Source organism: Equus caballus, unplaced genomic scaffold (assembly GCF_041296265.1).
Source record: "Equus caballus isolate H_3958 breed thoroughbred unplaced genomic scaffold, TB-T2T haplotype1-0000019, whole genome shotgun sequence".
Taxonomy (NCBI): domain Eukaryota; kingdom Metazoa; phylum Chordata; class Mammalia; order Perissodactyla; family Equidae; genus Equus; species Equus caballus.
In genome coordinates this window covers 1,901,761-1,973,849 of record NW_027222392.1, presented here as the reverse complement: position 1 = coordinate 1,973,849, position 72,089 = coordinate 1,901,761, and the positions used below count along the sequence as shown (strand labels likewise).

At 34.9% G+C, this 72,089-nt stretch overlaps 1 pseudogene; it reads left to right on the top strand.

Annotated features, from left to right (window-relative positions):
* The first annotated feature begins 12,667 nt into the window (after positions 1-12,667).
* On the top strand, positions 12,668-69,248 carry LOC138922916 (olfactory receptor 2T8-like; annotated as a pseudogene).
* Positions 69,249-72,089: the final 2,841 nt, after the last annotated feature.

Sequence of the window (72,089 nt, the reverse complement as noted above, 5' to 3'; positions counted from 1 at the left end):
CCAGACTTTTCTTAATTTCCTCCATTGTGTTCTTCATCTCCAGTATTTCTAATGTGTTCTTCTTTATAGTATCAAGCTCTTTTGTGACATAGCTCCTGAACTCATTGAGTTGTCTATCTGAATTCTCTTTTAACTCATTGAGTTTTTTAATAATGGCTGTTTTGAAATCATCGTCATTTAGCTTATACATTTCATTGTCATTGGGATTGTTTTCTGGGTACTTATCATTTTCTTTCTGCTCTGGAGATTTAATATATTTTTTCATGCTGCTTGATAATGTGGATTTGTGCCTCCACATAGAGATAGAATTTAGTCGCTGTTTCCACTTGGTGTGGGGGGAGAGCAGCTGTTTAGACTGCACCAACCAGGAACACTGTCAGCTGTTACTGACTGGACCTGGGCCCCTCCTCATAGTCACAGTGGTCCTGTGGTGTCCCTCATCAGTTGTGGGGCAATCACAAGGGAGCCCCAGGCTGCTGGTGCCTAATGTTGCAGCCCACATAGACGTGCTCCCTCCTTGGGGTCTGCAGCAGTGTTATGGGCTTTCCCAGTTGCTGGGAGCAGGATCACCTATAATCACAGTGCTGTCACTGTCAGAGCCCACAAGATCACATTTGCCCACTATAGGTCCCAGCAGAGCTATAGGTATCTTCTGCAGTCTGTGGTTAGCTCACCTAGCTGTGCTACTTTTGCCCCAGGGCATTCCAGCCTTGTGATTGCTGGTTGTGACCTCTCCAATAGTGCTGTGCAGAGTCTTTCACTGAGGCTGCTGTGGGAACCTGGAGTTCCCCAATGGACCATGTAGCCATTCCACTGGAGCTCCACCCAGCCCCCCACCACTCCCATGGAATCTCGGGGGTCCCCTTGCCTGGTCTGGGACACAGCCATAGTCTGTGGGCCTGGCGACAGCTGGCAGGCTGACACCTTGCAGGGAATTCTGCTCTTTGGGAGTTTCCTGGCATTCTGAATGCTGGGCAGGGCCTCTCTGCTAATGGCAAGCAGAGGCTTTCCCTGCCAGATGTGTGCAACCCTGAAGTTTCCCTGTGCACTGCGGAGCTGGGTGATGGAGCTACACCCAGTCCCCAGGCATGTCTATGGGAAGTCTTGGTGCCTCTTGCAATGTCCCATGCACAGCTGGAGACCATAGGTCCTGCAGTGACTGGCGCATTGCTGCCCTGCAGGGGAATCCGCTCCCTGGGAGTCTCCCTGTGTTGTGAATGCTGGGTGGGGCCTCTCTGCTAATGGCAAGCAAAGGTTTTCCCTGGCAGCGGGTGCTGGACCCTGGACTTTCCCCCTGGGCTTAGGTGTAATCATGGGGGCTTAGGTAGGGCCGTTGTCACCTGTTTCCACCGTCGCTCTGCCGGTGAGTACACACTCCCACCCTTGGGGTGTGGCGATGCTATTGGGGACTCTGCTGGAAGACAGCCTCTTGCAGGTATTAGACTGTCCAGTGGTTGGGGGTCATAGAGGTTTCACCTATTTCCACCTCCTCCTGGGGGAAAGTCCATCCACCTTCCGATGTATAGCAGCAAGGGTTTCTCAGGCATCTTGAGATGCTATGTGTATTTCCTTTGTTAACCAGTGAATGTCCAATTAGTTGTAGATTTGAAGAGGGAGAGAGAAAGCAGACCACTCACTCCACCATCTTGGGCCTGCCTCCCTGATAAATCAATTTTTTAACAAATATTTCTGATTAAATTTTAGTTTCCAATGAAATGTCTAGCAAAATTATAGTCTATTTCCACTTTATCATTTCCAAATGAATTATTTTAATAGTTTTAAAACAAGAAGCCATAAAACTTACCATCTTCAATTAGAAAATACAACTCCCAATGCAAAATGCAGGCATAACACCCAAAGATACCAGAAGCGACATTCTCTCAACCATCAATTTGTGGAAACCTGTTGAAAATGAGTATTTGTGCTCTTACTCCTTAAACACAATGTTTGGATAGAAATTTCCACTAAATGCCAGCGGGACAGTGAGCTCCAGCAGAGAAGAGACTTGGCCTCAGACAACACAGGTATGAATCTAGGGCCCACAAGTTAGCAAGGGGAAGATTTCAGAATAAGTACTTACAAATCTCATTGTGCCTCAGTTCCTACAGCTGCAGAATGAGAATCATACCCATAAGAGTACTTATTCATATGGTTGGTATAATGTTGTAAATGTCTTAAAGTTTCTAATGACCTTAGAAGTTATATAGTAAATGTGAAATGTTAGCATAATTCCAAGGGATCCTCATTATTTGCAGAATTTTACTCAGTTACTTGATTTCCCTTTACCTTTGGGTAAATTCAAATTGGAGAGATGCTCAGAGATGTATTTATTTATTCTTTTCATTTAGTTTTGGAAGCATCTTTTTACATACTAAAGCTTCCTTTTTTACTACATTACAATAAGACACTTCAGGAAGGCTATACCAATATTCCTATGATAAAACTTATCAAAAGTCTACATAAATCTATAGTACTTTTGGACAAAGTTTTGCCATTAGTTATTTTTGTGAGTTTTATTAATTTATTTAACCTTCAAAATCTCAGTTCAGATTTTCTTATCTTGACAAAGAACTAATTGTTTACTTCAAATATATGTATGAATATCCTGGATTCTACATATTCAAATGTTTTACAGACTAATATTACAGTTTTTTTCCTGAAATTTCAATGGTAACATACTGAAACAATACTCACTCTTTACCCAGATTCACACAGATGCCCACAGAACCAAAGCATGATATCAGTATCATTCAAATCAGAATGTACGTATATACATGAGAAGTGCATAATGGATGTTGATATTGTTGATAATGAAGATAATAAAATAATGGAAACTAGAGTGGTTTAAATATCTATCAAATGACATACATATATTCACATATTGTGAAAATGCAAAGTAATTCTGCCCTTTCTTTACAATATAAGAGAAAAATTTTCAAAAAGCCAATGACTATGAATAATAAATGATATGAGTCCTCACATTCAGAAATTCCAATATATCTTATCACAAGAAGGTAAGGTAAAAATAATGTAAGCCAAGGCATATTTAATTGAAGCTGTGCTACATGAATACAAAGCTACACTCTTCAAACGACCAGAGACTAAAGACAGACATAATTTACATTAAAAAAGATAATAAATTTCAAAAAACTTTAGATAAAATGAGTCATTAAAAATATTGAAAGGTTCCATAAACTCTCCTTAATAAAAGAAACAAGAAAATAATATCTGGTATCATCACTTCTATTCACATTTGCATTTCAGTTTAAATCTAACCCAAAAGCAAAAAAAGGAGAAAAATTGTACAAAGACTAGAAGTCAGTATACATTATTATTGAAGAACATAATAGTATAAATTGAAATCCTAAGCGAAATGAAAATAAATTTATGTAAAATAAGAACACATAAATCTCTTAGATAAATTTTCTAAGTCACTGACTGAACAAAAGTTTCAGAAAATTTACTTCAAAATGATAAAAAACAAGAACAAAGCACTATACTCTGGTTGAATTCATCATAAATTTTAGGAGACATTAGGGGAGAGAATCTCATAGTCACAGAGAATAGATTCAATTTTTAGAAGAAAGAAGCTCAAACCACAAAAGAAACTATTGAGAAATGCATTTTTATTAATAATTTTACCTTGTCAAAAAGCATTGCAAAGATTATGACAGGAAAGCCGTATTTACATTCCCACCACCAATGCACAAGACTTGGCTCCCTTTTCTCCACATCTTTGCCAGCATTTGTTATCTTTTATATTTTGATGCTAGCCATTCTAACCAATGTGAAGTGGTATCTCACTGTGATTTTGATTTTTATTTCAACGATGATTAGTAAACGTTGAGCACCTTTTCATATACCCATTGGCCATTTTTATCTCTTCGTTGGAACTCTGTCTATCCAAGTCCTTGATCAATGTTTTAATTGGTTTGTTTTTTTTTCTGCTATTGAATTGTCTGAGTTCCTTATATATTTGTATATCAATTCCTATCAGATATACGCAAACATTTTCACCCAACCTATAACCTATAGGTTGCTTATCCATTGTCTTGATTTCTTTCTTTGCTGTGAAGAAATTCTTTAGTTTGATGAAGTCATACTTGTCTATTTTGCTTTTATTGCCTAATCTTTTGGTGTGATATCCAAAAAGGCAAGTCAAGACCAATATCAAGGAGTCTTTCTCCTTATGTTTGCTTCTAGAAATCTACAGTTAAGGTCTAATATTTAAATCTTTACTCCATTTTTAGTTGATCCTTTGTATGGTGTAAGTTAAGAGTTAAATTTCATTCTTTTGCATCTGGATATCCAGTCTTCCCAACACCATATATTGAAGAAACTATCCTTTCCCCATTGTGTGTTCTTGGTGCCCTGTGGAAATTTAAGTTGACCATTTATGCTTGGATTTATTCCTGGCATCTCTACTTTGTTTTAATAGTCTATGTATCTGTTTTTATTCCAGCACCATCCTGCTTTTATTAGTATAACATTGTAATACAGTTTAAAACAGAAAATGTGACGCCTCCAACACTGTTCTTATTTCTCAATATTATTTTGGCTATTCAGGATCTTTTGTGCTTCCATATGAAGTTGAGAATTGGTATAGCCATTACAGAAAACAGTATGAAGCTTCCTCAAAAAATGAAAAATAGGATTACCAGATGGTCCTGCAATCTCTTTCTTCTGGGTACATAACCAAAGGAGAAAAATCAGCATCTCAAAGAGATAGCTGTATTGCAATGTCTATTGCAGCATTATTCCCAATAGCCAAGGTATGGAAACAAACTAAAGCCTGTTGACAAATGAAGAGATAAAGAAATTTTGAGACATATATATATATATATATATATTCATCATTTAAATAGAAGGAGATCCTTCCATTTGCAACAACTGGGATAAACTTGGAGGACATTATGCTAAGTAAAGTTAACCAGACACAGAAAAGCAAAACTTAAATAATTCATGTAGATATGAAATTTTAAAAAGTTAAATACATAGAATAGTGGTTACTAGTGGTGGGAAGTTGGGGGAAATGGAGGAATGTTCGTCAAAGGGTGCAAAATTGCTGTTATGTAGGATGAATAAATCTAGATAGCTAATGCAAAGTATGATGATTATAGTCAATAATACTGTATTCAATACTGGAAACTTGCTAAAAGAGTATATTTCAGATGCTCTCAGCTCACAAAAAGTGGTAACTATAAAAAAATTTTAACTATGTGAGATGATATCTTAACTAGATAGAGTATCATAGTCACTTCACTATGTATATGTATATGTATACAAAAGCATAATTTACATCTGAAAAGTATATAATTTTTATTAAAAATTAAAAAACAAACTTAAAACAACAAATAACAGTCATAACCTAGGAGAAAATATGCAACATTTGTAATTAATAAATGATCAGCATATAAGGAATACTTACGAATAAATAGTCTCAAATCTCGGAAGAAAAATGGGTAAATGGCAAGGATAAATAGTTTGACATAAAAGAAAACATGAATTGCAATTGAATGAGTGAAATGATATTTAACCTCATTAGAAATCCAGCAAACGAAAGTTAAATGTAAAATATGATTTCCTCCATGGTCAAGAGATTAGTAAAACTGGAAGTTTGTAAATTTCAAGCTTTGGATAGGATATAAAACAATACATAATTTCATACACCTCACATAACTTGTTTACTTTTAGATGGATAAATGCTAAAATTAGAGATTCTCAATCCTGCAGATGAATCTGTGAGCACAGCTACTCACAGTGCTTTTTGTTGTCAGTTTGGAGCGTCTTATATGTGTGGTGTGTTTAGCAGCAAAGAACACTGACCATTAATGTTTCCCTCCCACTTTTATTCATTGAAGCAGCCATGGGTCCCTCAACCATTTTTGAGGACCCTCAAAGAAGTGTGCCCACACCAAAATGCAAGTTATTTCATGGGTCACTGGTCCCTTAATTACTTAATTGTTTCCCTGTCTGCGTTTTGACATCTGATTATTTGCTGCTGGGTCCTCTTGTTTTGGACAGCTCATGTAGGTTGCCTATAGTCTGTCAACAGGTCTTAGAAGAGTATTTTTCATGTGCCTCATCTTTCCTTTCGTCTCATTCAGGCTGATTTCAGCCTTTAACACCAAGTCCTCACCATGCTTTCCCAGTTGGGTTCAGATAACGAACAGGTCAAAATGTCTTCATGTATTGCCCCCTCTGGAGTCCGGCAACTTTAACCAGGAAACCACATTCTTTGAACTTACTAATTCAATTTCCAGTGCTTTTCAGATGGTGGTTGTGGTCTATGCAGTGGTATCTCATGTTCCAAATAATTTTTCTGACACCTGAGGTGAAAGAGGGTCAGATGGTACCAGGGTCCCATATGAGGAATATGGGAAAGTGAGTTGTATGCTTTCAAGGTGTATATAATAGTTACTTACTCTCCTACCAGATTTGCTTTAAATATGATCCAATTTGAGACGTAATCATATGAATCTACTGCAAAAGTTTGATTTTCACAAAGTCAAATGCATAACGCTCACAAAAATATGAAGTAAATGAATGTCTATTCAAAGTTTGTTTAACTTATCCATGAGGGTCCAAAGAAGGTGTAAGAACTGGTGCAAAGAGCATTTGAGTTTAACAGGGATTTTTGTAGACTTCTGAGAAGGCCACACTGAGATAAACACTATTTTTTATTTTTGCTTTCTGCTTTTTGTTTTATAACATAAAAATAATTGGTCTTTGTTTGAGGTTCCTGGCACAGAACTCCTAAAAACCTTGGAATTTCCAGAGTGGAAGTGGGATAGGGCTGCTTTTGGTTCTGATGAGGAGACTCCTGATGGGCCCCTAGATAGCTTTAGGATGGGACCTGGTTGCCAGAACACCAAGGCATGATTGGAAGTTTGGAACCTTTAGTTCCATCCCCCAACCTCTAGGGAAGAGAGAAAGACTGGAAATTTAGTTAATCACCAACAGCTATCAGCATGCCTATGTAACCAAAACCTCCATAAAACTCCTCAAAGACAGGGTTCAGAGAGCTTCTGAGCTCACAAACACATACCAGGAGGACAGTTCAACTCAACTCCACAGGGAGAGAAGCTCCTGCACTCAAGACGCTTCTGAAACTCACCCATGTACCACTTTATTTGATTTTCCATTTTTATCCTTTATAATAAGCTATAATCATTATAATAACATTGTTCTTCTTTTTGTAAGTCACTCTAGAAAATTATAGAACCCGAGGAAGGAGTCATGGGAACTCTTTGTAGCCAAGTTGCACAGAAGGGGTCCCTGAAAACCTGATACTTATGACTAGCAACTAAAGGAGGCAGTCTTGTGTGAGGGAGCCCTTAAGTCTGTGGAGTCTGCACAGACTCCAGGTAGTATCAGAATTTATTAAATTGTAGGATATCCAGCTGATGTCAGAATGTTGGAAAAGTGGTATTGGAAAAGGCACCATGCATTTGGTGTCAGGAGAAGAAATCTCCTCATTGCTTGAGCTTTTGTTTTTACCTAAGTAAAACTTGTTGATTTCTTACTTCATTACTGGACATAAATTATTTGCATCTGTATTGGACGCATTACAGATACATTGCATACATTGCATATACATTAATCTGCAATGTCACAGATTCTAGGCCCTGATTATTAGTAAATAGTAAGTCACACACAGTTGTTTTCACTCCGAGAACTAAATAATCTTTGAGCAGTCCTGTTAAGCAATGACCACGTATAACATTGACAGGACAGACTGCTCTGCCTTTGCTTATTTTCTTTTTTAGATAATATTTCATAACACTTGGGCCAGAATCAACATAAGCCCTGCTTTCAAGATACATTTTTTCCCATTGGAAACAATCGATGATGGTAACAATGAATATTGATACATGATTTACAAAGGGCCAGATGCTCTTCCAAGTAATTTACAAATATTTTATCTAATCCTTCTCATAATCCTACAGACTAAGCAATGTTACTATGCATATTTTACAGAAGAGGAACATGAAACTCACTCATAGTGCTAATCCAAGATCATGAAATGCATAAGGAATAGAAAAAGGATTTTAAAAAACACAAAATTGGAAATCAATGAGTTTAGAGGCTATCAAAGCATAGAAGACTAAGGATAGAGTCAAAACTCAACTTTAAGTGGCTTATTCAAGGTCATAGTTCTCAATGTGTAACTGACCCTCCCTTTGAGTGATTCAAATGTTCCCTAAAGTTTAAGAACCACAAATCTGAGGTGATTTAAATATAAATTCCTCTACTCTGCTATCTCAGGACACTTAAATATAGGTATGTTGCTTAAAAATGTTAACATTGTCTGCATTCTAGTAGAATGCAGAAGTTCATAGATCAAAGTGCTCTTTTAAAGACAAAATATATGCAAAATGCTGAGCATATTTGCTGGCATGTAGAAATGCTTAATAAATAAAATCTATTATTATCATCATCAAACAGAAAAAGGAATAATCTATATTTCAGGCAATTAAGGCACATGTGTTCAATACAAGGAGTGGAACTCCTGTTTTTTCCTTTGAAAAGTCCTTGCATTTGCTGTTATCCTTATAGTTCCACATCTCTTCACCTTCCCATTCAGGGTTATTTTCCCTTTAGCAAAACCTGGGTGTTTAATTAGTTCATTGCATCACTTACTCTTTAGAAACCGTTAAATCGGTATTCCCCTGACAAAAGTGACTTAACTTTGAAGGTGTCATTGCCCCAGGGGAGGTATTGTTTAGGTGTATGAAACTTTAATTGGTCATGTAGGACTTCCAAATAAGTATGGCATGAGGCCAGGAGGAGAAAGCAGTACCCTCAACACTGATGTAAGCAAACATTCGTAGTCAAGCTATTAAAAAGGTCCAGTACCATATCTATGTCTCATGGATTATGACTGTCTAATATAGAGGTAAGTCTAATTTGAGAATTATTTTTCCATTATATTATGAATTAATTTCAAATTATTCTTATTTATTAAGTGTTTGGTATTCTACATATGAATTTTGAGTTGCAGAGTAACCTTTGTAAAATTTCATCCACAAATGATACAAAATAAAAGTATCCCTCTTGTCTACATTTATTCTGAAGATATAAATTGTGGACTGGTCCACCCAGAACCAGCAGGATAATAAATGTTCTTGAATAAGCACTCAATTTATTCAAGTTACTGAGTTCATATTAGTGGAGTTTTTCAATGAACAGTGTGGCTGTTTCAAGAAATTAACCATCTTTTATCAATATCTTCTGGACCTAGAGGCACTTTCTTTGTTGAGGGCACAGTGGCAGAAGGAATAGAAAAGGAGATTGTCGAAGGAAAATCCAAGAGTTCATAACAATGATCTCTACTAGATCTTATAAGTCAGTGCAAATATGGAGAAGGAGACTAATCAATGTCTCTAGCAGCTTCAGAAAGGGAGTGATGTGGGCATTAATAGACAGAATTCCTCAGATATTTTCTAAACAAAGGGCCTAGACTAAATCAGAAAAAATCTCAGGGCAAGATATTTTGTTACTTTAAAAATAATGAAGAAGGGGCTGGCCTGGTGGTGCAGGGGCTGCTTCTCAGCGGCCCATGGTTCACTGGTTTGTATCCCGGGTGTGGATGTGGCACGGCTTGGCAAAAAGCCATGCTGTGGTAGGCGTCCCACATATAAAGTAGAGGAAGATGGGCACGGATGTTAGTTCTGGGCAAGTCTTCCTCAGCAAAAAAAGAGGAGGATGGGCAGTAGTTAGCTCAGGGCAAATCTTCCTCCAAAAAAAAAAAGTGAAGAAAAGTTTCCTTTTCTTTCTCTGAAGGATGTGTACATGTATATCCGGAAAACTATCCATAACCTATTCCTGGAGTGGGAATAGCTGTCTCACCTCAGGAAAATATATATGTATATTTTAAAAAAATGTTTCATTCAATTTCAGTCCCATTATTTAATAGCCTAACATTAATTTGGTCCACAATTGGACTAAAGAAGAAATTCGTATAAGCATCTGTCCATATTCTCATAATTTGCTGAGTTAATGGACTTTTAATTAAAAGTGAAATGTTTCACTTAGCAAGTAAATGCATTTATATATCCATAATGCCAATACATTCTTTATTAAAAATGCCTTGTTTGATATTTAGTGAAAAAGATGAAGCAGCATAAGTTCTATATACACAAAATTAAGTAATACATTTAAATTGATCTTTCCATTAAATTACCTACTATATGTTGAAAAGCCTAATTTACTAAAATATCATACATCACAATTTTTTCACAACAGAGCAGGATATTATAGAGGCGCTTTTTTACTACATTTTCATTTTGAAGAGTCATGGTTCCAATTTCTTTGTTATTTATTCAGACACACATTCATGTGTGTGTATGTGTGTGAGTGTGCATGTGTGTATATCTCATCTATTTCACCTTCACATTTCCAGATCATTCAGTCAAATGATCAAACTGACATTTTGTGCTATGACTTTCTAGCTATTGCTTACGTGGGGAAAAAAATAGCAACCAATGACATAGACTGACAAATTAAATTGAAATTAACAATTTTGTTTCAATGTGCAAAATTAAGGAAAATTATTTCAAAATTCATTCCTCCACAAAATATCCAATTTATCTGTTAAGAAGTTTTGTAACTTAAAACATATAAACAAAACAAGGTTAAGTAACTGTCTCCTCATGACATGTATAGAAAATGAAAGAAATAATTCTTAACCCAGGACTTCTGTATCCCAAGTCCGGAGATCTTTATCCATATACCCTAACATCAACAAGATTAGTCTGAGGGCAGTTAAAAGTTATAATGGAGGTAGAGACAGCTGCAGGCGAGGAACCAGGGTCTGTGGCAATAAGAGGAGAAAGATATTTTAAGCAGTATATGAAACAAGGGGCTGCATATACTAGATAGACAGTAGTGAAAATCACCAAGGCTCAGCAAGACCTCGATTAGGTAGACTGTTTATTTGTCTAGTATCAGTGGTTAAACAAGTCATCTCAAAGATGCTGCTGTTACTGTTTGTTGTTATGTCCATTCAAATGTGAATGCTCAGATGGTGAAGGTAGCAATTTAATGAGCCATTAGCACTGACTTTCCACAGGTCCCTTAAAGAGACCGCCTGTGTGTGAGATGGCTGTGCAAGAGCTGGGCTCTGTCTGCTATCTGATTTTTATAGAATTAAAGTATTCACAAAATCAAACCCTTCAGGTTATAAAGCATCATCGCTATCTCTGTCTCTGCAGTATTCAATTACCAGACAACAGACTCAGAGATTATTATGTCTCTAAAGCATTGCATGAAATATTTTTGGGCTGTCCATATCATAAATAAAGAAGTCTGCAAATCCATCCATAAAAAAGTGGCAAATTTGTGCATTTTTCTGCTAATAAAAGAGAATTGGCTTCTTGTGTGTATGTGCTCTTCTGCTCTTTACGAATTTACAAGTTTTGCTCTTAGTATGCAGTTTTAAAAATGGCAAACACTGAAAAAATCTTACTTATGTTCAGTGTATAACAGCTCTCAACCTAGAAACGCTTCCTAATAAAGCCATGCCCATTTTTGTGGGCTCAGTCATTTTGCTTGTGTCTCCTAAGAAAATAGATCTGTTTTGTTAAATATTAAACAGCTATCCTCAGAAGATAAGCCAAATATCTAATTTAGGTATTTTTAAAAATTTTTTCTTTTAAGATATATTTATACTTTACCTGTGACTAATCATTATGTTCCATGGTAATAAGATTGTTTTAAAATTGTTTCCTTTTCTTTTTAATCACCTTACTCATCATCATAGCTATTGCTATTCCCTCCAAGCATTTATTGACATCAAAGATCCTCTCATGCTTTCCTTCCATACTCATCTTATCCTTGCAAGTCTCCATGGCAGTATATCGTGCGGTGAATTGATATGTATGGCATGACTCCAAGTCCTAATAAGCTGGGGAAAGAAATCTGCATTTTATTCCAAGTGTGGTAGGAATTCACCGAAGATTTCAGAAAAGAGAGTGAACTACAATACCTACATTTTAAAAATCAGGCAAATAAAAATAGTTATTTAATGAGAGGTAGTAAGAATATTTTCATTTTATTGGGGACATTATCCTCCTTCAGTGGGGAAATTTTGTTTTACTGATACTCATCTGTTCCCTTCTGTGGTCCTTGCAGCCCATAGTGAAACAACTTTATTTTCTTGTTTATTAAAAATGTAACTAATTTGAGTGTGTTAAAATTTCCAAAATTTGCAAAAAAATCATCTACGACTCAAACAAATATAAATGACAAACTTTTAAATGTGTTTATTTTCTCAACTTAAATTTTGTTTCAGTACACATAATGAAAGCACAATAATAATTATTAAACAATATAAAATTGGCCAAAGTAACTATTTATAATTTTATAGCCCTTGACAATCTTTTTACTTCCAATCCATTTTGGTCTATTATCTCAATCAACCAATATGTCATTATGTGAAATATATAGACTAACCTTATTTAAAATATTAAAAGTTGAGTTAAAGAAAAGTGGGATGATAGGTCAAGAAGAGCCATATTAACTGGAGGGTAGGTCTTTGAATCAGAACCCTGGATTCCATATCCAGCACACGACCAGAAGTTATGAAGTTAGACTAACATTGTTAGATGATGAAAGTCTCTTCCTTCTCTATTTTTCCATTGAAAGAATCAAACCAGAAGAAATCATGGAGAACAGAAACGCAACATCAGACTTCATTCTTCTAGGACTCTTTAAACACACAAGACCCCACCTCTTTCTCTTCATGGTGGTGCTGACAATGGCCATTGCTTCTTTTATGGGCAATTCCCTCATGCTTCTCCTGATTTACTGGGACCTGCAGCTCCACACACCCATGTACTTCCTACTGAGCCAAATCTCCCTCATGGATGTTGATGCAGGGTCAGTGAGCCGAGGAGTTGAAGGAAAGATTTCTTGGACTCTCAAGATCTGGCAGTAGTGCTCTTTTTATTTAGAGAATAGTGTGGAATAGCATGGGGACAGGACACATGGGCAGTCAGAGCTTCTGCTGCTGCATGGGGAGAGGACCCATGGGCAGTCAGAGCTGCTGCCTGGGGACAGGACCCATGGGCAGTCAGAGCTGATGCATGGTGACAGGGCCCATGGGCAGGAGGAGCTGCTGATGCTGCCATGAGTTGAGGGTTAGGGATAAATTTATAAGGCATGAGTATGTGACTTATTTTTACTGGAAAAAGAAAAGATGATGTAAAAAGTCATTAAATGATTTCAGTGCAGATAGGGTATGGTTATTGTGTGGTCATATATCTTTTAGATACGAATCTGGCCATAGAGATAGGCATGTAGGTGAGGATGAACCAGGCTTCTCTCCCTGGGGCAGCCCTAATTCATACCATAAAAAAATCCACCCGGTCCTATAGTTTGGCATGTAGGCCAGGTCACCTTGGGCTTCTCTAGCTGGGACAGCCTTAATCCACATCAGATGTGATGCTGGTTGCCACCATTGTGCCCAAAATGGCTGCTGACTACTTGACTGACAAGAAGTCCATCTCCCTTGCTGGCTGTGGTTTGCAGATCTTTGTTTCAATCATACTGGATGGTGGTGAGAGTTTCCTTTTAGCAACAATGTCTTATGACCTCCATGTGGCTGTTTGCCATCCACTGCAATACCCTGTCTTCATTAGCCAGGAATTATGAGTGAGAATGATTTTGGGGTCTTGGCTCCTGGGGGCAGCTGATGGGCTCACGCAGGCTGCTGCTACCCTGAGCTTCCCATTTTGCAGTGCACGTGACAGCGATCATTTCTTCGGTGAGGCCCCCATGCTGGTGTGTTTGGCTTGTGCTGACACATCTGTCTTTGAGTATATCATGTACATCTGATGTGTGTTAATGCGCCTGGTCCCCTTATCTCTCATCCTGACCTCCTATAGTCTCATCCTCGTAGCTGTTCTCTAGATGTGTTCTAGAGAAGCCCACAAGAAGGCTTTTGCCATATGCTCCTCACATTTGGCTGTGGTGGGACTCTTCTATGGAGCTGCCATTTTCACCTACATGAGACCCAAATCCTACAGGTCAGCTAACCACGGTAAGGTCGTGTCAGCATTCTACACTATCTTCACCCCTGTGCTTAACCCCTTCATCTACAGTCTGAGGAACAGTGAGGTCAAGGGAGCCTTGAAAAGGTGCTGGGAAAGGTGCAAATTTAAAATGTCAGCAAACTTAGTCTCACTATTGAAGATTATACAATGCTAAATGAGTTTAATTTCCTGAAGTCATTAACATTTAAACATATTGTAATTCTCTCTCCTTCAGTAATGCATGAAGGGAAAGTTAAATTCATTGATCAGTATAATAGGAAGTTGTCAATAATTACCTGAGACTACCATACTGAGAGATACTAATTCTTGAGCAGTTACTATTTGCTATGCTCCACACTGAGCCATTTTTGTACGTTATTTTGTATCCTATTGACAACTGTATGATATATATATCATATATCATATATATCATATATATATCATATATATGATATATATATATGAAACTTAAGTTGTTTCCTGGTGTTTGCTATTTTGAATAATCCTGCAATGGATGTGCAGATATCTCTTTGAGATTCTGATTTCATTTTATTCGGACATATACCCATAAGTTGAGTTCTTAGATCATATGGTAGTTCTATTTTTAATTATTTGAGAAATCACCATAGAGTTTTCCATAGCGGCTTTACTAATCTACATTACCAAAAACAGTGCACAAGGCTCTCTTTTCTTCACACCCTCAGCAACACTTGTAATCTCTTGTCTTTTTGATGATTGTCATTCTAACAGATGTGAGGTGGTACAACCATTGTGGTTTTGATACGAATTTCCATGGTGATTAGTAACACTAAACATCTTCTCATGCATTTTTTTTGTCCTTTGTATGTCTTTTTTGGAAAATATCTATCCAGGTCCTTGTCCATTTTTTCAATCAGGTTATTTGTATTTTTGCTATTAAATTATAGGAGTTTCATATGCATTTTGGATATTAACCTCTCATCAGATATTTAGAAATTTTTTTTAGTATATTGCCTTTTCATTTTGTTGATTATTTTATTGTGAAGAAGGTTTTTAGTTTGATGTCATCCTACTTGTTGATTTTTGCTCTTTTTGCTTGTGCTTTTTGTTTCATGTCCAAAAATATCAGTGTCAAAACCAATGTCAATGCCTTCTAAGACCCTGTTTTCTGAGGATTTTGTGGTTTCAGGTGTTACATTAAAGTCTTTCATCCATTTCCAGCTAATTTTTGTGAGTGGTGTAGGATAGATGTCAAATTTTTTTTAATTTTGTGTGAATATCCAGGATTTCAAATGCTGTTTATTGAAGAGAAAATCCTTTTCTCATTAGGCATTCTTGGCTCGCTTGTCAAATATTAGTAAACCATACATGCCTGGGTCTATATCTGGGCTCTCAACTCTGTTCCATTGTTGTATACATTTATTTTTATGACAGAACCATCTAGTTTTGATTAGCATAGCTTTGTAATACAGTTTGAAATCAGAAAGTGATTTCTGATGCTTCCAGTTGTTATTTTTTCTCGACTGCTTTGAATATTCAGCAACTTTTGTGATCCCATACAAATTTGGGGATATTTTTTCTATTTCTGTGAAAAATGCTATTGGAATTTTTATAGAGTCTGCATTGAATATATAGATGTCTTTGGATGGTACTGATGTTTTAACAATGTTAACTCACTGAACAATGAATATGGGATGTCTTTCTTTTTTTTGCGTCTTCTTTCAAAATTGTTCATATACTTTATAGTATATAGACTTTCCCCCTCCTTGCTTAAATTTATTCATAAATATATTCTTGATGGTATTATAAATAGGATTGGTTTTTTATATCTTTTTCATATATTTTAGTGTTAATGTCTAGAAATAAAATTGATTTTCTTGTGTTGATTGATTTTGCATCCAATAGCTTTACTAATTTAATTTACTGTAAGAATTTTTTGGTTGAGTCTTTAGGATTTTCCCAAAGAAAATTATGCTATCTCCAAACAGAAAAAAAGTTTACTTTAACTTTCTGATTTCGTTGTATTTCTTTCTTTTTCTTAACTAATTGATCTCACTAAGACTTCCAGTACTATGTTGAATTGGAGAGATGAAGATGTGCATCTTTTAGTGGTTCAAGATTTTAGATGAAAAGATCTCAAACTTTCACTATTGGATATGATGTTAATCATGGACTTTATATGTATGACCTTTATTATATTTAGGTGTATTATTTCTTTACACTATTAGTTGAGAACTTTTATTATAAAAGAAGGTTAGTACTTTTCAAATAATTTTTCTGTATCTACTGAGAGGAGAATAAAATTTTTACCTTTTATTTTACAAATGCAGTGTATGACATTTATTGATTTGCATACGTTGAACCATTTGTGTATCCCAGAGACAAGTGCCACATGATAGTAATGTACAATCCTTTAAGGGTGCTACTAAATTCAGCTTGCTGGTATTTTGCTGAGAACTTTTGCATCTATATTTATCAAAGTTATTGGATTGTATCTTTAAATATTTTAGTGTCTTTATCTGGCTTTGGTGTCAGAGTAGTGCATGCTTAGTAAAATAAATTTGGGAGTGTTCTGTCCTTGAAATTTTTGGAAAATTTTAAGAAGGATTGGTGTTAATTCTTCTTTAATTGTTAGGTAGAACTCACCAGATATACAATCGGATTGGCCTTTTCTTTTTTGTGATGTTTGATCACAGCTTCTAGCTCCTTACTCATTATCGGTCTGTTTAGATCTATGTCTTTATCATTCTGTCTTGTAGGTGTACATTTCTAGGAATTTATCCGTTTCTTCTATGTTATCCAATTTGTTGGCATATAATTGTTTATATTAGTTTCTTACGATCTTTGTGTTTCACTGGCATCATTTGTAATGTTCTCTCTTCTAATTATTTTTATTTAGGTCCTATAGGTTTTTTTCTGGTGTTGTTAATTCAGCTAAAGTTTTGTCACTTCTAATAATTTTAAAAAACTCCTACTTTTATTCATATTTTCAATTGTTTCCCTATTTTCTATTTCATAAATTTCTGCTCTAGTTTTTGATATTTCCTTCCTTTGGCTAACTTTGGGCTAAGATTGTTCTTCTTTTTCTAGTTCCTCGAGTTGTAATGTTATGTTGTTTGATATCTTTTCTTATGTTTTTGTTTATAGCTTTAAACTTGCCTCTTGGTATTGCTTTTGCTGCAATCCATAAATTTTGTTAAGCTGTGTTTGCATTTTTTCCAAGATATTTTTTATGATTTTCATTCCTTCTTTGATTTTTTAGATGTCTAAGAATGAGTTGTTTACTTTCCATATATTTGTAAATTTCTTACTTTCCCGCTTTTATTGATTTGTAACTTCATACTATTGTGGTTGGAAAAGATGCTTAATATAATTTCTGTCTTCTTGATTTTGATGAGATATGTTTTTTGGTCTATTGTTTGATTTATTCTGGAGAATGTTTTGAGTGCACTTGTGAAAAATGTATGTTCTGCTGCAATTGGATGAAATGTTCTGTATAAGCCTTTTAGATCAATTGTCTGAAGTGTTGTTCAAATCTTTTATTTCCTTATTGATTTTCTATCAGGATGGTCTATCCATTGATGAGGGTGGGATATTAAAATCTTGTAATATTATTATATTGCTGATTATTTCTCCATTTTGTTTTGTTTGTTTTGTTAGTGTTTGCTTTGTATGTTTATATATTTATGTATTTAAATTCTCAAATTGGAGGAATAAATATTTATAATTGTTATATCTTCTTGATGAATTCACCTCCTTATTGTTGTATAATGACCTTATTTATCTTTTTGGTAATCTTTAGCTTAACATCTAATTGGTCTGAAATATATATAGCTACACTTCTTCTACTTTGCTTACCATTCACTTGGAATACCTATTTGCATCCATACCCTTTCAATCTTTGTGCACCCTTAAAGCTAAAGTGAGTCTCTTGTACACAGCATATCATTTAATTTTGTTTTATTTATACATTCAGGCATTTTATTTATCTATTTATTTTTGAGGAAGATTAGACCTGAGCTAACCTCTGCCAACAATCCTCCTCTTTTTGCTGAGGAAGATTCGCCATGAGCTAACATCTGTGTCCATCTTCCTCTACTTTGTATATGGGATGCCTGACATAGCATGGTTTGACAAGTGGTACGTAGGTCTGCCCCTGGGATCTGAACCAGCAAACCCCAGGCTGCTGAAGTGGAGTGCATGAACTTAACAGCTATGGCACCAAGTTGGCCCTGAATTCTTTTTTTTTTAATTGGAGAATTTAATTTATTTATGATTAAAGTAACTATTGATAGGTAAGGACTTACTATTGCCATTTTGTTAGTTGTTTTCTGACTATTTTGGATTTCTTTTGTTTCTCTCTTGCTGTCTTCCTTCAAGATTTGATAAAATTTTGTAGTATAATTCTTTGATTACTTAACCTTAATCTTTTGTGCTTCTACTAAAGATTTTTGCTTGTGTTTGCTATAAGCTTACATAAAATATCTAATAACATCCTATTTTAAGCTAATAACAACTCAACACTGATAGTATATAGCAACATCATATTTTTTCTTATCCCGCTTTCAAATTTCAGATTATTAATGTCATAATTATATTTTTTAATATTGTGCATTAACTAAGAATTTATTGCAGTTTTAGTTATTTTGAGTACATTTGCTTTTTAACTGTTAAATCAGAGTTGAAAAGGATTTATAAACCACCATTACAATATTACAGAATGTGAATTTGACTATATAATTAACTTTACTGGTGATTTTTACACATTCATTTGGTTTTCTGTTGATTAGAGGCTTTTAATTTTATTTTGAAGAACTCTCTTGATCATTTCTTCTAAGGCAGGTCAGTTGATGACGAACTCCCTCAGCTTTAGTTCTTTTGGAAGTGTCTTTACATGTCCTTCATTTCTGAAGGATAGCTTTGACAGGTATTATCCTTTGTTGACATTTTTTCTTTCAACATTTTGAGTATATCATCACAGTTTTTCCTGAGCTACAAGATTTCTGCTAAGAAAATTCTGATAGTGTTATGGAGGATCCATAAGACTCCATTGACTTTGAAGTCATTCTTTGTTGCTGCTTTCAAAATACTCTGCCTTTGAGTGTTGATAATTTAATTATAAAATATCTTGGTATAGCCCATATTTGATTAAACGTATTTGATGACCTGTAATCTTCATGAACCTGAATGTCCATTTCTCTCCCCAAGTTTGGAAATTTTACATTCATTATTGCTTTCAATAGATTTCATATCCCTTTCTCTCTCCCTCTTCTCCTTCTGAAATTCCCATAATGTGTATATTGTTTTGCTGGAAAAGTTCATATAAGTTCTATAGGCTTTCTTTTCTCTGTTTCATTCCTTTTTCTCTCTTTGCTTCCATGATTGTGCAATTTTAAATGACTTCTTCTGAGTTCACTATTTTCTTTTTCCTTCTTGTTCAAGTATGTTATTGAAGCTCTTTATTGAATTTTCCAGCTCAGTCATTGTATTCTTCAGCTTTAGAATTTATTTTTTGATGGTTTACATTTCTTTGTTGAAGTTCTCATTTTATTAATGCATTGTTTTTCTAATTTTGTTTAGTTGTCTATCTGTGAGCTCTTGTATATCACTGAACTCCATTAAAGGATTAATCTGATTCTTCATCAGACAATTCATAGATCTCAGTTTCTTTAGGATCACTTATTGGAGATATAATGGTTTCCTTTGTGAGTGTCATGTTTACCAGATTCTTTCTGATCCTTCTATTCTTGAATTGGTACCTACATATTTGAGTAAGTGTTCTCTTCCATACTTTACAGATTTAGTTTGGCAGAAGATTTTATCATTAAGCTCATTTTGGAGTCATAGATAGTGTTTCTGGTAGCATGTTCAGGTTTGTGGTATGTGCTGCTGAGGACCCTCATTTGGCAAAGCCTCTGCCTGTACTCTGAGATCAGGGGAGGGACTGCTGGCTAGGCTCCATGTTCAAGCAGGGCTACTGACTGTGCTTCCTGTTGAGATAGGTCTGTAGACTGTGCTCCAAAGTCAGATGGGGCCACAAGCTAGACTCTCAATCACCTCTGGTCAGTTGGAGTAGTAGCCTGTGTTTTAAAGCAAGGTGCTACTTCTGGTTGGACTCTGTGATTAGGCATGACTGCAAGCTGGGGACCCAACACAAGCAGAACTGACTGAGATCCTGGCCACTACCTGCAGAAATGTAGTCTGTTAATATCTGTATGCTTGTTGCGGTAAGCCATCTACTCTCTATCAAATTGCTTGTGGTCCAACCCTGCTGATTCTCCGGTGATCTCCATGAAGGAAGACACAAGTGGGCTTTCTAAAAAGTGTTCCAGAACTCTGTAAAAGCTGGATGTCCACTTGTGGCTCTCGCCTTCCCAGTGGAGAAACTGTAGGCCTAGGGTAACTCTCAGGTGCTGTGCTGGCCTGGGAGGAGGAGAAAATTAGTACAAGTGAAAGTCCTCTTCCGACCAATTTCGTGTGGTCATTCTCTGTCTCTATGGTTCAAGGATTTTCTTTAACCTCACCCCCAGGGTCTGGGACATTCACAAAGATATTTTTCTGTGGATAGTTGGCAGATGGTCTTTTGGTGATGGGGAATGAATTCAGGAACCACTTATTCAACAATTTTGTTGATGGCCTCCGGGAGAAATTTTAGAATCTGCTTGTATTTTCACATTCAAAATTGCTGAGATTTTTAAATTAAGATTACAGTAGATCTTTACATAAGTTTAGGGAAAAATAACAGCTTAACAGTTTCTGAATTTTTTGCTTCTCTTATTACAATTTTGTGTTGAAATATTTTTGTTTGAATCACATACAGTTGCAAAAATAGTACAAAGATTTCCTGTGTATCCTTCACTCAGCTTTTCCCAATGATTAGACAGTGCATTATCAAAACCAGGAAAGGGGTCAGCCTCATGACTAAGTGGTTAAGTTCACACGCTCTGCTTCAGGAGTCCAGCGTTTCACCAGTTTGGGTCCTGGGCACAGATTTAGCACTTCTCATCAAACCATGCTGAGGTGTTGTCACACATAGCAGATATAGAAGGACCTACAACTAGAATATACAACTGTGTATGGGAGGGCATTGGGGAAATGAACAAAAGGAGAAAAAAATGAAAGATTGGCAAGAGATGTTAGCTAAGTGATAATCTTTAAAACAAAACAGTAAAATGATTTTGGTAGAATACTATTGACACAGGTGAGGACCTCATTCAAATATGGTCAGTTTTTATATACATGTGTGTGAGTGTAAGTATAGACTTTTATGAAATTTTCCTACATGTAGATTTATGTAAACATCATTACAATTTTGATACATAACGTTTCATTTTCACAAAGAAATACTGGAATTTTGAAAAGGAATAAATTGAATCTGTAAATTGGCTTGGGTAGTATGATCATTTTAATAATAATAATTCTGACAATTTTTCTTAATTTCTTTTTAGATACTTCATTATTAGTGTGTAGAAACACAAAAGGTTTTATGCATATTTATTTTGTATCATGCAACTTTATTGAATTAATTTATTAGTTTTTTATGAAGTCAGGGTATATACATATATATATATATACACATACATATATATATAACATATATATATGTTACATCATCTACTAATTGTGACAGTTTTATGTTACATCATCTACTAATTGTGACAGTTTTGCTTCTTTTGTATTTTGGATAATTTTATTTCTTTTTTATTGCCTAATTGCTCTGGCTTGGACTTCCACCACTACATTGAATAAAGGTGGTGAAAGTAGGCATCCTTGCCTTGTTCTTCATCTTTCAGGAAAAGCCTTTTGTTTCCCATGGGTGAGTATGATGTTAACTGTGAGCTTGTCACATAAGGCTTTTATTATGCTAAGATAAGTTTCCTCTATACTCACTTTGTTTAGAGTTTTTATCACAATTGGATGTTGAATTTTCTCAAATGCTTTTTCTTCATCTATTGAGAAAACCATATTATTTGTATCCCTTATTTTTTCAATATGGTATATCACATTGACTGATTGGCAGATGTTGAAACATGTTTCAATTTTTTTGAATAAATCCCGCTTGATTTTTGTGTATTATCCTTTTAAGCTATTGTTGAATTTGGTTTCCTAGCATTTTGTTGAGGACTTTTGCAACTATGTGTATCAGAGATAATGGCCTGTATTTGTCTTTTCTTGTGGCATCTTTATGTCATTTTTCTATCAGAATAATGCTGGCTATGTAAAATGAGTTTGCAACAGTTTACGCCTCTTCTATTTTTTGGAGGAGTTTGAAAAGTATCGGTATTCTTCTTTCAATGTTTGCTGGAACTCACCAATGAAGCCATCTTGTTCTGGACATTTCTTTTTTGCAAGGATTTTGATTACTGATTCAATCTCCTTACTAGTAACTGATCTGTTCATATTTTCTATTTCTTCATGATTCAATCTTGGTAGGTTGTATGTTTCTAGGAATTTATCCATTTTTTCCTAGATTGTCCAATTTGTTGACATATAATTGTTCATAGTAATTTCTTATGATCCTTTGTATTTCTGTGGTATCATTTGTCACACCTCTTCTTTCATTCGTGATTTTATTTGTTTGAGTCATCTCTTTTTGGATACATCTAAGTAAAGATTTGTCAATTTTCTTTATGTTTTCATAGAAACATCTTTTAGTTTCATTAGTTCTCACTCTTGTCATTTTAATCTCTGTTTCATTAATTTCTGCAATAAACTTTATTTTCTTCCTTCTACTAACTTTGTGTTTCATTTGTCCTTTTTTTCTAGTTACTTGACGTATAAAATTAGCTTATTAGTTTGAGGCTTTTCTTGTTTCTTAAGGCAGGTGTTTATTCTTGTGAATTTCCCTCTTAGAACTGCTTTTGCTGCATCTCATATGTTTTGGTATGTTTCCATTTTCATTCGTCTCAAGGTATTTTTTGATTTCTTTTTTGAGTTTTTAATTTGACTCATTTGTTGAGTAGTGTGTTCTTTAATCTATACATTTGTATTTTTTTCAGTTTTCTTTGTGTAATTGATTTCTGATTACATACAATTGTAGTAAAAAAAGATGCTTGATGTGATTGCAATCCTCTTACATTTATTAAAACTTGCTTTGTTGTCTAACATATGATCTACCCTTGAGAATGTTCTGTGTGTGCTTGAGAAAAACGCGTGCTCCATTGCTTTTGGATGAAACATTCCATGTATAGCAAAAATTAATATTCTCATTTCTAACCACAGCACAAGACTTTGAGGAAAATGCAAGTTTCATCATCATTTTATTAACAGAAACTTTAGATATTTGCTATTTAAGATATATATATATCATTTTTTATGTTTTCAAGCATATTGGGGCAAAGACTACTATTTTTCAATTCCATATCCATTCTCCACATTTAATTATCTAAAAGAATCTCTATGTATGTAGAATAGAAATGTACAAAACTTGAAAAAAAATCCTTATTCTTTTTTTCAAGTAAATAAAGATCAGTTTAGTCTCTTGAGCAGTTTTAAAAAGTCACAACATAGCTGGTATTTATCTTTTGTCCCTCCTTACCTTTTCTTTGTTCTTATGCAAAATAAAGGGATGACAACTTTGACTACAGCAGCCATGTTGAATCATAAGAGAAAAAACAATAAAATTGGAGACATAATTCAGTCCTGGCATCTCTGAGCCAGTAAATCTTTGGTAGCAAAAGAGTAATTTTAGAATTGTATTAGATGGAACCAGAGCTAGCCACAAACTGGATAGACCTTGTTTTTCCTTAGCATTGCTCTATAGCTCGTGGTTATCAAATTTTAAGGAAACTGTTATAAAATGTATTTATTGATATATACCTTGCTTTTATTGCTTGCTTTGGTGCTATGACTATACCAAAATTAAGTGGCAAACCATTGAATAATCAGGTCTACTTCTTAGGAGAGACTTCATCAATCTTTCAAAGAGTCACTTTGTAAATTTGAACCTGATCATGAGGAAATCTTTTTTTTCTATTTCTCTGATATTTGATAAACATTTTTATATTTTTCCCTTTCCTCCAAATCTCCCAGAATATTGACACACTTGATAACATTGATAAATGACCAAGGTTAATCATCACAGACAAAATATTTTCTGGTATTGTCCTAAATTATGAGAGTCAACTGTTTGTTCAAGTAAAGATATATATTCAGAGAGGAGATACTACAGTCAAATATTATTTGTCCAATAAAAGGGGTACAGTGGCTATTTTATATCAAAGCTGATGATAAAAATATCTGTGTAAATTCCCTAACTATGACTTGCATATGTGAAATATCAAACAGTTGTAGAAATGTTTTCTGTTGTAAAAATGAAAAGTGTCTTGAGAAAAAGTATGACAAACTCTTAGTACCAACTGTAACTTATACTTATTCATAGGGTGAGAGGTATACCCAGATGTGAAAGTTGTGTGTGTGTGGTAGGGACTTTACTCAGCTCCTGGTGCAAAAGACTTGAAATAGTAGTCACTTAAGCTTTACAAAGTTTTGTTTATCTCTCAGTTAAGAGAAATTCAGTGAACATCCCTGTGACACAATGTTTGATGCACATTATCAATTTCGTAGTCAATTTCTCCTTCTCTGCTTTTCTAACTCTAGCATATACCTTTCATCCTACACTTGTTTTAGGTCACCAAATGGCCACTACAACTTCTGCCATTTCTTTCCACATTCCAGATCAGTGCAGACCAGAATAGGGGCAGACAAAAGTACCCTACTCAATGTTTCCCCTTCTAAGGAGTTATGCTTCAAGCCACCATCATTTTTCCATAGCAGCACCTCTTGCATGACATTTTCTCAGAACTGGGAGACAGGATAGATAAGTTTTTATACACAATCCAAACAATTTATAGACGGAGGTGGATAAAGTACACCTTCAAATTAATTTTACTGAAACTACCATTTATAAGGTCACTGATATCATAAATATTAAGTAAATGATCAGTCTGAATCTGTCCCTTACAACTGCTTTCATTGAGATTTGACACTCTTTGGTTCCTTTTTTCTTGAAACAATTTATTTTTCCTTAGTGTTGCTTACTGTCGGTGTCGCAATCCAATGTACACATCAGGATAGATGCGGAGAGGGCTGATGGCCACTCTGAGTTTATTATAACCAGTGTTTCAATATATACATAGCTTACATCTGTTAAACATACACAGGTGTTCTGGATGAAGCAATTAGCGAATGCCAAGAATTCTTAGTGATTTCTCAAGGAGCCCTCCCTTGGCCTCTGTTTTGATATTATCATGTTGCTGTGCTCCTATATTTTTATCTCAGAGCAGGCAAGGCCTCTTAGGCAACGGTCCCTCTTGCTCCTGATATCGATATCGTTTCTCCATCTGTGCCCCCAGGGGGTCTTACCCGTCATTGGCTAACTGGCCTTCTCACCTCCGCGTCACAGTTTGTTGGCAAGCTTTTTCCAGTGATTATTAACCCTTCCTGTGTCAGGGGAGGCTACCCTTACCTCACTCTCTCCTACATCATTGAATCTCCCTTTGCAATCTTCTTAATGAATAGTCTTCATATACTTGTTGCAACATACTAGGTCAGTCCACAACTCTCTTCTCTATCAACACTCACTTTGTGATCTCCTCTAGCCCCATGAGTTCAGCTACCATCTATAACTGATGACTTTCAGGTTATATGACCTTGATTCTCCCCATCTTCATTCTCATACTTAACTACTTTCTTAGTAATTTCAATTGAATGTCTCTTATTATTCTCAATCTGATCATTTTTCTTCTTTTGATTTTTCTCCAACAGTATATTATGAGAATATTTATACAGAAGTGCTGAGGAAATAGTAGGATAATCACCAAAACACCCTCCTTGTAAGCTTTAAGTTTAATATTTACCAAATTTTATTTATCTTTTCTACACATTGAAACATTTAACATTATTTTGTAATAATCACATTTTATTTCTAAAGATCTCAAAACCTATCTTCTAAGACCATGTACAATAATCTATTTAATCACAATAATATTATGGAATCTATGGAAATTAATAAAATAACTACATTAATATCTAATCACCAGGAAATATTCAAATTTCTCTTACATTTTCTAAAAGTGTGTTTTGCGGCTATCATTTTTTGCAACAAAATCCAATCAAGGTTTGTGTATTGCATTTGGATGCTATGACATTTTAGTTTCTATTAATTTACAGACTATTTCATCGCCACTTTATTCAAACTGAACTCTAGATTCAACAACAGAAACTGTCACAAGGATTCTTTACCTGACCAAACCTTTTTCAGGCGCTTGAACCTTCTCCTAGGCTTATCTGTGTAATTTCCTGTGAAATCAGTTTTAGCCAGAACCCTACTAAGTCAGTTTAATCAGATCTCTGACCTTAAGTATCTGGTCAGATTCCTCATCCTTCACCCTCCCCCGGTGATGTTGACTACCTCGGGCTGACTTCATTGACATAGAACGGGCCATATGATTTTAGAACTATATTTTACTTTTAAGGAGTACTAATATAATTCATTATATTAATGTGTAAATTCCTGATTATAAATTTTATTAACCCTGAATTAAATTATTTAGGTTTTGTGGTGATCTTTGCATTAGGCATTAGCTTCGTGGTGCTCCCTTTCCTTTATCATTGTTATAAGACCTATTTGAAAGTTCCCTTTCTCCCACTGCAATTATAAAGCAATGCAGGACTAAAAGAGCAACATCCATTTGAATAATAACAAGAGCTATAAAACAACACCAAGAAGTCACTGTCAAAAATTGAGCACAGAGTCAGCCCTCATATTTAAAACAATTTCAGAATACACAATCTTAATAGATAATACTGTAATATAATATTGCACTTGGAGTAAAAAACTATTTGCATGTCAAGAAATAAAACACTGGGGCCCAGCCCCATGGCTGAGTGATTAACGTTCTGTGTGCTCCACTTCAGTGGCCTGGAGTTTGCAGGTTCAGATCCCAACTGCAGACCTTCTCCACTCATCAGCCATACTGTGGAGCCATCCAAAATACAAAGTAGATGAAGATTGGCACAGATGTCAACTCAGGGCTAATCTTCCTGAAGCAAAAAAAAAAAAAAAAAGGAGGATTGGCAACAGATGTTAGCTCAGGGCAAATCTTTCTCACAAAAATAAAGAAATTCAACATTGTTTTCAAATAGGTCCTAATAAAAGGAAAATAAATAATTTTATTCATATAATGTAGAACAGATGCGATTTACCTATGGAAAACTCCACCTATAAAAAATAAATAACTCAAGAGTTTGAACCCATAATAGTAAAATAAAAACAATTCTTAAATATATTTGTTATAGGGTTTTAATACTTGTTCACTGAGAAAAATGGATTGTTTAATCAGAACTTAATGTTTATGTTTTATTTAATTTGATAAATATTGTATGTTCATCCCTTCAAATTGTTCCTGAGTCACCTCTTTGGTAATTTTCCAGAAAGTGTTCTATTTTTTATGCCAGATATTTAAATACAAGTAAATATTTAACTGGTTGCTGTATAACTGTCTCTTCAATATTCTGCAGACCAAATCGGGTAAAACAAGATCAGTAACATTTCTTAACTCTTCTTATCAATGCATATTTCTCTCTGAGTACACGTATATCAAATTTAAATATGTGAAAGGGCAATGGAAGTATGATTGGTAACAGAAAGATATTTTTTAAGCCTACAATCCTGCCATATATTTACTATATAACTTGCATGTTCTAAATAGAGGTTTTTCTTGAGTTATAATAGATGAATAAAGCAAGTAAGCTCTTGTATTATTTTCATATAAAAAATTTACACAGTAGATCTCATCAAGATGGCAGTGTGAACAGACGTTGAACTCATCTCCTCCCATGAACACAACCAGGTTACAACTACTTTTGGAAAAATTACCCCAGATTGAAAACTGAAAACTGGATAAAAAGAATGCCCATAACAGGGGACAGTCCTGACAAAGGCAGAAGTGGCAGAAATTCCTTCTGGAGAGGGAAAAAGCCACTTTTGCAAGCAGTGGAGCTTCTCAGCTGGCCAGGCGAGGGCCACCCTAAGTTACACAGCCCTCCCTGGAGGAGTGAGGACCAGAGTGGGGGCTGATACTGCTAAAAGCATCCTTCAGACTCAGCCCAACAGAGACGGGGGTCTTACTGTCTGGCTTTGTTGGCCATTAGCTGTAGCAAGGATACCTTCAGAAAAGCTATCAGCTGAAAGACAAAAAGACTCAGGTCTTAAAGGGCCCGCACACAAACACTCATTGCAGCAACCTAAAATCACCAGCAAGAAGGCTGACAGTGCTTTGGTGAAATGAGACTTACCTGGTGGGCTCTGGGGGAAACTTGGTGAGAGGAGGGACCTCTCCAGAGACTGAGACATTGGTGGGGACCATTGTTCTGAGCTGGTCCAGGCATGCTGACATGGACCCCAGTGGGCGCCATTGAGGTTCATCCCTTGTCCTGGTAGCCCAGGGGTCTGCCATACCCACTAGAGCACAAGTTTAATCCAGTGCAGCCAAAGCAGGCAACCTGCCCTAGGGACCAGCCCCACCTAATGAGTGAGTTGTGCATGGGCCCTTTAAGACCTGAGTCTTTTCATCTACTTTTCAGCCTGCATTGACTGGGTGCCTTGATCCTTTACAGGCAGGAAAGGGTGTCTGCCACTCTGGGGTAGAGCCTGTGTGAGGACCAGGTGAACTGTGCGGGGCACAGGTGGAGAGGTGGGGGCCTCTGCAGTGCAGCATCAGGGTTTGCTCCCGGGGCTTGAGAAGTGTGCATGGACCAGGACTGTGTGGATGGTGTATGTGGTCCTGAGGGGTTGAGGTTTATCAGCAGCAGAAGACCTGTGCTTCACAAATAACCATAAAAAGGATCAGACCCACCTTCCAAAGCCTGACAAAATTGAGTTCCCCCATGCCAAGGGCTAGCCCCACTCAGCTGCACTCCTAAGAGAACTGACAACAGCATTGTTGGCCTGAGGTCTATCACAACTGTAAGCCCCTGAGCCTAGCAACCAGATACACTGGGTACCAACCCAATTAAGAGGAAAACTGCAATAAGAATGTGCTGATAGACTTTGTAGCCAACAGTTCTGAGGCTCCCTAAAGCAGATTTACAAACAGCTTGCCAGGGAAGGAAAAATTCAACTCCCTGGGTACCTGCAGTGGGAGCAACCCTGCCACAGCAGAAAGACACAACTAGCCCACTAAAGGGTCACTCCTTGTTCTTATGGACTGGTGAGGAAAGTGAAGCACACTGCTGGGCATCATAAGGCACCTCATAAATAAGGCCACTCATGCAAGATTAGGAGACATAGCTGACTCATGTAATACATAGAAATAAGCACAGATAAAGAGGCATAATCAGGACACAAAGGAATACTTTCCAAGTAAGGGAACAGTACAAAACCCCAGAAAAAAGGACTAAGTGAAACAGAAACAAGTAACCTACTAGACAAAGAGTTCAAATAAAATATCAGGAGGATGTTCACAGATATGGGGAGAAGACTGGATGAACACAGTGAGCTCATCAGCAAAGAACTGGAAGATATTTTAAAAAATCAGAAATGAATGCAATACTGGAAATGAGAAATTCACTAGAGGGACTCAATAGCAGAGTAGAGGAAGCAGAAGAATGGATCAGCAAGTTAAGTGAAAGACTAGAAGAAATCACCCAAGCAGAACATAAAAGAGAAAGAATTAGACAGAATGAGAACAATCTAATGGAACTCTGGGACAATATCAAGTGTGCTAACATTCAGATTATAAGTGTTCCAGAAGGAGAAGAGAGAGACAAAGGGGCAGAAAATTTTTCTGTAGAAATAATAGATGAAAATTTTCCTAACCTGAGGAAGGAAAGAGACATCCAAGTTCAGAAAGTACAGAGAGCTCCAAAAAAGATAAGCTCAAAGAGGCCCACACCAAGACATATTATAATTTAAATACCCAAAACTAAAGACAAAGAGAGAATCCTAAAAGAAGCAAGAGAAAGGCCACAAGTGACATATGATAGGAAGCCCATCAGTCTATCAGCAGACTTCTCAGCCAAAACCCTACAGGCAGGAAGAAGAGATTGGCACGATGTATTTAAAGCATTAAAAGGAAAAATCCTATAGCCAAGAATACTCTACCCATCAAGGTTGTCATTCAGAATGGAAGGAGAGATACAGAGCTTCCCAAACAAGCAAAAATTAAAGGAGTTTATCATCAAGAAGACAGTTCTGCAAGAAATGCTGAATGGGCTTTTTATGTGGGAAAGCAAAGACTACAAATAGAGATTTAAAAAATTATCAAAAAAATAAAACAACAGCAACAACAAACCAGGAAACAAAATCACTTTTAAGGTAAAAATATAGTAAAGGTAGCAGAACAACTACCTGTGAAGATAATATGAAGGTTAAAAGAAAAATGTACTAAAATCACCTACTTCAATCATAAGAGGGTAATGGATAGACACACACTAAACAAGAGACTATATATGATTCAAAAAACAGATAATGTTGTAGGACAGCAGTGAAAAATTAGAGCTTTTAGAAAGAGGTCAAGTTAAAGATTCCATCAAATCAATATAGACTGTTATATGCATAAATATTAAATAGGATCCTCATAGTAATCACAAATCAGAAAAATATAACAAGCAAGCAAAAAAGTAAGACAAAAGAGATCAAACAAATTACTAAAGATAGCCATCAAACCACAAGGGAAGAGAGCAAGGGAAAAGGAAAGAAACAGAGAAGAACTACTAAAACATCCTGAAAAGTGACAAAATGGCAAAAAAAATACATATTTAGCAATAGCTACTTTAAATGTCAATGGACTAAATGCTCCAATCAGATGCAATAGGGTTGCCAATTGGATAAAAATAACAAGACCCATGTACATGCTGCATATAAGAGACACACTTCAGACCTAAAGACACTCACAAACTGAAAGTGAAAGCATGGAAAACGATATTCTGTGCAAATGGCAAAGAAAAGAAAGTAGGAGTAGCAATACATGTATCAGACAAAATAGACTTTAAAACGAAAATTCTAACAAGAGTCAAAGCTGGGCACTACATAATGATAAAGGGAACAATCCAACAAGAAAATATAACACTTGTAAACATCTATGCTCCCAACATAGGAGCACCTAAATAGATAAAGCAATTATTAACAAACGTAAAAGGAGAAATTGATAGTAACACAATAATGGTAGGGGTCTTTTACTCTCCACTAACCCCAGTGATCATCCAAACAGAAGATCAATAAGGAAACACTGGCCTTAAAGGACACATTAGACCAGATGGACTTAGCAGGTATACACAGAACATTCCATCCCAAATCGACAGAATACACATTCTTTTCAAATGCCCATGGAACATTCTCCAGGATTGATCACTTATTAGGCCACAAAACAAGTCTCAATAAATTTAAGAAGATCGAAATAATGCCATGCATCTTTTATGACCAAAAAGGTATGACACTGGTAACCAACTACAGAAAGAAAACCAGAAAAGCCACAAAAATGTGGAGATGAAACAAAATGCTACTGAACAATGATTGAGTCAATGAAGAAATCAAAGAAGAAATCAAAAAATTCCTGGAGACAAATTAAAATGAAAACACGACATGCTGAAATCTGTGAGATAGAGCAAAAGCAGTTCTAAGAGGGAAGATTATAGAAATTCAGGCCTAGCCCAACAAGCAAGAAAAATCCCAAATAGAGAATCTAAAAGTGCATCTAAAGATACTGGAGAAAGAACAATAAACAAAGTCCAAAATCAGCAGAAGGAAGAAAATAATAAAACTCAGAGCAGAAATATACGAAATAGAGACTAAAAAACCAATGGAAAAAATTAATGAAACCAAGAGCTAGTTCTTTGAAGAGATAAACAAAATTGACAAACCATTAGCTACACTCACCAAGAAAAAATGAAAGAAGGCTCAAATAAATAAAATCAGGAATAAAAGAGGAGAGATTACAATGGATATCTCAGAAATACAAAGGAAAATAAGAGAATACTATGAAAAGCTATACTCCAACAAATTGGATAATCTAGAAGAAATGGATGAATTCTTAGAATTATACAACCTTTCAAAAGTGGACTAAGAAGAAGTAGAAAATTTGAATAGACTGATCACCAGTAAGGAGATCAAAACAGCAATCAAAAACCTCCCCCCAAATAAAAGTCCAGGACCAGATGGCTTTCCTGGTGAATTCTACCAAACATTCAAAGAAGACTTAATACCTATCCTTCTCAAATATTTCCAAGAATTTGAAGAGGAGGGGAGGCATCCTAACTGATTCTTTGAAGCCAACATTATCCTGATACCAAAACCAGACAAGGACAACACAAAAAAAGAAAATTACAGGCCATTATCACTGAGGACCATCAATGTGAAAATCCTCAACAAAATACTAGCAAATTGAATACAACAATAGATTTAAAAGATCATAATTCATGATCAAGTGGGTTTCATTCCAGGAATGCAGGGATGTTTCAACATGCGCAAACCTATCAACGTGATACAACACATTAACAAAATGAAGAATAAAAATTACATGATCCTCTCAATAGATGCAGAGAAAGCATTTGACAAGATACAGCATCCATTTACTATAAAAACTCTAAAGAAAATGTCTATAGAAGGAAAATACCTCCACATAATAAAGGCCAGATATGACAAACCCACAGCAAATATCATTGTCAATGGAGAAAAACCGAAAGATATCCCTCTATGAACAGGAACCAGACAAGGATGCCCACTGTCACCACTCCTATTTAACATAGTATTGGAAGTCCTAGCCACAGCAATCAGGCAAGAAAAAGAAATAAAAGTGATCCGCATTGGAAAAGAAGAAGGGAAACTGTCACTCTTTTCAGACGACGTGATTTTATATCTACAAAACCCTAAAGATTCCACTAAGAAACTTTTAGAAACAATAAATGAATTCAGTCAAGTCGTGGGATGAAAAATCAATGTACAAAAATCCGTTGCGTTTCTAAACACTAACAAAGAATCAGCTGAAAGAGAAATTATGCATACAATCCCATTTACAATTACAACAAAAAGAATAAAATACCTAGGAATAAACTTGACCAAAGAGGTGAACGATCTGTACACCAAAAACTATAAACCATTGTTGAAAGAAATCGAAGAAGACACAAAGAAATGGAAAGATATTCCATGCTTTTGGATTGAAAGAATTAACCTCGTTAAAATGTCCATACTTCCTAAAGCAATCTATAGATTCAACCCAATCCCTATCAACGTTCCAACAACACTTTTCACAGAAATAGAACAAAGGATCCTAAACTTTATATGGAACAACCAAAAGGCCCCGAATAGCCAAAGGATTCCTGAGAAAAAAGAACAAAGCTGGAGATATCACACTCCCTGATTTCAAAATATAGTACAAAGCCATAGTAACCAAAACAGCATTTTACTGGCAAAAAAAACAGACACACAGATCAATGGAACAGAATTAAGAGCCAAGTAGTGAACCCTTACATTTATGGACAGCTAACATTCGACAAGGGAGACAAGAGCATACCATGGAAAAAAGACTGTCTCTTCAATAAATGGTGTTGGGAAAACTGGACAGCCACATGCAAAAGAATGAAAGTAGACCATTCTCTTACACCATGCACAAAATTCAACTCAAAATGGGTTAAAGACTTGAATGTAAGACGGCAAACCATGAAACTTCTAGAAGAAATCACAGGCTGTACACTCTTTGGCATCAGTCTGAGCAGCATATTTTCAAGTCCCATGTCTGAACAGGCAAGTAAAACAAAAGGAAAAATGAACAAATGGGACTACATCAAACTAAAAAGCTTCTGCACAGCAAAGGAAATTATCAACAAAATGAAACGACAACCTAACAATTTCGAGAAGATATTTGCAAACCATATATCAGATAAGGGCTTAATATCCAAAATCTACAAATAACTCATACAGCTCAACAACAAAAAACACACAACAATCCAATTAAAAAGTGGGCAAAAGATCTGAACAAAGATTTGTCCAAAGAAGGTATACGTATGGCCAAGAAGCATATGAAAAGATGCTCAACATCATTAACAATCAGGGAAATGCAAATCAAAACTACAATGTGGTATCAACTCACTCTGGTCAGAATGGCTATAATTAACAAGACAGGAAACAACAAATGCTGGAGAGGATGTGGAGAGAAGGGAATACTTTTTCACTGCTGTTGGGAGTGGAAACTGGTGCAGCCACTATGGAAAGCAGTATGGAGTATCCTCAGAAAATTAAGAATAGATCCACCATATGATCCAGCTATCCCACTGCTGGGTATTTATTCAAAGAACTTGAAAACACAAAGGCACAAAGATAATTGCACCCCTATGTTCATTGCAGTATTATACACCATAGCCAAGACTTGGAAGCAAACTAGGTGCCCATCAAGAACAAATGGATAAAGAAGATGTAGTATTTATACATGATGGACTACTACTCAGCCATAAGAAATTATGAAATCTGGCCACATGTGACAACATAAATGGACCTTAAGGGTATTATGCTGAGTGAAATAAGTCAGAGGGAGAAAGTCAAATACCATATGATCTCACTCATAAGTAGAAGACAAAAACAAAGGCAAACGAACACATAGCATTGGAGATTGGATTGGTGGTTACCATAGGAGAAGTGGGGAGGGGGGAGGGCAAAAGGGGTGATTAGGCCCACATGTGAAGGGATGGACTATAGTTAGTTTTTGGTGGTGAACATGATGTAATCTGCACAGAATTTGAAATATATCATGATGTACATCTGAAAATAAATAAATTAATTAATTAAAAAATTTATACAGTAAAATTCCTCAAATATTAAGTACACTTTTCACTAATTTTTAAAAATGAATATACTCGGATAACCAACAATCTAATAAAATGTATAATATATGTGCCACTCCAGAAAGGTCTCTTTTGCACCATTACAAATAATTCAGCTACTCTCAAACATAAAATATATTGTTCTTATTTTAATCATCATAAATGAGTTTGCTTGATCTTGAAATATGCCATTGTGTATGTTTGTGTGTGTGTGTGTATATATATATGTGCATTACATATACTTATGAAATACACAAATGCGGTTTGTAGATTTTTATGTTTCTCTCTTTTTTCTAAATATAATTTTTGGAGACATATGCAGGTTGTCGCATGTATTTATGGATTATAGTTTTTGTTACAGAATACTATTCCATTTTATGTCTATTTCACAATTTTTATCTCTTGTTAAAGCATATTTAAGTAGTTTACAGTTTTGACCAATATAAATAAAATATCTACACACATTATTATACGTCTGTTTTGAAAAATGTTCTTATTTTACATTATTAAATTCCTGGCAATGTAAATCCTAGCTAATACAGCAGGTGCCACCACTAAGCAGCTTTCCAGCATGATAGTTGCATATTTCACATCTCTATGAACAATGTGTGAGGTTCCTCTTGTTCCAAATTCTCACTAGTATATGATATTCCAAATATTTAAAATTTTAACCCTTCTAGAAATATATAGCTCTCTATCATTTTTTTACTTTTCACTTCCCTAAAGAATGATGAAGTTCACCATGTTCTTAGGTGATCATTCATATATCTTCTTTCATGCTGATTATCTTTAAGTCTTTTGACAATTTTTTGCTTGTATTTATATTACTGAGTTGTACAATATATTAATACATTCTGTTCCAAGGTATTTCATCAAAAATATGTTTTATAGATATTTCCTCCTGCTCTGTGGCTAGGCTGTTTGTTTCCTCAATGGTGCACCTTGCTCAGAAGGGGGTTTAATTTTGAAAAAATTCAATTTATCATTTTTTATGTTATTATCAGTGTCTATTTATGTGTGTGCTCTGTAAGAAATTAATGTTTCAGTATGCAAAACAATCATTTATATCAGAACATTATGCCTTTACTGTTTATATCGATTGCTAGATCAATTGAGAGAATTGTAAGGTTGAAATATATCACCTTTCAATCAACAAACATGCTATGCATATAAGTATGATTTTTAAAAAATATTTCTAAACAATATTTTGTAGCTTTGAGTAAAAACACCTTGATAGCTTTTCTTATATATTCGTACCTCAGAGATATTACATGATTGATTCCAGACCACTGCAAAATGAGCAAATATCACAATGAGGTAAATCACATGAATTTTGCTGCTCCCCAGTGCATATAAAAGTTATTTTTATATCGCAATGTAGACTAAGTGTGTAATAACATTATGTCTAAAAATCTACAAATATAATTATAAATACTTTATATCTAAAAACTTTTAACCATTATCTAGGCATTCAGCAAGTTTTCATCTCTTTTCTGGCAAATGGTCTTGCTTTGATGTTGATTCCTGCTGACCTATCAAGGCAGTGGTTGCTAAAGTTTGGGTTGGATGTGGCAATTTCTTAAAATAAAACAATAATAAAGTCTGATGCATTGATTGACTCTTCCTTTCATAAGTTATTTCTCTGCAGAATGTTATGTACTTTGATAGCTTTTTACCCACAGTAGGACTTCTTTTGAAATTGGAATTCATCCTCTCAATCCCTGCTGCTGTTTTATCAACTAAGTTTATGTAATATTCTAAATCCTATGTTGTCATTTCAGCAATTTTCACAACACCTCTTCATCAGGAATAGATTTCATCTGCAGAAGCAACTTCCTTTGCTCATCCACAAGAAACAACTCCTCATGTGTTAAAGTTTCATCATGAGATTGCAGCAATTCAGTCACATTTACCCACTCTAATTCTAATTATACTTCTCTTGCTATTTCCACCACATCTGCAGTTATTTCCTCCACTGAAGTCTTGAACCTATCTGAGTCATCTATGAGGGTTAAAATTAACTTCTTCCAAACTCTTGTTAATGTTGATATTTTTACCACCTCCAATGAATCACAAATGTTCTTAATGACATCTAGACTAGTGAATCCTTTCCAGAAGCTTTTCAATTTACTTTCTCCAGATCCATCAGAGGAATCAATATACATGGCATCTTTAACATTAAAAAAAGTACTTCTTAAATAATAACCTTGGAAGTCAAAATTACTCCTTGATCCATGGGCTACATAATGGCTGTTGTATTAGCAGGCATGAAAACAACATTAATCTCATTGCACATCTCCATAAGAGCTCTTGGGTGACCAGGTGCACTGAGAATTAGAGGTAATATTTTGAAATAAATCTTTATTTCTGAGAAGTAGTTCTCAATAGTGGGCTTAAAATGTTCAGTAACCATGTTGTAAACCAATGTGAGGTATCCGCGCTTAGTTGTTCCATTTATAGAGCACAGTAAACGTAGACTTAGCATAATTATTAAGGGACCTTGTATTTTTGGAATGGTAAATGAACATTGGCTTCAACTTACAATCACCAGCTTCATTAACCCCTAACAATAGAGTTAGCCTGAACTTTGAAGCTTTGAAGCCAGGCATTTACTTCTCCTCTCCAGTTGTGAAAGTTCCATATTGCATCTTCCTCCAATATAAGACTGTTTTATCTACATGGAAAATCTACTAGGTATAGCCCCCTTCATTAATTCTCGGAGCTGGATCTCTAGATAACTTGCTGCAGCTTCTACATCAGCACTTCCCCCTTACACTGCTTTTATGTTATGGAGATGTCTTTTCACTTAAAGCTCATTAACTAACCTGGGCTAGCTTCCAAATTTTCAGGTGCAGCCCCTCATCTCTCTCAGTCTTCATAGAATTGAGGAGAGTTGCAGCTTTGCACTGGATTCAGCTTGGATTAAGAAAATGGTGTGGCTGCTTTGATCTTCCATCCAGACCACTGAAACTTTCTCCACACAAGTAATAATCTTCTTTCACTTGCCTAGCATCTGTGTGCCTACTGGAGTAGCACCTTCAATTTTTTCAAGAGCTTTTTCTTTGTATTCACAACTTGGTTAACTGGTGCAAGGATCCTAGCTTTAGGCCCATCTCAGCTTTTGAAATGCCTTATTCACTAAACTTAATCATTTCTAGCTTTCGACTTAAAGTGAGAGATGTGTGACTTTTCTGTTAACTTGAACACTCAGAAGGCATTGTAGGGTTATTAATTGTTCTAATTTTAATACTTTTGTGTCTCAGGAAATATGGAGGCCTAAGTGGGAGAGATGAGGAAATGATTGGCAGTGAAGCAGTCAGAACAATCATGACACTTATGAATTAAGTTCACCATCTTATATGGATATGGTTCATGAGACAAGAAAAAAATTTCAATAGTAACACCAAAGATCACTGATCACAGATCACCATGACAAGTATAATAATAATAGAAAAATGTTTGACATATTGTGGAAATTATCAAAATGTGACACAGAGACACAAATTTTGCAAATAACATTGGAAAAATGGTTCCAAGAAACTTACTTGAAGCTAGGTTGCCACAAACCTTTAATTTGTAAAAAAAAAAAAAATGCAACATCTGAAAAATGCAATAAAGAAAAGTAGAATAAAACAAAGTATGCCTGTATTTATTTTCACTTTTTAAATATTTTTATATCATCAAAAATTTTATTCAAAATATTTAATTCATTTTATATAGAAATTTAATGTATTTTAATACTGACTCTGTATTAGATCACTTTGCTATATTCATTTATTTATTTCAGTTTTTTTAAGAAAATTAACTTGCACACTTAACAAAAGAACACATGTAAAGAAAGAAATCACAATGGAAATTTTCAAATAAAAATTAATAATAATAAAAAATAATAATAAAAAGCAATAACATGTAACTAGTCAAAATGTGCTATAACAACAATAAGAAATCAAGATTCATAAGATTTAAAGTGGTGAACCTAATCAAATATTTAAGGAAAAAATATACAATGAAATATATCTCAGCCATAAAAAATGACAGAATCATGCCATGTGCCACAACATGGATGGACCTTGAGGATATTGTGCTAAACTGAAATGTCAGACAAAGATAAATGCCATATGATTTCACTCATATGTGGAAGATAAACAAATAGTTAAGGAGAACAGATTGGTGGTTACCAGAGAGGAAGGAAGTTGGGGGAGTGCAAAAGGGATAAAGTGGGACATATATATGGTGACAGATAAAAGGGCACATACATATGGAAATGGCTTTGGGTGGTGAATACCAAAAATGCCCAGGATACACTTGAAAATCACCTGTTATAAATTGAAACAAGATAATAGCACCTTGAAAATCACAATCAACAGATATTTACACTCAGATGATACAGACGTTAGATTTATTTGATGTGCACTTTTAAACAGCTATTATAAAGTTAATTCAATGAGCAATTGAAAACACAGCTGAAATAAAATATATAAGGTAGCAACAAATAAATAAAAATTCTCAGTAAAAGAAAACAACTAGAACATAGAAAGTAGAATCAAAAGGAAATTATAGACCTCAAAAATACAACACCAAAATTAAGAAAAAAAGCCTTTTGGAAGCGTTAATTAGTAAAACGGAAAAGGTAAAGGAAAGAATCAGTGAATATGAAGGTAGAATAATAGAGATTCCTCTACCTGAAAAAGAATAAAATAAACTTAAAACACATGAATACAGACCCTAGGACCTATAGATCTATAATTAAATAACTAGTATTCATGTTATCATATCCCTCCCAAAAAGAGTATAAATACGGAGGCTGAAAATGTAAAAAAGTAATCAAAGAAATAATGGCTGAGAATTTCTCAAATTTGACAAAAAACATAAAACTAAAGATTTAATAACCTGAAAAATCACCAAACAGGAAAACCTCAGAGAAATCCAGATTACAACATATCATTATCAAACTTTGAAAAGTGAAGACAAAGAAAAAAATTAAAATAAGCAAAAAATGACTACATAGAGAGAGAAAAAAATTCTCAGTGAGTTTCTTATCAGAAACCATGAAAACCAAAAGGAAGTGACACAACACTCTTCAAGGGTCAAAATTTAAAAAGCTATACATGTAGAATTTTACATCCAAGGAACGTATTCTTAAGTAGTAAAGGGAGAAACAGACATATTTGAATTAGGGGAAAATGTAGCAACAGCCAACCTACCTAAACAAATAACTATATGAAGTCTTAAAACAGAAAGGAAATGACAACAGGAGGAAGGTTAAAGTATCAAGGAGAAAGAAAAAAGCAAAATACACGACATTTTCCTTCTCCTCAGTTCTGTAAATTATATTTAACAGTTCAAAAGAAATTATAACATCATCTGATGCTGTGCTCTATGTATTAAAGCATGTGATTAAGACAATTATGCATAAACCAGAATGGGTAAAGAGACTAAAACGAAGATAAGGTTCTACATTTTGCTCAAACTTAGAAATGTCAACAGCAGTAGAAAATGATAATTTATGTTTATATTATATAATGCCTAAAGAAACCACTAAAACAAATTATAAGGCAAGACACACTGAAAGAACTGATAATCAAAATGGAATTTAAAATAATTTCAATTAACCCATAGGAAACCAGGAAAAAAAACAGGCAAGAAACACCAAAAAAAATGAAAGACATGCCTTACCTTATCCATAACTACATTAAAGATAATAGTTTAAACACACCAATTAAATCACAAAGTCTGGCAGAATGGATTAAAAAAAGGCATTTAACTATATATTTCTACAATAACCTCAATTCAAACATGATGAAATACAGAGATTGAAAGTATAATTATGGAAAATTATATGCAATGAAATATTAATCAAAAGAAACTGAGTGGGTATATCAATAGCAAAGTAGACTTTAGAGCAAAAAAATTTACTAGGGAGATAGAAGAAAGTTACATACTATTAAAAGGGTTAATTCACCAGGAAAACATCCTAGTCTTGCATGTGTGTGCACTAAACAACAGAGCTGCAAAATATGTGAGGCAAAACCTGCTGAAAATGAATGGAGAAATAATTATAGCTGTGACATCAAAAATCATCTCTCAACAATGGATAAGACAACTACACAAAAAATCACCAAAGGTGTAGAAAAACTCAACAAAAGCCTCATTACTGGTAGAATTGTATCCTTCTCCTCCCTGACTCCCCCCAAAAAAGATGTTGAATTCCTAACCTCCAGTTTTTTGAAAGTGAACTTATTGGGAATTAAGATCTTTGTGGATGATCAAATTTAGTTAGGGTCATTATGGTGTGTCCTAAAACCAATATGACTGTGTCTTAATAAAAAGGGAAAATTTGAACACAAAGGTACACAGAGGGAAGATCCCATATGGAGATGAAGACAGAAATCAAGGTAAGGCATGTATATGTCAACGAAAGACAAAGATTGCCAGCAAAGCACCAGAAGTTAAGAAAGAAACAGGAAACTGATTCTCTTTCAAAGACTTCAGGAGAAATCAATGCTGCCCAGCATCTTGATCTCAGAATTCCAGCCTCTAGAATTGTGACACAATGCATGTTGAGTAAGCCACCCAGTATGTGGAACTTACCTTTAACAGCCTTAGTAACTAACACAAGTTCTAAAGACATTTTCAAAAAGAAACAATTGACATTTATAGATTACTTCACCCAAAACTGGTAGAATATGCTTTCAAGTGTGCAATGAATGTTAACTATAATATAGTATATCTTGGGCTATTTAAAATAATCCTGAGAATTTTTTTAAAGTAAATTTATGCAGAATGTGTTCTTCAACCACAATGGAATCAAACTAGAAATTAATGTTAAAAATAACATAAAAATGTATAAACACTGGGATAATAAATGCCAACATATTATATATAATTATTGAGTCAAAGATAAAGTCATAATAGGAATGAATAATACAATCAAATTGAATGTAAGTGAAAATACATGTCAAAATGCGTAAGACACAGTTAAAAGAATGCTGAAAAAATTTATAACACTAAAGGTATATATCAGAGAAAAGTGTATCAAATGAACAAACTAGAAAACTATGAAAAGAAAATCAAAATAAATTTAAACAAATCAGAAGGAAATGATAAAAGTCAAAGCAGAAATCAATGAAACTGAAAACAAAATAAAGACAAAAATCAATGAAACAAAAAAGCTGATATTTTGAAAAGATAAATAAAATGAATAAGCCTCTATAAAGATTGCCAAAAAGTAAAACAATACAAATATCAGAAATGAAACAGAGATATCACTGCATACCAATCAGGCATCAAAAGGATGATAAAGGCATACCACAATAAACTGAAAATTTATATTAGACAACTTAGATAAAAGTGAAGCATTCTTCAAAAACTTCAAACTACACAACCTTTCTTATATAAACAATACAAATAGCTCTGTAACAATTAGAAAACTGAAACCATAACTAAGTCCCCTTTTCCCCCAAACACTTCAGGCCTAAAAGATTTAGCTGAAAGTGTCAAGAAAATGTTTAAAGATAATTAACAATTCTACATAAACTCTACCAGCAAAAAAAAAAGGATAATACTAGCCAATTCATTTTGTCTGACCAATATTACCCCAATACATAAAACAGACAGCAAAGAAAAAAAAAGAAATGGGGCGGGTCCGGTGACATGGTGGTTAAATTCACATGTTCTACTTCAGCGGCCCGGGGTTGATGGGTTTGGGTCCTGGGCTTGTTATCAATATATTAGCAAATAGAATTATATGTCATGACCATCATGTAAAAGTGCTGAAATGCTTCATATTTCTAAGTCAAACAATGTTATTCAGCATTTCAAAGGCTAAAATAAAAAATTACGTGCTCATTTCAATTGAGGCATAAAAAATCCTTTTACAAAATTTAACATAAAAAAAGTTGGAGTTTGTTCTCATAAATCTTATTCAACACAGTTCTGGAGTTTTTGCCAGTACAAAACAGCAAAAATATATACTTCTATATGGGAAAAGATGATATAACACTTTCTATTTGCAAATAGCATAATGGTCTCTATAAAAAAAAATCCTAAGCTTCTACGAAAACACTGCTAGCAATCAGTGAATTCAGGGAGGTCATGTAGCTCAACATATAAAAATCAATTGTAGATTTATATAGTAGAAATGAACACATGATACCTAAAATAAAAATTTGAGTGCCATTTTTATTTGCTAAAAAATGTATGTAAACTCTAACAAACTTGTATAGGATGTGTATGCTGAAAACTACAAAATACTCATGAAAGAATTCAAAGAACACCTAATTAAATGGAGATACAAATATGTGCATAGGGTGTAAAACTCAATTTAGGTAAAATATCAATTCTCCTCAAAATGTTATGCAAGTAATGAAATTCCTATCAAAATCATAGCGACTTCTTCTAGATATAAGCAAGATTATTTTAAAATTTATTTACATAAAAAGCAAAGAAATTAGAATAGCTGAAATAATTTTATAAAAGAAAAAGTGGATGGAATCACTGTATCTGATATCAAGGCCTACTATGTAGATACAGTAATTCAACATCATGGTTTGGTGGAGGGATCAACGCATAGGTAAATAGAAGAGAATAGAGAACCTAGAAATATATCTCATATGAACAGCAACCTGATTTTTGGCAAAAATACAGTAGAGGAGTCTTCTTCAATCAAATGAAACTCACTACTTGGATATTAGTGAGAAAAAATGAAATTAGACTTACATACCTACCTTAATAGAAAAATTAACACAAAATACATTATAGATTTAGATGTGAAACAAAATTATGAAAGATCCAGAGGAAAACATATAGTGAGGGGTTCTTAGATATAAAACCTACCACATGATTCATAAAAGAAAATAAGGAATTAATTGACTTTAACACAAATATCCATAACAAAATTTCTTGTTATTGTCAAATCCTGGAAACGAACTAAATATCCATCACCAAGTGTACAAACAAAGTGAGGTGTACCTATAAAATAAAATAATGCTCTGCCATTAAAAAAACATGTATTGAGAGACTCAATAAAATGTATCAGTGAAAGAGTACAAAAAATAAAGACACGGATACTATAAGGGGAAAAGCAATTGGTTATGAATGGAATTTATAGTTATGTAAATTGAAAAATCTATGTGATTTTAATTAAATTTCAAGATTAAAGGTTAATATTCAGGTTATATATATAAAACTTAAGAAATTTTCTCTACATAATAGCAGCATAAATTGGAAAATTAAATTTTAATTATTCTATTTATAATTGGATGACAAAATTTAAAACATTTAGGAGTAATTCTTTCTTCTTGATGAGGAAGATTCACCCTGTGAGAATTTCCTCTTTTTGTTTTCCTTGAGGAAGATTAGTTTTGAGCTAACGTCCATGCCAATGCTCCTCCATTTTGTATGTGGGACACTACCACAGCATGGCAGGTGAGTGAAGCATGGGATCTGGACCCATGAACCCAGGCCGCTGAAGCACAGCATCTGGACCTTTAACCACTTGGCCACAGGGCTAAGCCCCAAGGAGTAACTTTTTAAAAGTTGTATTTGATCACTATACTGAAATTTGCAAAAAAAATGCTGACAGAAATGTAAGAATTTTAAGCCAATAAATAAGATTTTAATTTAACCAGAGTTAATTTATATATTAATACAATTACAATCTTAATCTCAGTATGTTACTTTTAATAGAAATTTATGAAGTTACTTCTACATTTATTTCATATATATATAACAACTTCAATATGGAAATTATTTTTTTCGACAAATGATGAAGGAACAACAGGATATCTCCATGAAAATTTGGACCTATATCTAAGAATATACACAAAACTTAATTTGGAAAGGATTATAAAGCTAAATCCAAGAGTTAAACTATAAATCTCACCTGGAATAAGAATATATTGCATAAAAAGGAAACAGAAAACAAAATGATAAAACAAAAAGTTGATGCATTTAACTTTATTGGTATTTTTAAAAATGATAACCATCCAAAATAATGATGAAAATATAGGCCATAACCTGGAAGAAAAATTTTTCAATGCAAATATCTGAAAAAGTACATTTTTTGAAAAGAAAGAAATAAAGTAATAAACTTTAACAGAAAGACAAATTGTTATATAAAAAATGAGTGAATGTCTTAAAAAATCACATGAAAATTAAATGAAGATATATGGATGATGAGAAACAATGAAAAACATATTTAACACCATTAGTGATAAAGGAACTATAAATTGAAAGTAAGTGGATATGCCACTCCACATCAACTACAAAATCTAATATTAAAACACAATAAAAATTTCAAAATGAAAGCCAGAATTCTCATGTTTTTTTTTTAGGTAGGTAAAATATTTAAGCACTTTGAAAAATATTTTTGCAATCTTGTATAAAGTTAAATATACTCCTCTTCTTTGAAGGAGCAATACTAGTCCTAGATATCCAAGAGAAAGAAAATAAAAACATGTCCACAAACTAATTACAATAAATTCTCATTACAATAAAAAACAAATGAAAATGCCCATCAACATGAAAATGGATTAACCAATGAATTTATATTCATATGATATGACATTGCTCATAAATTGAGAGAAACAATTTTGGATTTACACAACAAAATTTCCTTGTTCCCCTTCCCTGTCAATTTCCTCCCTATATGTGACCATCAATTCTTAGTATTTCTATCTACCAATAATTGATTTTCTGGAGAAATAATAAAGAAGAAGTGAAACATCAAATACAAGAAGATCAGTTTGAAAGCTATTGTAATAGGTCAAAGAGGAAATGAAGATCCCAACTAGGCACTCCTTATAGTATCTAAAAAAGGAGACTGGATGGAGTACATATCATCAAGTGTTAACTAATGACTGAATAGGTTTGACAGAAAAGGTAGGTTCCTCCAAGATGTCTGTATAAAAGGCCACACAAGAATCCTGATATTATCTAATATTTCCTGTTAGAACAAAATGTTCTTTTGAGTTGAATATTTAGGAAACATTTGCCCTATATTTTTCTTAATTTATAAAGAAAAGATGTGTTTCATGTGGCTATGGGAGGTGAAAGCAAAAAGCTTATTTCTAGTCAAGAGATATACTCTATGTGATATATATATATATCACATACATGTGATGAATATATTTAGTTATATATTTAAATATATATTTATATGTAAATATTCTTATATACATTTATATATAAAAATATATATATAGCATATACACGTTATATAAATATCTATAGATACACATGTATATATTATAGACAACCATGTAAAAGATCTTTGGAACAGAATTTTGAATTTTTGAGAAAACTCCAGAGGCCAATGTGGCAAGAGAGGAGCATGCAGAAAAAGGAGTGTCTCCAGATGTAGATGGAAAGGAAGCTGGGATCCCAGCCATTTGCAGTGTGCTGGCTATGGTAACAAGTTTGGATTTTTCCCCAAATAATAGAGAGGTAGTGGATGCTAGATAGCAAGAAAGTATGAAATCTACATTATAAGGAGAGTTGACCAACAATTTTATTTTTCTCCCATAAGACTAGGATTTTAACAAACTGCATTTTAGTAAGTCAGTCTGTGAAATGTTTTTACTAGCTTTGTTTCTACTTATCATTTATAAGGCAGAGATATATGTTCCTTTGTTCCTAGATTTTACAGTAGAAACAAAATCTTTATCTATGTGTGTTATTTTCCTATGATTTCATAAAATATGGTCAAAATTGTTCTGTGAATTCAGTGTTGTTATTAAGAATGAACATTTCTTTTCCAGAGTGTCATATAATTGGAATCAGAGAGAATCTTGGAATCTTTCACTTAGTGATATAGATTTAAGTTATCTCCAGACTTTTTCATAGCTAGGTAACTCATTTCTTTTTATCAGTGAGTATTTTTTTAAGATTGGCACATTACCTCACATCAGATGTCAATCATTTTTTTCTTCTTTTTTCTTCTCCCCAAAGCCCCTCAGTGCAGAGCTGTTGTTCTAGTTGTGAGTGCCTCTGGTTGTGCTATGTGGGACGCTGTGTCAGCATAGCCTGATGAGTGGTGCCCAGTCCACGCCCAGGAACTGAACTAGCAAAAGCCTGGGCCACTAAAGCAGAGTACATGAACTTAACCTCTCGGCCATGGGGCCAAGTAATAGTCCATTGTATCAATTTGGCACAGTTTATTTATCCATTCATTTCTTGAAAGACCTCTTGGCTTCTTCCAAATTTTGGAAAATATTTTTAAAAATGCTATAAACCTTTATGTGCACGTTTTTGGGTATGCATGAGTCTTCAATTCTGTGTAAATACTAAGAAATGTGACTGACAGGTTATATGGTAAGAGTATGTTTAGTTTTGTTAGAACATGACAATTTGTCTTCCAAAGTGGCTGTATTATTTTGAATTTGAACTATCAATGAATACGAGTTCCTGTTACTCCAAGTTCTTGTCAGGATTTGTTGAATTTTGATTTCTAGCCATGCTAACAGGTGTTTAGTGATGCCACGCTGTTATTTTAATTTGCAATTCTCTAATAACATACAATGTTGAATATCTTTTCTTATGCTTACTTGCCAACTGCCTGTCTTCTTTGGTAAGGTATTTGTTCAGATAATCTACCCATTTTTAACTGTGTTTTATTGTTTTCCTATTGTTGAGTTTGAAAAGTTCTTCATATATTTTGTATAGCAGTCATATATCAGATATGTCCTTTGCAAAAATGTTCTCCCATTCTGTGATTTATATCTCTATTATCTTGGCATTATCATTTGCAGAGCAGAAGTTTTTAATTTTAATGAAGTTCAAATAATCCAATATTTTTGGATTGAGTTTTTGTAGTTGTATCTAAAAAGCGATCACCAAATCAAGATTATATTAGAGATCACTGAGGTTATAGCCTATGTTGTCTTCTAAACTTTTTAAAAATCATTTTCTTGAGGTCGTATTGGCTTATAACATTGTGTAAATTTCAGTTGTACATTATTATAGTTCAATTTCTGGATAGACTGCATCATGTTCACAACCTAGAGTCCAGTTTTTATTTATCATAATACATTAGTGCTCATTTAACACTTTTGCACCTCACCTAACCATTTCCTCTCTGTTAACTATGATTCTATTCTACTTATCTATGTTTTCATTTATCTTCCATATATGAATGAAATTATATAGTATTTGTCTTTCTGTATCTGACTTATTTCATTTAACATAATACCCTCAAGGTCCATCGATGTTGTTGCAAATGGTATAGTTTGGTCTTTTACATCGCTGAGTAGTATTCTATTGTGTGTGTGTATATATATACATATATGTACATATAGTCTATATATATACATACTACATCTTCTTTATCTATTCACCCATTAATGGGTACTTGGGTTGCTTCCATCTCTTCACTATTGTGAATAATGCTGCAGTAAACATAAGGGGTGCATATATCTTTTTGAATTACTCATTTCATTTTCTTTGGATAAATACACAGTATTGGGATTGCTGGATCAAATGACATTTCTATGTTTAATTTTTTGAGAAATCTCCATACTGTTTTCCATAGTCATTGCACCAGTTTACATACCCTCCAGCAGTGTATGAGGGTTCTCTTTTCTCCACATCCTGTCCAACACTGGTTCTGTCTTGTTAAATATAGCCACTATATCAGGTGTGAGATGATATATCACTGTATGCTTTATTTGCACTTCCTTAACTGTGATGTTTACTATCTTTTCATAATCCTGTTAGCCACCTGTATATCTCCTATTAAAAATATACGTTCATACCCTCTGCGGATCTTTTATAAGCTTGTTCATTTATTTTCTGTTGAGTTGTTTGAGTTCTTTATAAATTTTGAAAACTAACTTCTTGTTGGATATGTGATTTGAAAATATTTTCTACCATTTGGTGGGTTGTCTTTTCATGTCCTTGATGGGTTTTTTGCCATACAGAAGCTTTTTTTCTGATATAGTGTCATTTATTTATTGTTTCTTTTGTATCCCTTCCTGAGTAGAATGGTGTTTCAAAAGATACTGCTAAGACTGATGTCAAAGAATGTAGTAACTATATCTTCTTCTAAGTGTTTTAGGTCTTACATTCAAGACTTTAGTCCATTTTGAGTTACTTTTTGTGTATGATGTGAAATAATTTTCTACTTTCATTCTTTTGCATGTTCTTGTCCAGTTTTCCTAACATTATTTATTAAAGAGATTTTCCTTTATCCACTGTATGTACTTGGATCCATTGCCCAAAATTAGTTGTCCATAGAGGTGTGGTTTTACTTCTAGTGTCTCAATTATGTTCCATTGAAAAATGTGCCTGTTTCTCTGCCAGTATAATGCTAGTTTGATTACTATAGCATTGTAGTATATTTTGAATTAAGGGAGTACGACACCTCCAACATTGTTCTTTACAAGAAATGTTGAAAGGAGCCCTACTATCTGAAAGAAAAAGGCAAATGGCAGTATTAATACCTCATATGTCAATAATCACTCTAAAAGTAAATGGACTGAATTCACCAATCGAAAGACACCAAGTGCCTGGATGGATTAAAAAACAAGACTCAACAATATGCTGCCTCCAGGATACAGCTCTAAAGACAAACATAGAATCTGAGTAAAGGGATGGAACCTGATGGTCCAGGCAAATGACAAGCAAAGGAAAGCAGGGGTAGCCATATTTGTATCAGACAAAGCACACTTTAAGACAAAAAACATAAGAGACAAAGATGGGCATTGTATAATGATAAAAGAGACATTCCACAAAGAATACATAACACTTAGCAATATATATGCACCTATCACAGAAGCAACAATGTATATAATGCAAATATAAACAGATTTAAAGTGAGAAATTTACAGCAACACAATAATACTGGGAGACCTTAAAACCCCAATTATGTCAATGGAAAGATCATGCAGACAGAAATCATGCAAGGAAGCAGTAGCCTTAAATAAAACACTAGACCAGATGGACTGATTAGATATATAGAGAGCATTCCATCCCAAAAGAGCAGAACACAAATTCTTCTGAAGTGCACATAAAACATTCTCAAAGATGACCATTTCTTGGGAAACAAAGTAAGAATCAATAAATTAAAAAAAAGATTGAAATCATACCAAGCATCTTTTCTGACCATAATCATATGAAACTAGAAACCAATTACCAGGGAAAAGCTGGAATATCACAAATATGTGGAGACTAAATATCATACTACTTAACAGCTATTGGATCAATGAAGAAATCAAAGGAGAGATCAAAAATACCTGGAAAAAAATGAAAATGAAATCACAACATACCAAAATTTTTGGCATGTAACAAAAGTGATACTAAAAGGGAGATTTTTAGCAATACAGGTGTACCTCAAGAAATAAGCAAAATCTCATATAAACACTCTTAAACTACCTAAAAGAACTATAAAAAGAACAAAAACAAAAGTCAGTAAAAGTACAGAAATAATAAACAATGAGAGAAGAAATAAACAAAATAGATATGAAAAAATGCAATGGAAAAGATCAATGAATCCAAGAGCTGGTTTTCTAAAGGATAAACAAAATTGACAACGCTTAGCCAGACTTACTAAGGAAAAAGAATACTCAAATAAATAAAATCAGAAGTAAAAGAGGAAAACTTACAACAGACACCACAAAAATACAAAGGAGTATAAAAGAATACTACAAAAAGCTATATGCCAAAAATCTAAAAGAACTGGATAAATTCCTAGAATCATACAACCTTGCAAAACTGAATCAGGAAGAAATAGAAAATCTGAATAGACCAATGACAAGTATAGAGTTTGAAATAATAATCAAAAACCTCCCCAAAATAAAAGTCCAGGACCAGACAGCTTCTCTGGTGAATTCTACCAAATATTCAAAGATTTAATCACTATCATTCTCAAACTCTTATGAAAAATTGAAGAATACAAGATGCTTCCTAACTGTCCTTCTAAATGTTTGACAGTTTTACTTTTTACATTTAGAAGTATAACGCATTTTGAATTATTTTTTGTAAAAGGTATAAGGTCTGTGTTTACATGCTGTATTTTTGAATGGATACCTAGTAGTGCAATAGCAGGATCATATAGTACTTCTAATCTTTTGAGGATCCTCCATAATTGTGGGTTCACATAATGGAGGGTTTCCATTCCCACTAGCAGTGTATGAGTGTTTCCCTTTCTCTACATCCTCTCCAACACTTATCTCTTCTTGTCTTGTTAATTATAACCATTCTTATGGGCATGAGATGACATCTTATTGTAGTTTTGATTTGCATTTACCTGATAATTAGCCATGTTGAACAACTTTTCATGTTCCTGTTGCCATCTGTAAATCTCTTTTGTCCAAAGAACATGACAACACAAATGCATAAAGATATATGCACCCCTATATTCATTGCAGCTTTATTCACAAAGTCAAGTCATGGAAACCACCTAAGTGCCCATCAAGGGATGAATGGATAGGAAAGATGTGGTATATTTACAGAATGGAGTACTATGCAGCTATAAAAAGATGAAATATTTCCACTTGTGATACCATGAATGGACCTTGAAGGTATTATGCTAAGTGAAATAAGTCAAACAGAGAAAATCAAGTACTATATGATATCACTCATAAGTGAAAGACATAAACAACAACAGCAAATAAACACATAGCTACAGAGATTAGATTGACGTTTTCCAGAGGGGAAGAGGAGAGGGAGATGGGGAAAAGGGATGATTAGGCACAAATGTATGATGTTGGATGGTAATTAGCCTTTGGGTGGTGAACATGATGTAGTCTACACAGAAATAAAAATATAATGATGTACACCTGAAATTTACATAATATTATAAACCAATGTTACCTCAATAAAAAAGAAACTGTGCTTTTTGTTTTATTATTAGTGACATTATCAGTATTTTTATTTATACTTAACAATAAACTGTATAAAACTATGTATAAACTAGTAAACTACATGAAATTCTGGAAATATAAAACTATTGGGACAAAAAAGATCAGTGGTTTCTTAAGAACTTGGGCAAAGAAATGGAGGGATGAAAAGGTTAAGCATGGGAGATTTGTGGGCAATGAAACTATTCTGTATGATACAGTGATGATGGACACATACAATTACACATTTGTCAAATCCCATAGAATGTGTAACGCAGTGAACCTTAATCTAAAACATTGACTTTAGTTAATAAATGTACTAAACTAATCCAAGATGTAAAAAATAGAGCAAAGTATGTGTGGGAGCAGAGGGACTATGTAGTAACTCTTTGTACTTTCCAATTAAGTTTTCTGTAAACCTAAAACTGCCCTAAAAAATAGTCTACTAGTTTTTTAAAAAGTGAGGGAAAGATTCATAGAAAAGTTAAAATATATGAAGCTTCATATGCGAATTAGATGAGATTATTATCAAGCTTTTAGCTCACTGCATGGCACTTAATGTATATCAAGATTTAAGACATATAGTGAGAGTCATCATGATGAATATAATAATGATGAGGAGGAGGGAAAAATGTATATCCCTACACGGATGTTGTAAGTGTCAATTTACAAAGAACTTACGCAAACTCAGAAGAATAAATAAACAATTCCGTTGGGATTGGGGACTGAAGACAACCGTATAGAAAGATTCCTCAAAAAGACATCATTTGAGCCATGTTTGAAGGAAAATTAAATCTGACTAGACAGAGCAGAAGATGAACGATTTTCTCAGAGAAGAAGCGGCATTTGTACAGCAATGGATATATTGTGTAAAACTGGCGAATTTGGGAAACTGACTAATAAACACGTCTATAGCACTGGATGAGTGGCAAATAGAGGAGATGAGTCCACAAGCCGGAAGTCCTTTAAATATGACCTACAAAATTATTCTTTAATTTAGATCCTAAAAGCTTAAAGAAGGAGTATTGGATTTTCTTTATAACAATTAACGATTTACGTATTCAGGTTAATGCCATTGCAAATATTTCTAGACTGTTTATCAGTATGTTGTGAGTTCATGAAGATGCATGACTTTAGATGTAATTTTGGATTAAGAAATTTAGGATTAATAGTGGTTAGAGACAAATTATTCTAGAGTTATTTAGCTATTTAAGCACTTCAGGAAATTTGTGTTGTGTACTTTAACACAGAATAAAAATAGAAAAAATATTTTTACTGCCTCCTCCATCAAAAAAATTAGAGTGAGAATGAATAATCTAAAGTTTATGTTATTATTGTTGCTATGAATATTAACTTTTAAAGTAATCACTGTAGATGTATATAACCATCAAAAAATGCCCAAACATAAAGCAATTTAACAAATAAATAACTTCCAAGATTTACATAACAAAAGCACTCTCCAGATATTTATAAATTTTCAGAAACATTGAATAGAACTTTTTGTATTACCTCGGATATTTTATTATGTTTCCTAGATCAACAAGTAATAAAAATCTTTTAATTAGAATTTTGTAGACTGCAATAATCTCCTGATTACAAAAAGTGAAATTAATATAAGAAATCTCTTTATAAATATGAAATCTGTTATAATTTTTATTATGCTGTTTAAAAAGTATTTGCTGTACCTTATACTTTGTTATTAAAATGTAGTTGCTATTTGCTTATTTATTTTGTTGATTGTTTCTTTATTTTTCTATCTTTGTCAAAGTAAAATGCCATCTGCCTCTAAGAAAGAGAATAACTATTTTCTTGTTTGAAAAATGTCAACTTTCAAAAGTATAGATATTATACAGAATCCATTAGTCAATTGTACTTTAAATAGAACACATGAATGATGTTCATTATTTCCACCATATTTAATATACTGGATATATTGTTCAATGATTTCAGGATAGTAATTGAAGTAATTTTAAGTATTAGAAGAATGGAGAATAAAAAGTCTACTTAATTATGATTGTGATAATTACATACGTATAAAAAACAATTGACACCACATGAAAAATGTTCAATTTAAGAACGGAGTTCAGTGAGATTATTAGATCCATTTATTTAAATTAACCAACCAAAAGAAAATGATCAAAATGAGATTATATGAAGAGTTAAAAAACAGAAACAAAGTATATGTAAAGCTAAACATTTTTAAATAAAATGAGAAACATTAGTAAAATTATAAAATATGAAGATACTGCTTACTAATGGTATAGATGTCAATTCTTACTCAAATTAGTGCATAAAATTAATGAAACATTAAAATATATGTTCAGAATCTTTGATGATTTCTTAAATTTAGTGTAAAATTTGTAGTTAAGTGAAGAATAGCTAATTAATGAAGAGTACAGAGTAAAGAAATTCCATTTAAGATTTTCTAAAATATACTAGTAAACAAAAAAGGAAGATGCTTATAGGTGCGATAATTCAAATGGACTAATGCAACACAGTAGAGAACTTAGAGACTGATTAATATATATAGACATCTAAAATGTAATATGTAAGCTAGAAAATTAATGGTTAAACTCTATTGTTTACTAGTTGATGTAAATACAAGGGGTAGCATGAGGGAGATATTCAGGATGATGTAATAGTTCCATAGTTTGATTGACATAGTGATTATAGATACAAATGTGATGAAATCATATAGAACCATAGAACATTAATGTTAACCATGTTAATTTTCTGGTTTTTATATTGTGCTATATTTATGTAAGATGAAAGAACTTTCCACTTTTTTTTCCCAAGGAAGAATAGCCCCGAACTAACTACTTTCAGTCCTCCTCTTTTTGCTGAGGAAGCCTGGCCCTGAGCTAACATCCATGCCCATCTTCCTTTACTTTATAGGTGGGATGCCTACCACAGCATGGCGTGCCAAGTGGTGCCATGTCCGCACCCAGGATCCAAACCGGTTAACCCTGTACCACTGAGAAGTGGAACATGCGAATGTAGCTGCTGCACCACCAGGCCGGCCACTAGAAGTTTCCACTTCTAGCATGATAGTGTGAGGAACTCCACAGGCCTGCTCCTCATTGAACGTAAACTTGAAATAATAACAATTAGAATGAAAGGCAACAAAATGGAAAATTAAATTAATAGAGAAATAAACAAAATCGAAGCTGTGTATTTGAAATGATCAACAAAATTTACTAACTTTTCACTAGATTGACCACAAAATAATAATGAGAGAGGGGTCCAAGACTCATATTGCTAGAGTCACAATTGAACATCAGGACATTACTACTCACCTTACAGACATAAAAATTATTACACAGGCAGACTTTAAAAAATTAAATGCCAATGAGTTATATCACTTAGAATAGAGAAATTACTAGAAAGACAAACTATCACAACAGACTGACTAAAATAAACACAATCTGAATAGACAAATGAAAATTAAAGTGACTGAATTAGTAACCAAAATCTATACACAAACAAAAGCCAAGACTCAGATGGCTTCACTGGAGAATACAATCAGCTGTCTAAAGAAGAAATAAAATGAATTTTTCACTAAATCTTCCAAGAAATAGAGGAGAAGTTAACACTTCTTTTCTCATTCTACAATGTCAATATTTCAGTGATACCAAAATTCAGACCGGGAGCCAGGCCCATGACTGAGTGATTAAGTTAGTGCATTCCAACCATGTCCAAGTCGTGCCCTTTTGAGAAGACAGTTCTGTGCCCAGATGGCAGCCTCGTTGACTGTGATCTGGACTACAGACCTAGAAATTGTCAGACCCTTCTGGACTCAGTTACAGCCCTCTTTGGCCATGGTCCTGCCACCAGCACCATCCACCCAGGGACCTAGGAGGGGTCATGCCTGCCTGAGCCTTGGGTAAAAAGCCCAATGACTTCAATCCTTGACGTGAACCTTGTAGCAGCTCAGAACCCAATTCCAACCCCTCTTAGCCATGATCTGAGAACTCCTATGCCTGCCCAGGGACTCACTTGTAGACAAAACTGTCCATATAGCTGGAAATAGGCCCACAGACCTCTATCAAACTATAAATGCTGAAAGAACCCTGCAACTCAGCCCCAACCCATCTCAACCATGGTCCAAGGGCAGTCCTGCACGCCCAGAATTCTGAAGAGACATGTCTACCTATGACCCTGGAGGCATACCTGCAGATATTCGTCCTGGCTTTGGACCCTGAAGTTGCTTTTTGAGCCAGCCCCATCCTTGTTCAACTTTGATATGGGACCAGTCCCACTTGCCTATGGAATTGCCCAATGGCCCAGTGGAAGACCTCCTAAGGATATGACAAAACATTGGTGCACGCCAGTAAAAGGCTTGTTTCCCTTGCCTTAGCAGACATGGTATTCATAAAGATACTGCTAAAGCTGATGTCAAAATGTGTACTGCCTATGTTTTCTTCCAGAAATTTTATGACATCAGGTCTTACATCTAAGTCTTTAATACATTTTGAGTTAATTTTTGTGTGTGCTGTCAGAAATGGTCTACTTTCCCTCTTTTGCATGTAGCTGTCCAGTTTTCGAAATGCCATTTATTGAAGAGAATATCCTTTCCCTATTGTATGTTTTTGGATATTTTGTTGAAGACTAAACTGTCTATAGATGTGTGGTTTTATTTCTGGGCTTTCAATTTTATTCCACTGATCTGTGTAACTCTTTTACTGCCAGTACCATGCTGTTTTGATTACTATAGCTTTGTAACATGTTTTTAATATGGCAAATGTGATGTTGCCAGCTTTGTGCTTTATTCTTAGGATTGTTATGACAATTCAGCATCTTTTTTGTTCCATATAAACTTCATAAATTTTTTTTTCTACCTGCATGAAGATATCATGGGGATTCCAATTGCGATTGCACTGAATCTGTAGATTGCTTTAGCTAATATGAACATTTTGACTATGTTTATTGTTCTAATTCATGAAGATGGGATATATTTCCATTTCTTTATGTTTTCTTCAATTTCGTTCAATAACATCTTATCATTTTCAGTGTATAAGTCTTTAACTCCTTGTTTAAATGTATGTCTAGATATTTTGATCGTTTTGTTGAAATTATAAATGGGATTATATCCCTGATTTCTCTTTTTGCTACTTCTTTATTAGTGTGTAGAAGTGCAACTAACTTTTGTGTGTTGATTTTGTATGCTGCAACTCTAATCTAGTAATTAATTATTCTAACAATTTTTGGTAGTTTCTTTACAGTATTCTGTATGTAGAATCATGCCATCTGCAAATGTCGACAGTTATACTTCTTCCTTTCCTATATAGATCCCTTATATTTATTTTTCCTGCCTAATTGTTCTGGCTAAAACTTCCAGAACTATATTGAATAAGAGATGAGAGAGTGTCCTTGTCTTGTTCCTGTTCTCAGAGGAATGGTTTTCAGTATTTTACCATTGAATAGGATGTCAGCTGTGGGTTTTTCATATATGGCCGCTATTATGTTAAGGGACCTTCCTTCTATATACATTTTATTGAGTGTTTTTATCCTAAATGGATTGTGGATCCTGTAAAATAACTTCTACGCACTTATTGAGATACTTATGTGAAGTTTATTCTTCATTTTGTTAACGTGCTGTATCACATTGTTCGATTTGCAGATGGTGAAGCACCCCTGCATCACTGGAAGAAATCCCACTTGATGATGGTGTATGATCCTTTCAATATATTGTGGTATTTGGCTTGCTAATATTTTGTTAAGGATTTTTCCATCTGTGTTCATCAGCAGTACTGGCCTGTGATTTTCATTTTTTGGTGTGTTGTCTTTCTCTGGTTTAGTATCAGGGTAATGTTGGCCTCATAAAATGAGTTAGGAAACATCCCATCTTCCTAAAGTTTTAGGAATAGCTTGAGAAGGATAGGTAATAAATAATCTTTGAATGTTTCATAGAATTCATCAGAGAAGACGACTGGTCCTGCATTTTTTGTTTTTGAGAGGTTTTTCACAAATATTTCAATCTCTTTGTGGTTGGTCTATTCAGATTCTCTATCCTTGATTCAGTTTAGAAAGACTGTTTGATTCTAAGAATTTATCCATTTCTTCAAGGTTATCTCATTAGTTATTGCATGCCTTTTCTTAGTATTCTCTGAGAATCCTTTGCATTTTTATGGTGTGTGTTGTAATTTCTTCTCTCTCATGTATGATTTTATTTATTTAAGAATTCTCATGTTTTTTCTTCGTGAGTCTAGCTAAAGATTTATCAATTTTGTTTATATTCTCAAAGAACAAGCTCTTAGTTTTATTGATCGTTTCTATTTTTTTAGTCTTTATTTTTTTGGCTCTGATTTTTATTATTTCCTTCCTTCTACCAATGTTGAGCTTTGTTTGTTCTTCTTTTTCTACTTCTGTTGGGTATACTTTAAGATGACTTATTTGAGATTTTGCTTATTTGTTGAGGTAGGCCTACACTGCTATAAATTTCCCTCTTAGTTTCATTTTTGCTGCATTCCACAAGAGTTGGGATGTGGCGTTTTCATTTTCATTTGTGTCCAGGTATTTTTTTTATTAATATTATAATAGATTACAACCTTGTGAGATTTCAGTTGTACATTATTGTCATGTTATGGGTACACCACTTCCCTCTTTGTGCCCTCCCCCCACCCCCCCCCTTTTCCCTGGTAACCACCGATCAGTTCTCCTTGACAATATGTTAACTTCCACCTATGAGTGGAGTCGTATAGAGTTCATCTTCCTCTGTCTGGCTTATTTCGCTTAACATAATACCCTCGAAGTCCATCCATGTTGCTGCGAATGGGCCAATTTTGTCCTTTTTTATGGCTGAGTAGTATTCCATTGTGTATATATACCATATCTTCTTTATCCAATCATCAGTTTCTGGGCATTTAGGTTGGTTCCATGTCTTGGCTATTGTAAATAATTCTGCGATGAACATAGGGGTGCAAGGGACTCTTGGGATTTCTGATTTCAGGTTCTTAGGATAGATACCCAGTAATGGGATGGGTAGGTCATAGGGTATTACTATTTTTAACTTTTTGAGAAATCTCCATACTGTTTTCCATAGTGGCTGTACCAGTTTGCATTCCCACCAACAGTGTATGAGGGTTCCTTTTTCTCCACAACCTCTCCAACATTTGCTGCTTTTGGTTTGGGATGTTATTGCCAATCTAACGGGTGTAAGGTGATATCTTAGTGTAGATTTGTTTTGCATTTCCATGAAGATTAGCGATGATGAACATCTTTTCATGTGTCTATTGGCCATACTTATATCTTCTTTTGAGAAATGTCTGTTCGTGTCCTCTGCCCATTTTTTGATCGGGTTGTTTGTTTGTTTGTTATTAAGCTGTGTGAGTTCTTTGTATATTATGGAAATTAACCCTTTGTCGGATAAGTGGCTTGTAAATATTTTTTCCCAATTAGTGGGCTGTTTTTTCATTTCCCTCCTGTTTTCCCTTGGCTTGAAGAAGCTCTTTAGTCTGATGAAGTCCCATTTGTTTATTCTTTGTATTGTTTCCCTCGACTGAGGAGTTATAGTGTCCGAAAAGATTCTTTTGAAACTGAGGTCAAAGAGTGTACTGCCTATATTCTCTTCTGGAAGACTTATTGTTTCAGGCCTAATCTTTAGGTCTTTGATCCATTTTGAGTTTATTTTGGTGTGTGGTGAAAAATAATGGTCAACTTTCAATCTTTTGCATGTGGCTGTCCAGTTTTCCCAGCACCTTTTGTGGAAGAGATTTTCTTTTCTCCAATGTAGGCCCTCTGCTCCTTTGTCGAAGATTAGCTGTCTGTAGATGTGTGGTTTTATCTCTGATCTTTCAATTCTGTTCCATTGATCTGTGCACCTGTTTTTGTACCAGTACCATGCTGTTTTGATCACTGTAGCTTTGTAGTATGTTTTGAAATCGGGGATTGTGATTCCGCCGGCTTTGTTTTTCTTGCTCAGGATTGCTTTAGCAATTCACGGTCTTTTGTTGCCCCATATGAATTTTAGGATTCTTTGTTCAATTTATGTAAAGAATGTCCTTGGGATTCTGATTGGGACATCATTGAATCTGTAGATTGCTTTAGGTAATATGGACATTTTAACTATGTTTATTCTTCAAAACCATGTGAACGGAATGTCTTTCCATCTCTTTATGTCGTTGTCAATTTCTTTCAAGAAAGTCTTCTAGTTTTCATTGTATAAATCCTTCACTTCCTTGGTTAAATTTATCCCCAGGTATTTTATTCTTTTCATTGCAATTGTGAATGAGATTGAGTTCTTGAGTTCTTTTTCTGTTAGTTCATTGTTAGTGTATAGAAATGCTACTGATTTATGTATGTTGATTTTATACCCTGCTACTTCGCTGTAGTTGTTGATTGTTTCTAATAGTTTTCCTATGGATTCTTTGAGGTTTTCTATATATAAGATCATGTCGTCTGCAAACAGCAAGAGATTTACTTCTTCATTACCTATTTGGTTTCCTTTTATTTCTTTTTCCTGCCGAATTGCTCTGGCCAACACCTCCAGTACTATGTTGAATAGGAGTGGTGAAAGTGGGCACCATTGTCTTGTTCCTGTCCTCAGAAGGATTTCTTTCATTTTTTGTCCATTGAGTATGATGTTGGCTGTGGGTTTATCATATATGGCCTTTTTTATGTTGAGGTACTTTCCTTCTATACCTATTTTATTGAGGTTTTTTATCATAAATGGATGTTGGATCTTGTCGAATGCTTTCTCTGCATCTATTGAGATGATCATGTGGTTTTTGTTTCTCATTTTGTTAATGTAGTGTATCACGTTGATTCATTTGCGGATGTTGAACCATCCCTGTGCCCCTGGAATAAATCCCACTTGATCATGGTGTATAATCTTTTGGATGTATTGCTGTATTTGGTTTGCCAAAATTTTGTTGAGGATTTTTGCATCTATGTTCATCAGTGATATCGGCCTGTAGTTCTTCTTTGTGTGGTCTTGTCAGGTTTGGGGATCAGAGTGATGTTGGCTTCATAGAATGTGTTAGGGAGTACTCCATCTTCTTCAATTTTCTCGAATAGTTTGAGAAGGATAGGTATTAAATCTTCTTTGAATGTTTGGTAGAATTCTCCAGAGAAGCCGTCTAGTCCTGGACTCTTATTTTGGGGGAGGTTTTTGATTACCGTTTCTATTTCCTTACTTGTGATTGGCCTATTCAGATTCTCCATTTCTCCTGATTCAGTTTGGGGAGGTTGTAGCAGTCTAGGAATTTCTCCATTTCTTCTAGGTTGTTCAATTTGTTGGCATATAGTTTTTCATAGTATTCTCTTATGATCTCTTGTATTTCATTGGTATCTGCTGTGATTTCTCCTGTCTCATTCCTAATTTTATTTATTTGAGATTTCTCTCTTCTTTTCTTGGTGAGCCTGGCTAAGGGTTTGTGGATTTTGTTAATTTTTTTGAATAACCAACTCTTTGTTTCATTGATCCTTTCTACTGTCATTTTTGTTTCAATATCGTTTATTTCTGCTCTTATTTTTATTATTTCCCTCCTTCTACTGACTCTTGGCTTTGTTTGTTCTTCTTTTTCTAGTTCTGTTAGGTGTCGTTTGAGGTTCCTTATGTGAGCTTTTTCTTGTTTAGTGAGGTGAGCCTGTATTGCAATGAATTTCCCTCTTAGGACTGCTTTTGCTGCATCCCAAATGATTTGGTATGTCGTGTTCTCATTTTCATTTGTCTCCAGATAATATTTGATTTCTTCTTTTCTTTCTTCAATAATCCATTGTTTTTCAGAAGTGTGTTGTTTAGTCTTCATATTTTTGCACCTTTCTCTGCTTTTTTCTTGTAGTTGATTTCTAGTTTCATAGCATTATGATCAGAAAAGATGCTTGATATTATTTCAACTCTCTTGTATTTATTGATGCTTGCTTTGTTTCCCAAAATATGGTCAATCCTTGAGAATGTTCCCTGTGCACTTGAGACGAATGTGTAACCTGCTGTTTTTGGATAAGTGCTCTCTATATATCTCTTAAGTCCATCTGGTCTAATTTTTCATTTAATTCTATTATTTCCTTGTTGATTTTCTGTCTGGATGTTCTGTCCATTGGTGTTAATGGTGTGTTGAGGTCCCCTGCTATTATTGTATTGTTGTTGATGTTTTCTTTTAGTTCTGTTAAGAGTTGCTTTACAAGTTTTGGTGCTCCTGTGTTGGGTGCATACATGTTTATAAGTGTTATATCTTCTTGATGGAGAGTCCCTTTTATCATTATATACTGTCCCTCTTTGTCTTTCTTTACCTGTTTTGCTTTGAAGTCTACTTTGTCTGATATTAGTATAGCGACACCTGCTTTCTTGTGTTCATTATTAGCTTGGAGTATTGTTCTCCATCCCTTCACTCTGAGTGTTTGTCTTTGGGGCTGAGGTGTGTTTCCTGGAGGCAGCATATTATTGGGTCTTGTTCTTTGATCCATCCTGCCACTCTGTGTCTTTTGATTGGGGAGTTCGATCCATTTACATTTGGAGTGATTATTGAGATGTGGGGGCCTACCACTGCCATTTTATGTCTTGTTTTCTGGTTTTCTTCAATTTCCTTTCTTTCTCATCCCATGGTTTAATCTGTTCTGATGAAGAGCTGCTACTCTCTGTTGTTGTCTTTCTACTTATCTCCTCTGCTCTTGGTTTTGTATCCCCTTTCCTTTTTCTGATTTTTCAGGAATGAGGGTTTTCCTAAGGATTTCCTGAAAAGGAGGTTTTGTGGCAATGAACTCCCTTAATTTTTGTTTATCTGGGAAAGTTTTTATTTCTCCATCGTATTTGAAGGATATTTTCGCTGAGTAGAGAATTCTCGGCTGTAAGTTTTTGTCCTTCAGATTTTTGAATACATCATTCCACTCTCTTCTAGCCTGTAAAGTTTCTGCTGAGAAATCTGCTGATAGCCTGATGGGGGTTCCTTTGTAGGTTAATTTCTTCTGCCTGGCTGCCCTTAGTACTTTCTCCTTGTCATTGACTTTTGCTAGCTTCACTACCATATGCCGTGGGGTTGGTCTTCTTGCATTGATAAAGTTTGGAGATCTATTGGCTTCTGTCACATGAAGTTCCATCTCTCTCACCAGATTTGGGAAATTCTCAGCCATTATTTCTTTGAATAGGCTTTCTGCCCCTTTCTCCTTCTCTTCTCCCTCTGGTATACCTATAATCCTTACGTTGCATCTCCTAATTGTGTCTGATAATTCTCAGAGAGTTTCTTCATTTCTTTTTAGTCTTAATTCTCTCTCCTCCTCTTCCTGCAGCATTTCTATATTTCCATCTTCCAAATTGCTAATTCTTTCCTCCATATTATCGGTCCTACTGTTCAGTGCATCTAGATTTTTCTTAATCTCCTCTATTGTGTTCTTCATTTCCAGTATTTCTGTTTGGTTCTTCTTTATAGTATCAAACTCTTTTGTGACAAAGCTACTGAACTCGTTGACTTGTCTATCTGAATTCTCTTTTAACTCATTATTTTAATGATGACTGTTTTGAAGTCATCGTCATTTAGGTTATATATTTCATTTTCTTTGGGATTGTTTTCTGTGTATTTGTTATTTTCCTTCTGTTCTGGAGATTTAATGTATTTTTTCATATTGCTTGATGTTGTAGATTTGGGCCTCTGCATAGAGATAGAGTTTAGTTACTCCTTCCATGTGTTTCTGCTGGTGTGGTGGGGGAGCAGCTGTTTATACTGCACCAACCAGGAACCCTATCAGCTGTTGTTAACTGGGACTTGGCCCCTCCTCATAGTCACAGTGGTCCTGTGGGCTCCCTCTTCTGCTGTGGGGGCCATCAAGGGTGGGCTTCAGGCTGCTGGTGCCTACTTTTGCAGCCCACCTAGACGTGCTCCCTCCTTGGTGTCTGCAATGGTGTTATGGGCTTTTCCAGCGGCCCGGGTAGCATCACTTATATTTGCTGCTCCATCACTGTCAGCACCCACAAAATCTCACTTGTCCACTATGGGTCACAGCAGAGCTATTGGCATCTTCTACAGTCTGTGGTTAGCTCACCTAGGTATGCTACTTTTGTCCCGGGGTCTTCCAGCCTTGTGGCTGCCGGATGGGTGCTCTCTACTAGTGCTGTGCAGAGGCTTTCACTGAGGCTGCTCTGAGACTGTAGGGTTTCCCCCTAGGCTAAGGAGCCGCATCGCTGGAAATCCACTCTGCCCCAGTCCTGTCCCCCAGGATCTCAGGGATAGCCATCTGGGGGATAGCCAGAGACCTTGATTTCAGTGGTAGCTGGCCGGCTGATGCCCTGCCTGATATTCTCCTCTCCAGGACACTCCCAGTGTTGTGGATGCTGGATAGGGCCTCTCTGCTAATGGCAGACAGAGAGTTTTGTCTGCTGCCCGTGCTGAACACTGGAGCTTCCCTCCTGGGCTGTGTAGCCAGCCGCTGTAGCTCCACCCAGCCCCAGTCCTCTCTGAGGAGATCTCCAGCAGTCCTGAGCCCCACCGGGCAGGCAGCGGCAGCCGGTAGGCCATGGCGCTGCTTGGGACTCTCTCCGGTACCTTCCCGGCATTGTGAATGCTGGGAAGTTCCCCTCCACTAATGGAAGACAGAGACTTTTGTCTGCTGCCTGGGCAGAACTCTGGAGCTTCCCCCCCAGGCTGCAGAGCCAGCCGCTGGAGCTCCACCCAGCCTCAGTCCTCTCCGAGATCTCCAGCAATCCTGTGCCCTGCTGGGCAGGCAGTGGCAGCTGGGGGGCTGCTGTGCCCTCTGGGATTCTCTCCTGGACGCTCCGGGTGCCGTGGACACCAGGCGGGGCCTCCCCACCAATGGCAGGGTGAGGCTCTCCCCACGGACTCAGGTGTGTAATTCTGGAACTTCCCTCTGGGTTTAGGAGTAATTGCAGGGAGCTTAGGTAGGGCTCTGGTCACCTGTTTCCACCGTCGCTCCTCTGGTGTGCGCTCCCTCCTGCCCTAGGTGTGTGTTGATGTTCTAGGGGCATCTGTTGGAAGAAAGACGCTTGCAGGTACTAGGCTGTTTGGTCAGGGTCAGAGAGTTTTCACCTATCTCTACCTCCTCCCAGAGGGAAGTCCATCCGCCTTCCAATGTATAGCCACGTGGGTCTCTCAGACGTTCTGGGATGCTATATGGATATCCTTTGTTAAGTGATGAATGTCCAAATAATTGTAGACTTGAAGGGGGAGAGACAAAGAGGACTACTCACAGTGCCATCCTGTCTCCAGGTATTTTTTGATTTCTCCTCTGATTTTTTATTTTACCCAATAGTTGTTCAGTGGTCTGTTGTTTAATCTCCACATATTTATGCCTTTCTCAGAGTTTTTCTTGTGGTTGATTTCTAGTTTCATAGTGTTGTGGTCAAAAACATGCTTTATATGCTTTCAGTCTTAGATTTATTGAGTCTTGTTTTGTTGACTTGTTGGTCTATCTCTATCTCTGAGGTTGTTCTACATGCATGTGAGAAAAATGTGTATTCTGCTGTTTTTCGATAGAATGTTCTACGTATGTCTACTAAGTCCATCAGGTCTAGTGTTTCATTACAGGTCTCTGTTGACTTTTTGTCTGGACATTTGATCGATTGATATACATAGGGTGTTATGGCACCCTACTATTATTATAATGCTACCAATTCTCCCTGTAGGTCTGGTAATAGTTGCTCTATATCCTTTGGTGCTCCTGTGTTAGGGGCATATAAATTCATAAGTGTTATGCCCTCTTGGTTGAATGTTCCTCTTATTATTATATACTGGCTCTCTTTGTCTCTCATCATATTTTTTATCTTGAAGTCTGCATGTTTGATAGAAGTATGGCCCTGCCTACTTTCTTTTGTTTGCCATTTGCTTGGACTATCATCTTCCATTTCTTCACTCTGAGACTATGTTTATCTTTAGAGCTGAGATTTGTTTCTGAGAGGCAGCAAATTATTGAGACTTGTTTTTTAATCCACCCACTTACTGTGTCTCTTTTCATGGGATAAGTCAATCTATTTATATTTTAAGTAATTGCTGATTTAAGAGGGCACATTATCTCTTGTTTTCTGGTTGTTCTATATTTCTGTTGTTTCCTTTCCTTTGTTTTTATGACTGCCTTTCAATTTGGTGGTTTTCTGTGGTGATTTTCTCATTATTTATGATTTTTGTCTCTGCTCTGATTCTCCGTTTAGTTGTTGCCTTGAAGTTTGTATAAAAGATCTCAGATTAGATAGTCCATTTTCTGATAGCCTCTTATCTCCATTAGCCTAAGCATCTTCTATTACTTTCCTTTTCCCCTTATAAGTTATTGCTGTCAAAAATAATTTTTTGTGTTATGAGTTTATGACTAAATTGAAATGTTTATAGCTATATTGATGCTTTCCTTCTCTATATGTTTATGTTATAATTAAGTGTTTGATAACTTGTTCTGATGGACTGTTGCAATTTTCTGATTTTGTGTATATATCTCCTTGCTCAAAATTTTGTAAACCTTTACCTTTCATTTCAGGTATGAGTACTTCCTTCATCATTTCTGGTAAGGGAGGTCTAGTAGCAGTGGATTCCCTCAGCTTTTGTTTATCTGAGAAAGTTTTTGTTCCTCCATCATATGTGAAGGCTAGGTTTGCTGGATAGATTATTCTTGGCTGAAAGGTTTTGCTTTTCAGTATTTTGAATATATCATTCCATTCTCTCCCATCCTGAAACTTTTCTGCTGAGAAAAGTGCTAAAATCATGATAGAGGCTCCTTTGTAAGTTATTTTCATCTCTCTTGATGCCCTTCAGTTTTTTCTTTGTTGTTGGCTTTTTCTAGTTTTAATGTCATATGCCTTGGAAAAAGGCTTTTTGCATTGATGTAATTAGGACTTCTATTGGCCTTATGTACTTGTCAGCCCAGTTTCTTCCACATCTTTGGGAATTTCTCAGTTAGTATCTTTCTGAACATGCTCTCTGCTACTTTCCCCCTCCCTTCTCCCTCTGGAATACCTGCAATCCTTATATTGTATTTTGTAATTGAATCAGATATTTCTCAAATAATTTATTCATGTTGTTAAAATCTTAGTTCTCTCTCCTCCCCCACGGGAAGCAATTTTATATTTCTCTCCTCTTATTCACTAATTCTGTCCTGCATAACTTCAGATCTATTTTTTATGATTTCTAAATTACTTTTTATCTAATTAATTGTGTTCTTCATATTCATAATTTCTTTCATTTTTTGTCATTGTTGTTTTACAGCTTCACTCTTTTTTGGTGAAGTATTCTGTCCTACCATTAATTTTAATCCTGAGCCCATTGAACTGCCATTCTGAGTTATCTTTTAACTCATTGTGTTTCTCTGTGACAACTATTTTGGTTTCTCTGTCATTTAGATTGTAAAGTTCTATGACCTCAAGATAGGTTTGTGGAGACTTGGTATTTTCCTTCTCTGAATTGTTACCATAGGCCTTCATGATGCTTGATGAATTGATCCTTTGCTGGTACATTTGTCATAATATCAGGTCAGAGATTCCACATGCCACCACTGGGGAGGACAGGAGATGTGATTTCTAATCCTTCCCCATCTGCTGGTAGTTGTGCAAGTATGGCCACTCTGCACTTGCGTGGACTGGCTGCAACCACTTAGCTGGTTGCACTCAGTGGGTGGTGCCTCTGCACTTGTCAGGAAGATTGCTGTCCTGTGGGTGGGGCCACTTCACTTCCAGGCAGTTCAGCTGAGCTGCTGCACAAGATGGGATGGGTGCCTATGTGGGGCCAAGCCTTGCCACTCAGTGGAGAGTGATCCCATGGGCAGGGTAGCTGCTGAAAGGTCAGCACTGCTGAAGGATGGGCTACCATTCTGAAAGCATTTGCATGTGAGCCAGTTTGCCCTCACCTCCTCTCACAGGTTTTCTGGATTCTGTGAGGACCTGTAACCTGCATTACTCCCATTTTGGAGGGGGAAAGTTCTGCTCCCATAGTTTCACTGCTTCCTGGGGATCCAGTCCACTAACCCTGAGATTTATGGCTAATGGATACTCAGCCAACTTTTTGTGCTATGTAAGGAATCCTATGTTGGTTAACAAATGTCTGTTTAGCTGTAAATTAGAAGGGAAAGAAAAAGGGAAAAATTCACTCCACCAAGATGCTGATGTCACTCCAAAACTTTGAAGTTTCACTGTGTTAAACTAACTGATGGAAAATTCATTGAATGTCCAGGTCATCTCTAAATAAGATAAAATATTAGACACTAATTACTAAATATAGGTTTATTTACATTTGGCTTCTTATTACAGACAAAATAAAAGATGTTTGGATCTATTAGTAACCACGTCTTGTATTTTAATAAAAGATTGTACTATAAAGTTGCATATTTCTAGAAATTACAAAAGTACTTATAAATTTGCCAATCCACAGAATGCTGACATAAAATACAGTTTATAACTGCTTATTTCTTAGTTTTCATTAAAAGGTGAGGTCTGCCATGGCTAAGAATTCAAATTATTATATGTGATTAAAACTACTAAAGTTAACAAAGAAAATATATTACTATTCAAGAAAAGTGACATGTGGGCCTGGCCCCGTGGCCAAGCGGTTAAGATCACACACTCTGCTGCAGGCGGCCCAGTGTTTCCTTGGTTTGAATCCTGGGCACGGACATGGCACTGCTCATCAAACCATGCTGAGGCAGTGTCCCACATGGCACAACTAGAAGGACCCACAACAAAGAATATACAACTATGTACAGGGGGTCTTTGTGGAGAAAAAGGAAAAAAAATGAAAGCTTATAAAAATAAAGAAAAGTGACATGTATGATTTCAGTAAAGAAGTTATAAAGAATTAATATATTTTTGTTTGTTTTGTTGAGAAAGAGAAACTTCTTCTTATAAAAGGAAGGAAGACATGGGACAAATTCTGAGTGTAAAAAGAAGGTTATAGAAGATTATAGGAAAAACACTTGGTGGAAAGAATTTGGTCAGATTGGCTGAGTTAAAAAGAATTTATTTAAGTAAATGCTCAAAAGTAGAGTGGACCAAAATTAGAATTTGTTTTTCTTTCTCATAAAAAGGTAATTTTCTTAAACTTTAAGCCTTCTTTTGATAAAGATATTATACATTTTTTCTTTGAGTAGTTTAATAGAAGAGTAGGGATTTTATGTTTTATCAAAATAAATTTCCTGTGCTGTTTTTGTCAGGTCTTTAATCACAGCTGCTTAGACTTTTCTTACAGTGATTTAACTTTCTCTGTTAACCTGAAAGTATTTCAATGTCACTTAGGTTAAATGGATAACTAAGAATTGTTTCATGGGGAGCTATTATATTGTGTGGACAAATGTTATTAACATGTGTTTAAAAAATTATATAACATTCCTAAAATTCTGATATATCCTAGTGGTCAGTCATAATTCTCGTTACTATCTTAAAATACTATTTCACAAAATAACCAAATTTCTTTGTCAATTGCCATTTTGAAGTCTTTTGTCATTTACACACAGTTTTGTCTTACCTTGTTTTTTTCAAATATGTTTCATCTTCAGAGAGAATGATGGAAAGGACTCTAAAAATTCCTCTAGAATGCGGGATTCTGACAAATTTTTAGATCATCAAACTGAACTGTGTAAGAAGTTAGAGAACTCTAATGGAAAAACTGATGACTACATGAACCTGCTAATAGAAGATCAAGATAAAGATTTGATTACATTGGTCTAAATGAGCTGATGAGTCTGATTATAATTTTTATGACTTTTCATTTGAAATATTGCTGACTTTTTAATGTTTCACTTCTTCAGATTATAGAAAACTTTTTTTGTCTTTTCTCTTAAGCTAACTTATGACTTATAACAATTTGGTAAATTATACCTTTGTAAGCAGAATTAAAACATTTATCTTTTTGCCTGTACCTGATCACTACAAAATCTGAGAAGTGCTAGCTGTGGGTATTCTTATTTTCATGGCAATAGAGTTATTTGTATAAGTTCGATAAGAATCTGTTCTCCTTATAACAGCACACAATTGGAAACATTGGTAATATTACCAAGCTTTGAGTAGAATATTATATATGAGAGAAACATGCATAGATTCAGATGCTACTGAACAACTATTGGTTCAATGAAGAAATCAAAGAAGAAATTAAAAAGTAGCTTGAGACAAAGGAAAATGAAAATAGAACATGCAGGAATTTATGAGATAGAGCAGAAGTGGTTCTAAGAGGAGATTTTATAGCACTACATGCCTACCTCAACAAACAAAAAAAATCCCCCCCAAAAATCTAAAGTTGTGCCTAAGGAACTGGGAAATAAGGGAGACACAGGCCCAAATCAGTAGAAGGAAGGAAATAATAAAACTCAGAGAAGAACTAAATGAAATAGAAACTTAAAAAGCAATAGAAAAAATCAATGAAACTAAGTGGTGTTTCTTAGAAAACAATAAACAAAATTGGTGAACCTTTAGCTAGACTCACCAAGAAAAAAGAGAGTTGCCTCAAATAAAATCAGAAGTGACAGTGGAGAAAATACAATGGGCACCTCAGAAATACAAAATATTATACAAGAATACTATGAAAAGCTGTACACCAAAAAATTGGATATCTAGAAGAAATGGACAAATTCTTAGAATTATACAACCTTTGAAAGCTGAATCAAGAATAAATAGAGAATTTCAATATACCAATCACCAATAAGAAGGTCAAAACTGTAATCAAAAATCTCCCCCAAAATAAAAATCTAGGAACAGATGGCTTCCCCAGTAAATTCTACCAAACATTCAAAGAAGACTCAATACCTACCCTTCTCAAACCCTTCCAAAGAATCAAAGAAGAGAGGAAGCTCCCTCACTCATTCTATGAGGCCAACATTACCCTGAAATCAAAACCAGACAAAGGCAACACACAAAAAATAAAAGCACAGGCCAATATCACTGATGAATATTGATGCAGAAATCCTGAAGAAAATACGATCAAATCAAATACAACACTACATTAGAAAGATCTTACACCATGATCAAATGGTATCTACTCCAGGGATGCAAGGATGTTTCAACATCTGCAAATCAATGTGATACACCACACTAACAAAATGAAGAATAAAAATCACATGATCTTCTCAATAGATGCAGATAAAGCATTTGGTAAGTTACAGAGCCCATTTAAGATAAAAACTCTGAATAAACTGGATATAGGAGGAAAGCCCTCAATATAATAACGGCTATATATAACAAACCCACAGGTAATATTCTCAATGGAGAAAAACTGAAAGCTATCTCTCTAAGAACATTAACCAGACAAGGATGCCCACTTTCACTACTCTTATGTAATATAGTACGGAAAGTCCCAGCTAGAGTAATCAGTCAAGAAATACAAATACAGAAGTGACACTGTCACTATTTGCAGGTGACATGATTTTATATAGATAAAACCCTAAAAAATCCAGCAAAAACCTTTTAGAAATAATATATGAACACAGTAAACTTGCAGAATAAAAAATCAACATACAAAAATTGGTTCTGTTTCTACACACTAACAACAAAGTAGCAGAAAGAGAAATTAAGAATACAATCACGTTTACAACTGCAACAAAAAGAATAAAATACTAGGAAGAAATGTAACCAAAGAGGTGAAAGGCAGGCACACTGAAATGTATAAAATATTGTTGAAAGAAATTTAACAAGATATAAAGAAATGGAAAGATATCCCATGCACTTGGATCAGAACAATTAACCTCATTAAAATGTCCATACTTCCTAAAGTAATCTATAGATTCAATGCAATCCCTATCAAAGTTTCAATGACACTTTTCACAGAAATAGAACAAAGAAATCTAAAATGTGTATAGAACAACAAAAGACCCCGAACAGCCAAAGGCATCCTGAGAAAAATACCAAAGCTGGTCGTATCACACTCCCTGATTTCAAAATATGTTACAAAGCCGTAGTAACCAAACAGCATGGTATTGGCACACAGACACACAGATCAATGGAACAGAATCAGGGTCCACAAATGAACTCACACATCTATTGGGCACTAATTTTCAACAAGGCAGCCAAGAACATACAATGGAGAAAGAAAAGTCTCTTCAATAAATTGTGCTAGGAGAACTTGACAGGCACATGCAAAAGAATGAAAGTAGACCATTATCTTACACCATACACAAAAATTAACACAAAATGAATCAAAGATTTGAATGTAAGACTTGAAACCATGAAACTTCTGGAAGAAACACAGGCAGTACACTCTTCAGCATCACTCTTAGCAGCATATTTTCAAGTACCATTTCTGACTGGGCAAGGGAAACAATAGAAAAAATAAATGAAAAAATGGGACTACATCAAACTAAAAGCTTCTGCACAATAAAAGAAATCATTACAAAAATGAAAAGAAAACCTAATAATTGGGAGAAGATATTTTCAAACTGTATATCTGATAGGTAGTTAATATCAAAAATATATAAATAACTGCTACATCCCAACAACAGAAAAGCCTAAAAATCCCATTGAAAAATGGGAAAATATCTAAACAGACATTTATCCAGAGAAGATATACAGATGGGCAACAGA